This window comes from Phaethon aethereus, assembly GCF_964289735.1.
Source record: "Phaethon aethereus genome assembly, chromosome: 3".
NCBI classification, from domain to species: Eukaryota; Metazoa; Chordata; class Aves; order Phaethontiformes; family Phaethontidae; genus Phaethon; species Phaethon aethereus.
Window position 1 is genome coordinate 110799028 of NC_138576.1, and position 71603 is coordinate 110870630.

General features: G+C 45.5%; 1 protein-coding gene across 1 annotated transcript; it reads left to right on the forward strand.

Moving 5' to 3' along the window:
- Nucleotides 1-8855: 8855 nt before the first annotated feature.
- LOC309404218 (calpain-13-like) lies at nucleotides 8856-59587 on the forward strand (the record flags this gene model as incomplete). Its single annotated transcript, XM_081998606.1, has 21 exons — nucleotides 8856-9476; nucleotides 16603-16851; nucleotides 26312-26381; nucleotides 27241-27359; nucleotides 31132-31265; nucleotides 33588-33762; nucleotides 34623-34694; nucleotides 36430-36515; nucleotides 37936-38010; nucleotides 38826-38992; nucleotides 40456-40604; nucleotides 43838-43998; nucleotides 45578-45614; nucleotides 47285-47347; nucleotides 48389-48446; nucleotides 49483-49550; nucleotides 51241-51309; nucleotides 52395-52473; nucleotides 55424-55540; nucleotides 58455-58510; nucleotides 59561-59587. Exons 1-21 carry the CDS (start codon nucleotides 9393-9395, stop codon nucleotides 59585-59587), a joined length of 2115 nt encoding a protein of 704 aa, XP_081854732.1. The 5' UTR covers nucleotides 8856-9392.
- Nucleotides 59588-71603: the final 12016 nt, after the last annotated feature.

The window sequence follows — 71603 nt, forward strand, 5'->3', positions numbered from 1 at the left end:
TCACACATGAGATGGACACGGGTGGGTAAACAAAAAGCCGCTTTCTGTCACTGGAAAGGGATACGGTGCGTGGCAGTTCGCAGGGGCTGCCGGGAGCACTGCCCTGGGCGCAGGGGGAAGCCATGAGGAGGATTCCCAGGAGTTGAGCTGCCCCGTGGCCGGGGTGCCCCAGCCTCCCTTCCTCCCAGGCAGTCCCTGCTGGAGAGTCAGGGAAAGAGCTGGCGAGATTTGGATTTTGGCTAACAAAAGACTTTCCCCCTGTTGAGTGATTTGGGAGAGTAGCAGGAGGGGGAGTAGGGGAGCCAGGGAAGGGAAGGGACATCTTTGCCCCAGCGCCTACAGCACTTTTTCCCCTCCTCCTTCTCTGACTGTTTTCTGCAGGGCCGTTTCTGCAGTCTCTGTCTTCGTGGCATTTTGCCCTTCTTTTAGCACTTTTTTTTCCCCGGCTGCCACCGCAGTGGCTGCAGGGCTGGGCTGGGCCCCGAGGCCGGGCTGCCGGGGGACTGGCCTCTCCTCATGGCTGGTGGCCGCCACCACCAGCACCTTGCCCCGGGCACACACAGACTACACAGGGGACAAGAGTGATCTTCCCCCGACTTAGAGGGAGCTGAGAGCTGCAACTCCTCTGCCAGCTGCCCATGGGCCTCCCGGGGAAACGGGAAGACGAGGTGGAGTGCTTGGAGCGGGGTTATTCAGCACGTGCATGGCTGGTGTCCATCAGAGCAGGGCTGTCGTCCCAAAGGTGAAATCCTCTAGCTGATGCCCTGAACCTGGGTGCCTTGGGATGGCTACTGCCCTGAATCCGGCCCGCAGCCTGGTCTAGGGGAGGAGTGGGGAGGGACACCCAAACGGGAGCTCTTCTGGGGCCAGGGAACGGGGCTGAGGGTTTGGAGTCGCCTTGCGGCACGACTGCCTGATGGCTGGCTGTTAAGTGGGCAGATGTGGCTTTACAACAACTGCTGCAGATCTGACCGATTTCAATCTGATGATAGCAAATTTTATTTTTAAACCTCACAATGCTTCGTTATTGCGTGCGGTTCAGCGGTGAGATCAGCCAGCCACTGCAGGAGCAGAAGTTTCTTTTCCTGATGGATTGAGCCAGCACAGGACATGGGGTGATAGGGATTTATTTTTTTTAAGTAAGTATGATAGCTTCTGCAAACTTTTTCCTGAGGGTTTCTGTAGGGTAACTGCTATTACTGCCAAGAGCGTGCCCTGAGCATGCCCAGGCTGGCCTAGCTCCTCAGGGTCGGTGTTTTGGGAGCCAAACAACTGGGGTTTACTATGAGTAAATAATTTCCTAGCGAAGGACAGCCAAAGTCATCTCTTCCTCTCATTTCTGATCTTCCTGCAGACAGATTGAGGGCTTCTCAAATGCATTCGCTGTCTGAAATTATTTGCTGAATACGGCCATTAGTCATTTCTGATTTATGAATTTTTCAGTCCTTGAGCAGCTCAAAGTAAGGTATTTGAGATTCAAAATCCTGGCTGTGCTGATGTGTTGATTAGCTGGTCTGAATGCATTAAGGTACTTGATGTGTTTCTATTTTCTGACTAAAATGAGTGTGACCTTTAAATATTTTGTACTACTAAAAATAATAAGTCATTAAAATCCTTAGTAGGTGGCCTATGCCTTAAGAATATGATCCAGAGTTAGGGAGAAACAGCTCTGGGCTGCTTATTGACAAATGATAGCAGTGGACTTTCCTCCAGCTTCTTTTGACAGGGATAGCTTTTTGATCCATGCGTTGCCTTGCCATATCTGAGTATCTTGCAGAAGCACCCTGAGCAAAGTTATCAGCATCTGTTACATATGATTTCTTCCCTTTTACCAGAAAAGGAACCAGGTGGAAGGGGATGATTAGTTTTGGTATGAATGCCTTCTCTAGTAAGGACTGTTCCTAGCAAAGCTTTCTGCATCTCATTAGCTACAGGCTGGACACTACACTAGTCTGTTGATGTGGAAATTCTGTGTGTTTTCACCCAAATGGTAGAAACTTAGTCTGTTTTCAGTGACTCAGTCTACACAATGCTCAATCTATTTTCTGTGACTATTTTCTGTGACTGAAAGGTTTGCTCAGAATACTATTTTTTAATACATTCTTGCTAATAAAATTATTTAGAAGCACATTTGTAGAAAAGTAAGGAAGTAGCATGAACCTGGAGAAAACAACAAAGTCTTCGAAAAAGAGGAAAGATAATACCTCAGAAAAAAACCCAGGAGAATTATAAGCCACTTTCATTGAATGCCAGCCCATTGACCTATCTTTCAAATGGCACAAAGTCCACAGCCTCGCTGAACCACCCTGCTGTTGCCATTAGGAAAGGCGCTGGCAGACTGCCACTGCCCAGTCACCTCACAGAATTGTTAAGGTTGGAAAAGACCTTTAAGATCATCCAGTCCAACCATCAAGCCGATACCACCAAGCCCACTAAACCATATACCTCCTGGCTATATGTCCTCTTGGTCACTGGGGGAAGAGACGGAGAAATCAGTGGGAGATGCCTGGTTATGTGCAAGGGTGGAGTTTAGGCCTGGTGTAACTTCTTGTGAAATCAAGGGCACTGGTGTGATATTGGGGCAGAACACCCTGTGGCCCTGCCCTGCTCTGCTCTCTAGGCCACAGGGCTGCTTGAAGGTGTTTGTAAGTGGTTTACTCAATCAAGAGTAAACAGATCCATGTACTTTCTTTTTGGAAGAAAGTAAGTTTGTGGTACGGGCACATGTCACTTGGCCTTAGGGCCAGACCCAGGCCATTGGCGTTTCCTGTTGTATTTAATGTAGGAATGAAGCCTCAGTGTCTGTGGCTCGTTCATGATGTGGCCGTTGACCCCAGGCAGGGCTAGGGTGCTGCTGCCCTGCCCCAAAATATGTGCTCCAAGGTACACTGAAGCTGTTGAATCATTCTGTCAAACTCAGTGGCCTTTGGGTTAGGTCCTGAAGCCAGCAGGCAGTTGTGCATGGTTTTACTCAGAAACCCAGGCCTTGAGCTAATCCCTGGTTAGAGAAACAAGAATTTTGGGTGTGTTTCTGAGAGGGACTCTTGAAATATAAGTGGGATTTCATTTTCCAACTAAACGCTTCCTGATTTTGCTTTAGATTGTCTCTCTGTGAACGTTTCACCAGTAAAATTTTCTCTCTGGAGTTCTGGCGAACACAAGGGGGTATAAAGCACACAGCTCAAACTCCTCGCAGTGCCGAGGTGACCAGCTGTGGGGCACGGCCCTGGCGGTCCCAGGCACCGACTTTAGCATTGTCCACTGTGAGCAGTGACGAGGAGTTGTTCTGCTCTTCACTTATTTCTCAGCGTTGAATGTGATAACAAGGTCTAACCTGCCTACAAACTGCCGCCAGTGGCAGCGGCAAAAAGCACAAAGGGTGCGTACTTGAAAGGAGAGGGAGTTCAAAAAGTGACCATATATCTGCAGTGTAGCTCTGTGGCCTGTGTTGCAAGCCTGGTAACACAGCAAGTAAAACAAAGGCACAGAAATCTTCATAAAATATAATTTTTATGATAATCACTTGGCTTTTCCACAGCATGTAACTGTGCTCATTAACAAAATGCCCAGAGATTTATTAAGCCAGTTTGGTTCATAAAAAAACAATTAAAGATTAACTGTTCTGAAGTTTCCCTGTGTTTTTTATATGCCCAATTTTTAAAACACAATAAAATGTTTTTAATCATTCATCATTCTGACATGGAGTAATTGTTTGTTATTACTGTTTGGATTACAGAGCTCTTAGAAGCTCCAGTCAGGGATCAAAGTCTTATTGTATGAGGCACTGTATACACATAATAAATAGCAGCCTGTGGCCCCAAAGAAACTGCAGGATGGGAGATCTATACTATATAATTTTCAGGTTTTGTCTCCCAGCAATGCAGTGACCTCTTTTCTCTCTCCGTCTCTAGCTGACAGTCCAGTTATTTAGCATGAAACCTGTCTTTGTGACTTCCTTGCAAGATGCTGCAATGCTCTCTGGAGCCCATAGTTAATAGGACCATCCTCGGTGCTTTGGCAGGAGGATATAAAGGGAGTGGAGAACAGGAAGGTAATTCTTTGTTCTGGGAATCTGATTCATCACAGCCCGCAGTATTTCCTCCTCAATACCATTCTCTGTCACTCACTAGGAAATATATTGGGTCAAACACAATATAGTTTGATTCTCCAGATAATGGCTACTGAGGTCTGAACTCGGAATGCTGCAACAAGCTCCGTAATTGAAATTCAGACTGCAGGAGAGAAATAGCTTAGTCTTCATTTCAGCACATCACACACGTGCTTATACAGAGTTTTCTCTTGGATGCAGTAAACAAGGGGCTTGATTCAGTATTGCCTCAAAGTCTTATCCCACATTAGTGAACGAAATATCATAGTACAGAGAGGTCCCAGCACTGATTGTTTTTAAGTTCAAAGTGTCTCATCTTCTTGCTCCGGAGAACAAACTTTTGATGGTTCACTGTGGCAGAGTCAAGGTCCCTGCTTTGTGTTTGGGAGCTGCTAGGATGGTGTTGCCTTTTCTTTTCCATTAGTGAGTCAGGAGAGCTGCTTCCCATACTCACTCCCTTTCTGCATCTCTGCATGGCTCACCAGTATCAGGTAGCTGACGCACAGCGGGCATGTGGCAACAAGCTGGAAAATGAGGGCAAACAATAAACTCTTTGTTTTCAAGGGTACTGCAGTGACATGCACCGATACATTCGTTCACGCAGGCCACAGCTGGCCCCTCACAGTTCTTGGAAAGCAGAATTTGCGGAGGACAGTTTTCTCCATCAGGCATTTAGCCGTTTGTATGTCTGAACCCAGGCTGAGTCCTGATGCTGTGCTGCTCAGGACGACTGCCCCAGGGAGGGCACCACTGGGCTCTGTGCCTTAAATTCTCCACTTGCTCTCTAGACCTTCACCACGTGGTCTTTGCTTTTCTTTCGGCTCAGATGGGCTTGAATCTTTCATGTGTCCTAGGCACTAGAGCACCAACCAGAGCCATACTGCAAAAGAACAAATACTCTTTCCCTCCAAGTCTGTACTGGTATTAAAAGTTCATCCAGGTAAATCCCTAAACTCTTTCTACACAAAATCTTGTTGCTTTTTTCCTTCTCCCTTGATGGCAGCCCTCAGCAGCAAAATGGTCTCGATTATTGGAGGAGCCCACTTTTGTCTGGAGCATTCCTCCATGGCTTTACTACCCTTCCTATGCCTTTCAAGGGGTCATGTTCTCCTTTGGTTTGGTTTGAGCTGAAGCAACACCTCTGAACAGTGTTGCACAGCCTCAAAAATAAGCTGAGCTGCCTTCTTTATGGGCGGTGTTTTGATTTTTACTTGCTGTCAGTCAGATGAGCAAGCTCAGAGGCACATGACTGTTGTCAGGATGGTAATGTTTTAGTTTTTTTGTTTGTTTTTGTTTTTAACCGCCCAATCCTGTGATGTTGGCAAGTTGCTGATGCTGTTACAAAAGCTGTGAGATTACTTTTCTCTTGGACAAAATTATTCTTGGAGAGAGACCAAATGGGTCTCTATTGATAAGGGGCACAGAGCATGTACTGCTTTTTTTCACAGAAAGTTCTAGCAGCAGCCGAATGCAGGGCAATGACAGATGCCACACTCCACCTTGTGCTGTGGTTCACCTTCTGCCGAGCAGGAGATGCTCTGGGATGGAAGTGAGTTTGGGCTCAGTGTATGTGAGAGGAACTGTGGAGTGTCAGTTATCGAGAGCAATGGGTGGTAACTCCTGGTTGCAGTGGGGCAGAGTTGATCCAAATGCTACAAAAACCTGTTTCAGTCACCCTGTGTATTCCAGGGAGACACAGCATGATCCTGGGAGCCTTGCACCTGTGCTCCCTGGGGCTGCAAGGAGAACTGCCTTCTGTCCTGTCCCGGAGGCAGAAAGCCCTGTGCCCGTACCTGTGCTTGTCTTGCCCAATGTGGTAACTGAGATGAACATGCTTTTTTTCAGACATTACTAGCAGGTATCTGTCTCTTGGCATGCTCCCCATCCTCTTTCAAGACAGTCTTGCTTTTTAAACTGCTAGGTACTTTGCAGGTATGTATTTTTGGGTATTACTGCTTCAGATGAGGTCACTTGTGTTGGATCAAGAGAAGATGAAGCCAGCATCATCAGAAACATCTGCTTGCTGTTTTTTATCTTTTGAATTTCCAGGAGTTTTCTGATGGGAATGTTAGTCTGAGAAATTAATTCAGTTTCTCCTTCTCTCTCATTATTTGTATTTCACGGAACCGATATATTTGAACAATGACCAACACTGTCAGCATACAACATGCTTACTAAGTGGTGGAGAAGCTCCACAAGGGCTTCTTGCAAGGCAAGGCTAGGATGTTTTATGTCTGTGACTTCCAGCCAACTCATGGTCTTAATTCCACTGTGACAATATTAGGGTTTGCCATAATCAGCTTCAGATCCCTCTTCTCCCCTGCCCTAATTCGATGGTAAACCCATTTTCAGGTTTTGAGTATATGCTGGAGAACATGCAATACCAGAGCAGCTATCATCTGGCTTGTCTGAAATTGCAGCCTTTACTATCTCTAGGTGTTGGATGTCTTGTGGGAGCAAGGAGGAAATGTGGACAGCGAGTTGCCTATCTGACTGGAATACCAGCAGCGCATCCTTGTTGGCACCTTACAAATGACAAGACGTTGGGGAAGAAGAAGCTGTGCTGTGAAATATATGCCACTAGTCAGCAAAGACTGAGGCGAGGACTGTGAACTGCAAAAGTTTCCAGTAAATTGTCTGTAAATGATCTGCAGGCCAAGGATTCTTCATTAGAGGATGGCAGGAATGTTTCTGAAAAACAAACAAATGTGAGACTACTGCAATCTGTTCACACCAAGACAAAAACAAACCAAAAAAGCGTGAAATAAATTATCTCGTGCCTACAGGGCTTTAACAAGGGCTTGGACACAGAAATGCCAAACAAGGGCTAATATGCTGATGAAAACAAGAACTTCGTTTTGATGTGCCCTCCGCAAAGGTCTGGCTCTAACAGAGTCCCTGCTGGTTCATGGAACCCAATACCCGCTTATGAAGAGGTAGGTGAGGGGCACTGTGGTAAGAAGGGCAAAAGTGCTTCTTCACTTAGTGGACGCACTCACCTCACCGAGCGGTTACGAGCTCAGCAAAAGTTGGTAAAGCAAAACAGCAGTGCTATGACCAGATGAAAGGGTATCCATGTCTCTTGCAAGGATAATGTTATGAAAGCTCTATTTAAAAAATGCTTTGATGTTACTCACGATGATGGGATGGGCTCATTCTCAAGGAGCGTTTCAGTGCTAGCTGCTGTGGGGCCAAACTGGGCTTTCAGTTTTGTAGAGGTTCACTACATTCAAAGTGCTTTCATATTCTGTTCCTCATACAAATGAAAAACAAAGTCTGAAATTTCCTGGGAAACCATGCTCTGAAAAATAATGTCAGACTGAATGTAGTGAGCTATTGCGATAACACTTGGAATCTTTTTTACATTGCAATGTTAAACCTTTTGGATAATACAGAGAGGATCCTGAAGTGATGGGTTTTTCATAAACAAAAAATGAGGCTATTCCAAAATCAAAATGGAGCCTAGTGGCATTATTGAAATGTATTGTGTCTTTCTCCTGGTGAAAATTCATTGCTAGTGGCTTTCATGTTTGACAGATTGGCATTTTTCTGAAGGAAAAATATTCCACTGGGAAATTCTAGTGCTAATATGGGTGTCAGTAGCAGGCTGCCTGTTTTATTTTTTATTCTTTTTATTTTTGTTCTTGAAGAATTCCCACTGTAGTTCTGAAGTTGGTGGATATTTCTTCTGAAAATAGGGCTCCAGAGAGAGATATTTTCACACCACATGCCCCCTCCCTCAAGTGGCAGTAGGATCTAGCTGTGCGAATTCGTTATGTACTGTTAAGCAGCTGCCACATTTCACTCCAGCAGCAGTTGTACTTCATTTACGAGCAAAATGATTCATATGTGAATATGGCAAAGTGCTGCAGCTCATGGTGAATTTGCAGTGAGGGGCAGCTTGTGGGTGAGGATTGGGTAAAAACAGATGTTGAAGTAGGACTTTTTTATTTGCCTTGTACTTTATAAAGTCATAAAAGTTTGTGCTTTAGAAGGGCAGGTCCTGCCAGAAATACGAGGGCATAAACACACAGCAAAGGAGATTGTCTATGAATAATATTATTCATAGCCTCCCTGCATCTTGTCTAAGAGAAGCAAATAAATGGTAACACTTGACCTATATACAAAATTATGAATGAGGAGATGAAATGGATTGATAGCATTCTTCCATTAGTCCCGTAACGCAAAAGCAGTGGGACACCCGATCACTGCAGCAAATGTGAAGGTGATTGAAGGAAGATTCCTTCTTTACACAAAACGTAGTTGTGTTCACTACACTGGAAAAATTCCTAGCTGTTTCTTTCATTTACCCTTGTGTAAATTAGGAGTATTTCTGCTAAAAAGAGTGTGATCTTCACAAGGGCAGCGGAAGTAAGAAATGAAGACATATGTCTAAAATGTTGCAAAAGATAGCAATCTTAATGCTTCAGCATAAGCTCTGTGGGAGGAGTAAGGAGAATTGCTTTTCTTAATGCCAAGGCTTCCACCAGGACTTGGGCAAAGTTATCACGTTCTCTCTCCTTCTACCACTCCTCCCCCCCCCCCCCCCCCCCCCCCCCCCGATGATACAACAGTCATTGCTCCAGAAAGGCTCCTGGCTACGCAGAACAGCAGGCTGCCCTCAGGAAAGCTGGGCAAAGGTGGGAGAAGATAAATATAATTAGTCTAAAATCTCTTTTAAAAGAAGCCCCAGTTTTGTATGGTTTTGTGTGGTTTTATTCTAGGGCAGAGAGGAATAAATGTTCATTAAATCCCAAAATACCTGAAATCCTGTGGTGCCAGCTGAGACATTGCAAGCCATGCTAGCTTCACAGAAAACACAGGTTCAGCAGCCCTTCTTGGTATTTGCCCTGTGGTGCCATTGCCTGCTGGAACAGAGGAAGGAACGCACCACAGCTGTTGGTCCTAAGCCTAGAGGCCCTCCTTTACTTGTGCTTTTAACAGCCTTGAGGTGGTAGCTGACAGCGTAGAAGCAGTTTTGAGTTTCCAATGATCCCTCAGCATCTTTTGCTCATGAGTGGATTGATGGCCCTGCTCTGCGAAAGCAAACCTCAAGTCAGGGCAATGTTGCATCTGCCACAATCTCACAATCCTGCCACTAGCAGGAAACACCCCTGCTCTCTCAATGCACAGCCCTGTGCTTTTCACTCAAATACCTTTTTTTAAATTTTTTTTTTCCTTGCAGGATTCCACAATCACTTAGGAGAGCAAATAATCCAAAGGCTCGTTACTGTGCATAAATCCCTCTGCCTTCTGGGTTTCCTTCTCTGGAGCCACTGTGAAAATGGACACATCAATACAGCCTTCTGCAGAAAAGCTGACAATCTCAAAATGGTGTCATGCTGCAATAACTGAAATCCCCTGCCAGGTTGGTGATGGTGCTTTCTAATCAACTTTGCAATGAGTATTTCTTAAATCATGTTAATCCACCATTTAAGCACAGATATCAGTTCCAGACAATGAATCACCATACCTGGAGGGGAACATACCTGCCGTTTCCCCAGAGAGGAGGCGATTAACAGCACGCGTGCTGTCAGATGAGCTAGCAGCACTGGCATTTATCACCCCAGAGCTCCTTTCCTGCAATGAAGGAAATCTTTGCTCCATGTTTCTGGTGCAATCAGCTTTTATTTATGTAGCGGCTTTGGAAAACAGCTTTTAAAGGAAAATGGTACCTATTTTGCTCTCTGGGGCAGGTTTTGCTCTAATTTACATGGATGTATTTCCTATTAGAGTGTGCTAAATGTTGAGTTCTCACACAGAAATGAGAGCCCTAAAATGTGAGTAGGCAGTTTGCAGTGCACAGCTTTTGAAGACCCAGTTCTGGAGACCCACAGAACTAAATTAAACGTTGATGAAGAAGCTGAACTGTCTTTTTCACCGGTGCTTTTTATGTTCTCATCTCCCCAAGCTCCTAGGGACCAGCTGCTATGGGAACTGCTAACATCCCACCTCAAAGAGACTGCAGTCCAAGTTGAAAGTTTCTTTTTGTTCTGAAGCAATTTCTGAGCCCAAGTGATTCTGTTACTTTGGGTAAGAAAAGAACTACGCATTGGTAAGTTTTTCTGTTAAGCCCCAAGCTAAACTTCATGAACATTCACTGCAGAGCAATGTTTCTCTTGATGAATAAGCTGTGGTAGCTTGAAAAAGAGAAGCTAATTTCCTGGGGTAAGAACCTCACCTGCTGTGTATATGCAGCCATAACCTGAGCTGGTTTTCCATTCGCTAGCTGGGGTATTGACAGCACTAAGCATAGTGCTTAAAGTTCACCAGCCAGGCAGGGCTTCAGGTGACCTTTGCAACCACTTTGGGCTTCCATGCTGCGTGTCCCACTGGCATGCAGCCTAGCTGGCCTCAAGCTAGCCTGGATGCTGCCACATGAGTTACACCTCCAGAAACAGAGAAACATAGAGATACTTCTCCAAGAAGGGACCTCAGGAGGTCTTTGAGTCCCACCCCTGCTCAAAGCAGGGTTGATTTCCAAGGCAGGTGATGTTGCTCACGGCCTCATCCAGCTGAATGTCTTCAAGGGTGGAGATGCTCCAGTCTCTCTGTGCATCTGTTCCTGGGCTGAACCACCCTGAAGAATTTTTTTTCGTCTCCAACCATGTGAAATTTCCCTTGCTGCTGCTTGTGCCTATTGTCTCTGCCCTTCTGTTGTGCACCTTGGAGAAGGGTCTGGCTCCATCTTCTCTGTAACTGCCTTTTAGTTAGTGGGAAACTGCAGTTAGGTCCTTTTAGGTTTCTGCAATTAGGCTCCCTCAGCCTATTCTCTCACATGTCTACTCCAGCCCCTGACTGTCCTGGTTGGTTTCTGCTGCACTTGCTGCACTCTCAGTGCTCCTCTTGTGCTGGACAGCTCGACACTGGATGTAGTATTGCAGATACCATTTCAAATCACTGCGGAATGGGGGAGGATCCCCTGCCTTGACCCCGCTGGCTGTGCAGCAGCTCGTGCAGCCCAGGATGCTGCTGGTTTGCTTTATTGCAAGGGCACATCGTTGGCTTTTGTTCAGCTTGCTGTCTACCAGGACGCCAAGAGTCTTTTCTTCAAAAGCATGTTTACAGGCTGTAGGAATACAATTAGGGTTGCTGCCAGGGAACATGTCCCTGAGAATGCGCTGCACCCATTCCCTTGGATTTTGGGCCTCTTTAGGCTATCTCAGTTTGGCCTCCCAAAAATGTAATAATCTCCCCCTTCCCATACTTTTGCTAGATACTCTTTAATTCTTTGGCTTTGTGCTAACAGAAGGCCAGTCTCCTGGATCTCCTAAATATATGCATAACTCTTACTTCCTCAGACAGTGCTGGAGGAAATGAACAACCCAAGTGAGTGAACTGATGTGGAATTTGAGAGCCCTGTGTAAATGCTAACAGGTACTGGCCTAAAAGTATCTGCTGCTTTTAGTGCTGCAGAAAGAATGACACACAGCTCTGATAACTTCTCTCGTGGTGAGTCCTTGCCAGGCTGTGCATGGATCCAGGATGATTGCTGCATTTCCTGGTGGTGTGAGGAGGAAAACAGATAATGTGAAAGTGTGGGAGGTGCAAACAAATGCTGTTTTCTTATAAGAATAACTGTGACTGAAGCCACAGCTAGCCACAGGGAGCTATCAACCGACATAAGTCAATAGACAATTCATTGTGGATGGCTAATAGTGTATATATATGTGTCTCCACGGTATGGTATCTGTATGAAACTCTTATGCCTGAGTCAGATTGCTCACTTTTGGCCTTGAACTTGACTTCAACTTGGTTACGTTTACTTAAGGCGTGGCGAAAGCTGCCCTATAAAGGAGAACGGGGATAGTGCCAGCCTGTCTGTCACTCGGTTGGTGTTGGCTGGAGAGATACACTGGAGGCATTGCAGGTAAAACATCACTTTGCTGTTTTACTTAGTACAAGATGAAACAGGTGAAATACAAGTAATAGTGCTGGAAGAGCACCACAGACACATTGAGAGTGATTTGTCTTGGGGAGACAGAATAAATTAGAGTCCCCGTCCTTAATGTTACCTGGAGGGAAAGAAAAGATGAATTTGCCATCCTAGAAAGAGCCTCACAGTAAAATGGTAAGTTGTCAGAAATAATTGGATCAAGTGGGAGTGGAGATCCTAAGATGAGGAAGATTCTATAGTTACTGCATGCTGCTGTTAAATGAGGTAGAAGAAAGGTATCTGGAACTGTCCTATGCTATGTATGCAAAATGAGGAGAAAATTGACTTAATAAATAGCCAGAAGGGAATGCTTCACAGACTGGAGCAGACGGTCATGCAAGATGCCAGAGGGAAAGTAATCTCCTGGAAGGTTGCCGAAGTGCCTGGCTTTGGTTTTGATTTTCTGAGGTACTCGAGGCTTTCACATATTGTGTGTACAGGGAGTTGTTGTCTGTCTGGGGTTTGGGATGCCCAAGTTCAGGTGCCTGCTCTGCCTCTGCAGTTTGCTGTCACTGTGGGCAAGCTGCTGAACAGCAGCACTCTCTTTTTTTTTTTTTTTTTCCCCTCTGAATACAAGGAGAGCTAATAAACTCATGCTTTCTTTCATTATAAGACAATCATGGAACCTGCTCCCTGAAGTTTTCACAATGCTCCAAATACATGAATGACAGGGTCTTAGAGAGAATGAGTGCTTGCATTACTGTAGCATATATTGAATATTATGGGTGAGATGAAATGTACGTTTATAGTTTGGAGTGTTTGAGGGAACAGGGGAAGCAGGGCTCCTGGCTTTTTGGCTTTTCTGGTATCCTTTGTAGTGTTTGAGAAAATTCATCTGCTCTTCCTAAAGTACAGAAATCCAGTTAAGCCAACATGTAACAGAAGTATTTTGAGAAAATTGACGGAGAGGAGAAGGTGGATAGTTCAGCTATGAAGTAGACACATGTTTCTAATTGCCTATTTCCACTTTCTACTCAGTGAAAAATATCAGAAGCCATTGAAGGAAATTATGTCTGTACTCTGACATAAATCTTTATGCAAAGTGTAATTAGCCGTTGGTAGCATTTGCCACTATTGAGTACCTGATTATAATAGTTGCTTGACATCTTTCATGAATGAGCGCTGGAGAGAGACAAGACACACCCTTTGCTGCCGGCTTTTAAGCTGTTTAATGAAGAAAATGGTGGGTGCTTGCGGTTCCCAGTTTAGTTTCTGCAGGGGTCACCAAACTTTTTGCTCTGATATCCTCAAAGTCCCCTTTTCTTCCCATCCCTTTGAACTGTCACACCTAATCTCTTTTTCTCCTCTTTCTGTAGCTTTTCCACTGCTCCCCTCTCTCACCCTTTATCATTTGACCCTCCCTCTGAGGCAGACAGCAAGAAGAAGGATCTCTCTCTGCTGAGAAGGAAGAGGGTCCAAAAATGAGCAGTAGATGCAAAGTTGGGCGTGATTCTTTTCTCCATTTCAGATAAGTAAATGTGTTGGAGGAGATCCCAGGACTAAGTAAATGTATGTTTAACTCCTTCTGAATAATATCCTTCCTTAGCTAAGAGTCAGTCTCTTGTTTGTCTCCACTGTTTCACAATATGTCTGAAACAGCTTTTTTGAGTGTTTGAAATCCCTCCCTCTCTCCTCACATCTTGTGGCAGGGAGCAGTCCAAGGGCAATGCCTCTGAGATCCACTGCATTATAACTTTGTCCCTTCAAAGTCTTTCTGCCTCAGAGTTCAGTAACGTAAGAAGCTGCCTGATCAGGCAGGCAATATTCTGCTTTAAAAGATGTTGTGATCTTTGCTGTTGCTGATGCACCCGTGAGAAGCAACCTGTGGCCAGGGATCAGGATGCTGCTCCAAAGGAGGTGGCCGGCAAGAGCGTGCTGGTGCAGACAGGATGGTGCTAGCCAGGCGCGTGTGACCCCATGGGCTGCCCACGCAGTGGCATGGACAGATGTAGAGCTCATGTATCTGTGCATGTGTGCCCCCAGACATGCTGATGAAGTTATTCCTGCAAGAGAAAAGTAAAGTGTTTTATTTTCTTCAGGTTGCTAATTTATTCCGGATATGTTAAATAACATAATTAAACACACACACACACATGCTAAAAACTCTTGTTCTCTGTCAGGAAAGAGGGAACGCATGTCAGACCCAGCCTTCAAGCTCTGTTAGTTTTAATTTGAGTTTTGGAATTAGTAATCAGTTTTGCTGGAACACTGTTGCAAGAAATAGATCTTAGCATGCATGGGGCCTGGGCGCAGTTTCAAATGAGTATTTGTTAAGAAGAAGCCATTCCCTTGTCATGTTATGGTACATTACATGAGATTTATTTCCATTGTGTTAAAAAACGCAAGCCCAAGGGGAATGTTCACTCTTCTTGTTGGCCGAGGGTGATTTCTGAATTCCATCTGATTTTTTTGGTGGGGCTTTTAATTACAACAAGGGGATGAAAAACTCCATATTTTTCTAGGCTGTTGTTACACTGCCAGGAGGCCAAGTGACTTGAAGCACCGAGAAAGGTGATGACACTAAGTAAAAAGTGTGTGTGTGTGTGGGGGGGGCTGTACCACACCTTCACTGTGGCTGGTCTGTGTTTTTCACATGTGTGAATGGTTCACAATAAAAATCTGAGGCTTTGCTCTTACTGGAGCCATCTGCTCTCTTTGTACCGTACCAGGAACATACCAGATCTGCAGATAAGTTTGTTTGGCAGGAAAAGAGCCCTTTCATCTAAAAAAAAAAAAAAAAAAAAAAAAAAAGGATGGCTTGAAACGAAAACTACGTGACTTCAGGCTAGAAATTAGCACAGTGAAGTTAATTAACTCTTAGGAGTGGCTTGCCCAGGTCACATGGTGGATTTTCCAGTGCTAATTTATGAGAAGGTACATCTTAAGTGGAAGCCAGGGGCTAGGGGCAGGAATCACTGCACCAAGTGCATTGGCATGTCATGCAAGAAGCTGGAGGAGGTGATCACAGTGGTCCTTCTTGACCTTAAAAGTCTGCTAACAAGGGCTTTACCAGGGGCATCCCTTTTCATAAGGAGAGGGACAAAAGTGGAATTATAGCTCAGGACAGTTGAAGCTTTTTTTTTTTGTGAGGGCAAGTGCAAATGAAAGGTGAAAGCTGGCATGGATCTCAGGTTATATTTTGACCCAGCAACATGTAATTTTGCATGACGAAAGGTGTTGAAGAAACCAGGAGACAAGGCAGGCTGAATGCTCTGCCTGCTACTTCTCCGAGCTCCACAACAGAGCTTTTTAGCTGAAGGAAGATCTGCTTTAGCTTTAGCTGAAGGAGATGGTGCACGTGTGTGTCTCTCTGTACATCCACACAGCTCTGGAGAGTGCACCTGAAAGCCCCTATCTGGGTAGACAGAACAAATTGCTCTTTTTAAAGCTCTGGTGCCACTGCCGGTCCAAACATATAAGTTTTCCACCTTTGTGTGTCCTTCTACTCATGTCCCAGAAGCCCTTCCACCCCACAATCCAGCATCTCCATGGATGACTCACTGCCTCCCTTTGGAACAAAAGTAGATCTTTGATAGCAACAGTCCTGCTGTGTTCTCTAATGACTGTAACAGGGACAGAGTCCACAATGGGAGATTTTATCCTGCATCTTCCCTCTCTGTGCCAGCAGATTATTAGCAAGTGTGTCCATTCTAGGGACACACTGCGTGTGTGAAATGTTCACTTTTCAGAATTGAATTGCCCCATTCCTTTAGACATGATAACAAAGAGGGGCTCAAATGTGCTCCAGCCTGGAATAGCTACAGATGCCATGCAATGGCTGCACAGTTTAAATATGACTTTACAATTCAGACCTGTTTAAACACTGGCCTCCAAATGAACTACTGAGTCCAAAAACCCCAGACCTTGGTGCACATGCATATGAGCAAGTAGTGCGGGTGGGATCCAGGTCTGGATATTGCAGCTTGGTCCCATCTCAGCACTGTAGCTTTAGGGAGTCTGGTAGAGCGTCTGTGTAAGCTGGTAGGAAGCCACCCTCTAATCTCTTTGGGGTCTTTGGAGCAGATCCCAAGGAAAGACAAGTCTCTGCCGCCTTCAGGTCTCACAGCGAGTGACGTGTCAAGCGCTCACTTGTGGAAATGAAAGAAATAACTCAAAAAATGCCCTGGGTAGAGGTGTGATCCATTGCTAGAAGAGTCCTGGGTACCTCTGAGCAGCCTCCCTGCTCACACCACCTCCCTCCTCCCCTGTGTCTGCAGATCCTGCTCCATCCCCTGTGCTCACTTAGGTTGCAGATGTACCTCAATCCCAACACAGCGGCTCGCTAACAGCTTTGCTCTCTGTCCTCAGGGAAGACTCAAAATTGAATTTGTAGCAGTGACAGCACTGGTTTAAGATAAACCAGTTGGGATTTGACGACTACTCTTTCCCCAGGCATTTCCAGCTAATAAGGATTTTGTCACTGTGACTGCCCTCAGCTTTGCAAGCTGCTGCTCCACAATCCTCTTCGCAGGGGGGGAGGTGTTTTCTTTCCCACACACTCCAAAGACACCACTTTGGATTGGGAAACTAATGGCTGTCCTTGTCTCTCCTTTCACAGGAAGGGGGCACAATGCTTGCCCCTGGCTCTGCTCTGATGTTGGAGCAGGGCTGGCAAACAACAGGGGCAACAGGAAGCCTCCAGAACCTGAAGAAATTTAATAACCAGGACTTCAACCACCTGCAAGCCTTGTATCTGAGCCAAGGACTGCTTTTTGAGGATGCCACCTTCCCCGCTCACATCAGCTCCATTGGTCCCAACCTGCTCCCAGAAGATAAGCTGTGGCAAATACAATGGAAGAGGCCAACTGTGAGTTATGCCAGCTGGGGTGTTTCATAGCCCTGCTGCTGAATGGGAGCACTGATGGCAAGGGGCTAAAGGACCTTCACTTTCCTGAAGTAAATCTGTGCTAAGCAGGGAAGTAGACCACAAGGGGGACACAGGGAGTGCAGCAGGGATCCTTGCTGTGGGATGTGTAGAGGGAAGATAACCTCTGTAACATTAGTGATTTAATTGAGTACATTTTTGTAGGAAGTTTTTTTTCCCACCTGTGAACCTGATTAGAAGTAGTGTTCCCACTTTGATCTGCTTCTAGAGTACTTTGGGCAAACCTGAAAAGCTGACACATTCTATTACAGAATCACAGAATCACTAAGGTTGGAAAGGACCTTCAAGATCATCAAGTCCAACCATTAATCCAGCGCCACCATGTCCCCTAAACCATGTCCTGAAGCGCCACATCCACACGTTTTTTGAACACTTCCAGAGACGGTGACTCCACCACCTCCCTGGGCAGCCTGTTCCAATGTTTGACCACCCTCTCGGTGAAGAAACTTTTCTAATATCCAATCTAAACCTCCCCGGCACAACTTGAGGCCATTTCCTCTCGTCCTATCACTAGTTACTTGGGAGAAGAGACCAACGCCCACATCACCACAACCCCCTTTCAGATAGTTGTAGAGAGCGATAAGGTCTCCCCTCAGCCTCCTCTTCTCCCCAGTTCCCTCAGCTGCTCCTCCTAAGACTTGTTCTCCAGACTCCTCACCAGCTTCGTTGCCCTTCTCTGGACATGCCTGAGCACCTCAATGTCCTTCTTGTAGTGAGGGGCCCAAAACTGAACACAGGATTCAAGGTGCGGCCTCACCAGTGCCGAGTACAGGGGCACGATCACTTCCCTGCTCCTGCTGGCCACACTATTCCTGATACAGGCCAGGACGCTGTTGGCCTTCTTGGCCACCTGGGCACACTGCCGGCTCATGTTCAGCCGGCTGTCAACCAGCACCCCCAGGTCCCTTTCCGCCGGGCAGCTCTCCAGCCACTCCTCCCCAAGCCTGTAGCGTTGCATGGGGTTGTTGTGACCCAAGTGCAGGACCCGGCACTTGGCCTTATTAAACCTCATACAGTTGACCTCTGCCCAACGATCCAGCCTGTCCAGATCCCTCTGTAGAGCCCTCCTACCCTCTAGTAGATCAACACTCCCACCCAACTTGGTGTCATCTGCAAACTTACTGAGGGAGCACTCGATCCCCTCATCCAGATCATCTATAAAGATATTGAACAAGACTGGCCCCAGAACCGAGCCCTGGGGAACGCTGCTTGTGACGGGCCACCAGCTGGATTTAACACCATTCACCACGACTCTCTGGGCTCGGCTGTCCATCCAGTTCTTTACCCAGCGAAGAGTAAACCTGTCCAAGCCACAAGCCGCCAGTTTCTCCAGGAGAATGCTGTGAGAGACAGTGTCAAAGGCTTTACTGAAGTCCAGGTAGACAACATCCATTACAGATCTCCAATTTCTGTAATCCAAGCCACTAACTCAGCAATACCTATTTTAAAGTAACTGGACAAGGCACGAGATCATAGAATCACAGAATCATTAAGGTTGGAAAAGACCTTTAAGATCATCAAGTCCAACCACCAACCCAACACCACCATGCCCACTAAACTATGTCCTGAAGTGCCATGTCCATGAGTTTTTTGAATACCTCCAGTGATGGTGACTCCACCACCTCCCTGGGCAGCCTGTTCCAATGCTTGACCACTCTTTCAGTAAAGAATTTTTTCCAAGTATCTAATCTAAACCTTTCCTGGAGCAACTTGAGGCCATTTCTTCTTGTTCTATCTTTAGTTACTTGGGAGAAGAGACCTACACCTACCTCACTACATCCTTTCAGGCAGTTGTAGAGAGCGATAAGGTCTCCCCTCAGCCTCCTCTTCTCCAGACTGAACAACCCCAGTTCCCTCAGCCGCTCCTCATAAGACATGAGATGAAGTTTTTCTGCTGATTCCGAGTTGCAGTTTAATAGGTAATTGTCATCATCTGGCATATAGATGTTTAAATTGGGAGATGAAATTACATACTCAGCTTTTTTATCCTAGGGCCTAATTCAGGCAATCTTTCCATGGTCAGACTGCGCAGTATAGCACTGCTGCGCACCATTTGCTACTTGCTGGTGCAGCTACTGGATTAGCCACACGCTGCCCTTTTGCTGGGCTCTGCTGAGCGCACCGCTAGTGCCTGGGGCCTTTGGCTTCCCTGGGCTGGAGCAAACCAGTTCATCTCCCTGCAGGCAACTCAGAGTGTTGAGACAGTAACTGTGAGACTGTGGAGACAGGACAAGACAAGTAGAAAATATTTATTTGGACAGCAGATGCAAATAGGGCAATGAGGGTATGCTGGAGTTTGGCAGTGTGGTGGCCTTGGCATGGCAGCAGCCTCTGCTGCTGCTAGCACGGATGTTGAAAGCCATGGCTCAGAGAAGGGAAGCAGGCTAGCCCAGGGAGCCTGCATAGCTGCTAAATGTGGATGCCCAAATGGAAAAGTGGGAACCCCCAGCCCTGGTGTAAGAGGAATGTGATGTGGTGAAGTATCAGATGGAGCAGAAGCTGCAGCCTGGGCACCAACGGGCCTGTGGCTGCAGTGTTGTGATGATAGAGGTGGGGCCTGAGGCTTGAACTTCTCACTACCTACTGCTGCAGCAGGGCCCGAAAGTGTCAGAGAAACTCTGTGTGCAGAGGTAAAGGCAATCTATGTCGATGCTTTATCACTCGGTAGGTGTGGAGGTGCTGGGTGCAGATGTCTGGGTGTCCTCTGTGGAGCTGCTACAAAGGGATCATTCTCCTCTGCAGAAGGAGCTCCTACTGCTGGCTGAACATCTGGGCTTCTCAGGCAGCCTTTCTTCAAATCCAGGTTCAGTGAGAATGTAGCTGGTGCTGTCGTTTTTTATACTAGCACTCTGCTTCCAGATTTGTAGCAGGCGGGGATAATCTCTCTTGGTATAGGGGTTTATAGTTAGAAGAGTAACTAAAAAATGCAAAGGAGAGGAGTTAGTTGCCACCATTTCCAGACTGAGAAAGATAAAGGTATGATAACTAAGCATTAGACTCACAAAAGACAAACATGAATATTAGAAAGGACTCTTGGTGGCTTTTTAAAGATTAATAAACTGGAAGAAAATGTTATGATACAGTTCTGTTAAGTACTAACCACTGTGGTGTTTTTGCTGTTTGGGAACAGCAGAGAAGCACAGGATTGCAAAAGCATACAAACTGACTTAGAAACCCAAATGCCACCAATTTTGAGGCACCACAGTGTGGGATGAACTTCTACCCTACTCGAATATCCTGAGAGTTATTTAATGTGCAAAGGGACTGACGTATCTTGCCAAAAGCAGAACCTGCTGCTGCTAGTGCTTGAAGTGTGTCAGGTGAGGCAGGAGTTGGAGATTCCCCTTCCATTTTGCTAAATCCATGAAGATTAAGCTGATGAATTAAAGTTTTTGTGGAATTGGTTTCAAAAATTTGCAGAGGTCCTCTCCTTCCCAGCGCTTCCCTTTTGAAGATTTTTTTTTTTTTCAGCAATCACTACACATGTTTGTAGCATCACCCCACCAGATTGGCTGAAACCAATCGCTTCCAACAATTTTCCAGAGTTTTTTCAGGAAGGATTGGGATGAAAAGTCATTGCCTTTGCCAGAGCTCTCCGAAAAATTAAACTGTACAGTCATGGCCCAGGGTTCACGACGCAAACATTGAAAAGCCTTTTCTTCTATTATAGAGGTTAAGGCAGCATCACCAGCTGCTCTTCTGTGACATACTCAAGGGACAAAAGTTGAGACTGTTGTGTCAGCTGGCTTGTCTGGAACAGAAACCCAGGGTGTCAGTGCTGAAGAAGGCTCCATTTTAATTTTTTTCCTCAGTTTGACCAAAATTTCCACCTGTAGCCATTTCCTGACCAACCAGGCTTTGTCCTGCTAGACAGGATGCAAGATGAAGGGCAATGGTGCCAACTGCCTGAGGAGCCAAACCTGAAGTTCTCAAACATCACCACCACACCTATGCTGTGTCATGGTGACGTCAAAGCATGGCCTTCCTCTCCGGGCAGAATGAAGCAGGGGCAGAAGAAGTTGCTAAATAGCAGTGGTTGCTTTTCTTTTATTGAGCTGCAGATACTTTGAGCCAAGGGTCAGGAAGTAAATAAAACTGTATTTGCATTTCAGATGTCCTGAAGGGCCAGTGCTGCGTCCAGTTGCCTCTGGGAGTTGGTCCCCAGGGAGGAAGAGGGAAGGCTGCAGTGTTAGGAGTCAAAGTGGCCCATTCCTGAAGTTTTTCAGTTAGACATCTTTCACCTGTGCAGAAATGTTCATAAACTCTTTGTTCTTAGGTCATTGCAATGCTAACTGTAAGGATACATGATCCCAGGTGTTGAAGCTACCTAAACTACTCAGCAAAGAGATACTTACGATTTCCCCAAGGGAGACTGTTTCTTACCTGAATGCATCTCCCAGAAATTAAGCGTAGTTACATCCTGCTGACAGAGCATGGCCAATTTAATCTATGCCTATATTTTTCTCAGCCTCCACCATTAGCTACCTCTGACATTAAAAAAAATTGGCTGCAAATGTACCTGTGACAAAACTGGCGTTCTTGGTCCTAATAATCTCTTAGCCTCCATCTCTGAGTCATACAGTATCTGGTTATTTAAGTGGCTAAGATTAGGCAGATTCAAGGAAATGCATTCCTGATTACCACAAGACCTAATAAACACAAAACTGGATAAAGCCTCCAGCCTGGGAAGTCCTTTAGCCTCCACGTTATGGAGAGCGGAGGAGGAGGAGCACTAGTTTTGGCTTGCATGGTTATCCTGCTCCCTCTCCAAGCTGTCAGAGATAAGTCATTGCAACAGGCAGAACTTCAGCGTGACCCAGCGCAGCTCATCCTTTGTTCTGCCCTACCTCATTACTCCAGCTGGCTTATTTCTGTGTTAGCTATTTTGTGGAGGTTTCCTGTGGTTACGGGATGCGGGACAGTGGTGTGCCTGACCCTTCCTCAGCACACTGCTAGGCAATGCCCGCAGCCCAGGGAGCTGCAATACCACGTTTGCTTCTTAATCCAGAGCAACGCTATTACAGGCACAGCAGTGATGCTGAATTAAGATTTGTCCAGCTGAGAACAGGGTTTAACTTCAATCAATAGCAGCCGTTTTATTTTCCTTAATTGGTGTGTGTTGAACGGGAAGCACTGTGGCTCACGACGGCAGGATATGTCAGGAAGGCGAAGCTGGAGCAGGAGGGAACAACGCGAGTACAGCCAAAAGGAAAGATGCAGTGCTGTGGCAGGAAGAGAAGCGGGGCTGGGATTTTACTGTAGGGTTAAGGTGAACTGACTGGGAGCTGGCTCTGCAAAGAGTCTTCTCCTGCCTCTGAACCCTCAGCAGTCAGGATCATGCGGGGTCAGCAGGGAAATCTGTGGAAAAGTGGCCACAGCCAGACCACGGTATTGAGCAGCAGCCTGCAGTCAGACTGGCTTATGCTGCCTGTGAAATTCCACCTTGGGCTTCCAATTTTCAACAGAAATGTCTGACTGAGTTCTTTACATATGTCTGCATATGGCCTACGTCTATACTACTCGCCCTCAGCTTCTTCTGGGGACTTGCTCTTCCACAAAAATGCTGAGCAATTGTAAAAAGAAATTTAGAGACAAATGCATGCACAGGGTGCTCTCCTTCCACCTCTCAAATTAATTTTCTGTCTTGCCCTTTGGATAGGAAAGACTTCTGTGGTAAGACCATTCTCTGGAGGATGAACTGGTTTGAACTTGAACTTCTCTTAGTTTGAATACGTAATGAAGTCTTTAGTGGGCCAGGGAAAGCAAGTGATGATAGCTTTGTCCTGCGGGGATGAGTCCAGGCAGAGCGCTTGACTTGCCGCCCATATGGTTGCCTTCACTGCTGGACTCATAAATACTCTGAGAAGAGACCACGTGCCTCCTTAAGCTCCCTCTTCTTTCCCCCTCCAGCTAAAACTGAAAAGTCTTGAGGAAAATGCCACAAAGCCTCATCACAATTTCTCAGTGAAACAGGGCACTGTTTCTGGACAGACTTACAGATAAATCTGCAGTTTCTCTATTTGTCATGCAGTTGAGGCACTAGCAAATAGTGAGGCTTGCATACTTTGTGTAGTGGTAACTATGTGCATAGCTGTGTTTTGCAATAATAATTTCTGGCGTTTTATGCCTGCTGTATTCTTGCCTGTGAAGGAGGAGGAGCTAACTGGAGACTCCCTTTCCTCCCTTCCTTCTGGTTGAGAAGGCACAGATTTCCAAAGCACTGCACCCGTCACAATGATGTCCTCTCTAAGCTCTTTCAGAAAACCTCTGTGCTTATTTCAGGCTCCACACAGCATCCTTCAAGGGAACAGCCATTCCACCACTGACTTCAGGGGCCACACTTTTCCGGGAGCTCTTCTGACTATCTGGTCTTGCAATTCCCCACCACTGCCCTCTCCTGCCTTTGCTTCAGCTTCTGCCCGTCCCCTGCCCTTCCTTGGCTCACACCCAAGGCTATGCAAAGGGCTCATGCTCTGTGCGCTGCATCCTTTTGAAGCGTGCCCATGCTGCCTCTTTTCCTTAAGCCCACAGAGGGGTGGCTACACTCGGAAGCACAAACCTCTTGTTAAAACCTGCCTCCCCATTTCCGGCCGCAGCGCATGCAGCAAGGAGGACTGCTGTCAACCCCGTGGAAATTCACCTTGCATTTGTTGCATGGTTTCTGCAGAGGGACAGCTGCTGAGCTTCCCAGGGCTGGTCACATGGTGACCAGTTATTGCCCTCCAAGTCTGTGGGGAGTACACCCCACTGGAAGCTGTTGTGGTTTAACCCCAGCCGGCAACTAAGCACCACACAGCCGCTCGCTCACTCCCCCCCGTAGGATTGGGGGGAAGAGAACTTGAAGGGTAAAAGTGAGAAAACTAGTGGGTTCAGATAATAACAGTTTAATAATAGAAATAATAGAAATAATAGAAGTAATAGAAATAGTAGAAGTAATAATAATAATAAAGATGATGATGTAATGAAAAGGGAAATAACAAAGAGAGAGAAATAAAACCCAAGACAAGGGATGGAAATGAAAACAATTGCTCACCACCAACTGACCGATGCCCAGCCAGTCCCTGAGCAGCATCCCCTCAGCCAGCCTTCCCCCTAGTTTATTGCTGAGCATGATGTCATATGGTGTGGAATATCTCTTTGGTCAGTTGGGGTCAGCTGTCCTGGCTGTGTCTCCTCCCAACTTCTTGTGCACCCCCAGCCTACTCACTGGCGGGGTGGTGTGAGGAGCAGAAACAGCTTTGACTCTGTGTAAGCACTGCTCAGCAGTAACGAAAACATCCCTGAATTATCGACGTTGTTTCCAGCACAGATCCAAAACATAGGCCCATACTAGTTACTGTGAAGAAAATTAACTCTAGCCCAGCCAAAACTGGCACAAAGCAGAGCTTAGTGTGTTGTGGGTGGGGATCACAAGTTGGAGTGTTTGACTTCTTGTTCTCTCGGATGGCCACAAAATCGTCTGTATGCACAGTCAAGGCATGTTGGCTGGGGCTGGCTTCAGATCATGTCTTTTCTGTTTTTAGATGAAATTCCTGGTTTCTCTCAGCAAGGAACCTGCTTAACGATTCAACTTATCCCCATTTGCTTACTGGGGAGTTGAGCATCTTGGTGGGCAATAGGGTATCTTCTGAGGCACCTAATGGTCTCTGTAACAGGCTATCAGGATCCACAGGGCACTTAACAGCTTTATTGTCTCAGCACAGAGCAGAGCATCAACTCTTTCCTTGGGAATCCCATAAGAGATGCAGATGCCTTCCAATTAGTTTCAGGCTTGTGTTTCTATGTGGTGGTTACCCCATGGGAGCTATGCACTGTAGCACATCCATCAGAGCCCAGCCACCCTAACCTGGAGCAACTAAGACTTCAACAGCCTCAGAAATGATGAGGGAACAAAAATACCCATTCCTTTATGCTGTTGGTTTTCTGGGATGACTATTGGCAAGTCAGACAGACACAAAGGCACAGGCCACATTCAGAGCCTTGTCATGCAAGTTACTCTTTCCTGCTTGTAGGCGGCTTTGGATTCACCCAGGTGAGGGAGGCAAACTGCTGACAGAGAAATGGAGGCACAGAGGAGATAAAGCTGGGACAGATATAGAGGGGAGGGGAGGAGGGCTGAGATCTGCTGCTGGTGACCACCACGTCTTAGGCCTGCTCCCATGCTGTGGGTAAATCTCTTACTGCAAATCCCCAAAGTCCTGGGGTAGGTGTGGATGGCTGCATGAAAGCATCTGTCAAGGAAGATGTGTGTGCATGCTGCTTCCCCTGGTCAGCAGCGCTCTGGGAGCACGATCTGTCTGCCGGCCTGGAGCAGCAATGTTGTGTTGCGTCTTGTCCTGACAGGGAAACTTCTTAGAGGGGTTTGATCACCGTGAAGCCATTTCAGAAAACTGACAGTGTTTGCTAATGCTGAGCTCACGCAACTGTGCGAGTCACGTTGTGCACTGGTCTCATTTTTGTGCAGCATGTCAAATCAATTGGGGAGAAGAAATGCCAGGGCCTGCTTAAGAAAGAGCTGCTGTATTATTTTTCTTACTCAGATGTTTTTTCTCCCTTTTATCTTCATTTTCTTAGGTGCACGGTGACTTTCCTATTTAAGGCTGATTGCTCTTTCAAAACAAAGCCTTACCCAGTTGGGGTGTGCCAAGGATTACTCACAGGGGATGCTCAGGCCGTTCCTACCTGAACACTCAGATATCCCAGACCAATAGCAGATGCAGGTGGGAGAACGGTTCACATTTCTGAGTGCAAGGACAAGCTCTGAAGTGTTTCCCTTTCATTGCCCAAGCAAGACTCTCCAGGAATGCAAAGAAAATTCTCCCTGAATTAAAAATAAGTCAGCCAGGCCTGTGGGATTTTGCAACCAGAGATTAAGCCCTCTTTCTATAGTTTCCTCACCAGAAGTGGTGAAAAGCCATCCAGGCTGATCTGTATTAGTCCTACATGGAAACACGAAAGGCTTAGAGAGTAAAACATTCCCAGACCCAGAGCTGAGCTGACCTGCTCCAGTACAGACCCTGCTCCACTTTGCTTGGAAACCTCTGTGTCTCTGCCCTACTGTCCCCCAGGAAACTGCATGATTTTGCAGGCAGGCTCAGAGCCCTCTCTGAAAGGTGTTGGTAACATTAGAGAAACCCAAATGAAAACTCAGTGAGCACCCAGCCACAAGTCCCCATCCCTAGGAACAGCTGAGCAGCCTAAAGAAGAGATGCCTGAGTATCTCTTCTCATTTTGTTGGTGGCAGGCAACAAAACATCAGGGCTCAAGAGAAATAGTTTTCAACTGTGGAAAAGGTAGGCAAGCAAAGGTCTTCAAGGGGCAGGAACAGGCTGCTGGCAAAGTCTGTGTACCCACGCTGCTTCTTGCATTTTCTTTCTTCCAGGAACTTCAGAGAAATCCTTATTTGATTGTAGATGGAGTTAGCAGATTTGATATCATGCAAGGAGAAATAGGTAAGGTCATATTCGCATTTTGGAAAAGATTGGCACAAAGTAATAACCTGTGATTGCTTTGCAATGTTCTGAGTGCTTGGTGGGAAGACATGGACCATGATAGCTGCAGTAAACGACTAGTGCAGGTCAATTCAAACTCGCACAAGTTCACACACAACTTATTGCAGGATTCCCAAATGCAGCAGGTCTAATCCCTGTTACTTATATACAGCACCCCTCTATGTATATAAGGACAAGCATAGAAAGGGAGGTCCAACTGAGATCAAGCAGATGCTTCAAGTACAAAGGTCAAACACAGTTCTGGGGTAAGTAGGCATAGCTCCAACATGTGTAAAACTGAATTTAATTTTCATCCTCTCTCCACCTGGTGACTCTCAGTGTTTTTTTTTTCTATGGATATTTCTGTCCATCTTCTCTGATACATACCTAGACATGCATCTACACCCTGTATTCGTTCCATCTTTTTCTCCTGGCCCATAACCATGTTTGTCTTTGGGAGCAGCTCTGCTCCCGTATAGAAAGAAATGTCTTGCCATTTCTCACCCCACTGAAAGGTTTGAAGATTTCCTGAACAATGTTCTAGACTGCAAGTCGCAACATGACCAAAAAAAATAGGAGGAGCATAAAAGTAGAAAAAGATGGCTGGGTGGCATGAGGGTTCCCAGAGGGTGTTGCTGGTGAATACTGGGTAGTGTTTCAGCATTTTGGGGGAGAGAAGGGAGACAAAACAACATTAGTTTCTTTTAACAAGCTGGTTCTCAGATGTCTTAGATGTTGAAGTCCACTCTCCTAAAGAGTTAGTTATGGTCCCCGACCATGAGTAACTGACTGAATGCACTGGATTCTTCCCTCCCTTGAGGTGACTGCTGGATGCTGGCTGCCCTCGGCTCCCTGACACTGCAGAAGCAATTTTTGGAAAATGTTTTACCAAAGGACCAAGGATTCCAGGACAATTACGCTGGGATTTTTCATTTCCGGGTATGTATTCTCTGCTGTATTCGTACTACTTGGGCTTAACTGGTTGGATTACATAGGGGTCCAAACTGCAGCCCCAGATCTCGACATCCTTGAATGCTTTGGTTCTTCAGTGCTGACTCCCAGTTTAGAATTTTGCAGAAAATCCCAAATTTTCTAATGGTTCCTGGTGCTCAAGGTGGTGCAATCACACTTCAGGGAGTTTGAAGCCCTTTTCTGAAAGGTATGACTGCAGAGGTACAGGTACCAGCTGTTCAGGTGGATGTGTACCTATGCGTTTTAAATGGCATTCTGGTGTCTGCTTTGATTTGGACAGTTTGTTAAGGCTGTCAGCACACTTGTGTTTGTTAACTATCTGGACTAATTTTCTGTTTTGTATACTTCACCTTGCCCCTTTAGCTCGTGGAAATGGCTTAAAATTACAAATCCTTGGAGACAGATCAGAGGAATGGGCTTTTGGTATTTTGAAAAGAGATTTGTTTTGGAGAGAGGAGCAAGGTTTTTTAGTAAATCTTACTTTCTACCAACTCTTGAAATTCTCTGAATCTCCCAGAGGGTGACTGGGACAGTACCTGGCAGGCCCTGCTTGCTTGTATCTATCTGAATCGACCAAATATCTTGTGGGATTAGTTGGGTACTTGCAGTACCATTAAGCTCCAGAAGCTAAACTGGATGTAGAGAGAATCGATATATACTTGGCCATTTATCATCTCCCTTTTTTCACAAATCTGTTTTGTTATATGCAGTTCAGTACCAAGCAAAGATCTTTGGCAGTGATACTTTTTTAACCTCCTGGAGTTCTTGTGGAGCAGCACCAGGAGGATTATCTTGCAGGCAGTCTAAATTTTGCTCTGTTCCTTTGCTTCTCAGAATACCAGATGTTTCTGTCTTGGCCCATTTCCAGCATGTAGAGGTGCATGTATGAGAAATGTATGAAATCAACCAACTGAAGGGACACCAGTCTGCTTAAAACACATTAAAAGGATGCAAGCTAGATTGTCTTTCATTGAGAGTTTTGAAAAGATCAGTTAGGAGCAATCCTTAAATCTTAAGCAGTATAAATAACTTACAGTATTTGAAAATGTTTTCTCTGTCATCTCATGCGCAAATCAATGCAACTGTTTCTGGCTTTCCTCGAGCAATAAACCCCTGAGAAAGCTACTCTGAATGGAAATGCTTCTTGGCAATGCCTTTCAATTATTCCATCAAAGATATTTTACTGCCATCCACAGGCTAAGCCATCAGTCCTCAGTTCAGTGAAGAATTGCAAACAAGGCTTATCATATGCTAATATAAAAATTTTAGCTTATAACCTTTTTTCACCTTTTTGGATCACCTTTTTGTATCTCGAGCACATTGCCTCTCAGGAATACAAAAGGCTGCTCCAGTCTTCCTACACAACACTGGCTATTTGGCTGCAAGACTTAAGGGTGTTAAGCACTTCATTAGCTGTAGTTGTGATGAGTGATGTTTTTATCTAGGGAATAATTACAATGACATTATTTCACCAGGAATTAAGTTAATCCTGTGTTTGTATAGGAATCACCTTCTCTGCCACAGAAACTCTGATGCCTGTGAGGCAGGGTGTGCCACACCTTGTGACAGTGAACAGCAGCTGCTCAGCCTGGGAAAAAACCAGAAATATTCTGCAGAGACTACCAGGGGTTATGGCACAGTGCATCATCTCAAAAAAGGGGAGACCTGTCCTGAGCATTAATGTCCTTGCTCTCAGGAAGAAACTGATGAAATCTTTAAAGGCCATAAGTGGTCAAGACCTCAGTTTCAGGACACCAAAAGGTGCCATTTAACACCATGCAAAAGTAAGTGGTTGAAAGGCATGGGATTTTCACCTTGCTCACTTCCAGAACTGGATTTCTGCAAGATCCCTCTCAAGGGAGGGAAAAAAGGAGGCAAAATAACCACATAGTATCCCCCCTCCAACCAGTAGCACCCTAGGTGTGTTATTGACATCTTGCAACTGTCCATTTCTTTTTCCTCCTCTTCTAAGTCCAGGAGAATAAAGTCTTAATTTAAGGGGCTCACCCCAAAAGTGGAAGTAAAGAACTTCCTTCTTTGCAGCCTGCATAAATAGGGTTTCTTTGTTTCATTTACTGTCACATTCCCAGCCGCAGTACTTTAAATCCTAAGGGTATAAAGAAATTTCATGAAGCCAGACTCTCAAGCCAAAAAGTGAAGGCATTGGCCCTCTCTGAAGGCATATGGTGGAGAATGGCTTCTCCTGTACCACTCTTGCACTCCCAGAGCATCCTAGGACTTACCATGAGGCTTCTCATTCCCATTGTGGCTTTTCCTATCCTTGTGAGCTCAGATGAGACCACAATCCAAACGCCTGCGGCAGTCAGGACAAAGTGGCGTTCTTTATCCAGCTGAAGAAAAATACAGTGCTGCATTCAGAAGGCCTCCAAGTTTGAGCTCCCTACCAAAGATCGCCAAGGAACTTGGCTTTTGGAAAAATGTCACTCAGTGGGTTTGGACTGCATTAATCCCCACAGCCAGTTCCATATTTTTCTCCTTGTTTACCTGTTGTGTTTGCACATGAAGTACCATGGGCAGTTGTGGCTGGATGTCACATCTTTTCTCCATACAGACCTACTGCCAGGTATTGACTAGTGACAGGAGGGCATGGTGAGAGGTCCTTTTGGACTGTCCTTTCGGCTGTCTGTCTTTTGGGCAGAGGTCAGGAATCCTCCAATCCCATCCTGCCAAAATCAAATAGAAGGCTCAAACTACTCCTGGAGCTCAGTTTGGGACAGTCCAACCCCGCCACCTTCTGCCACCACTAATGCAGGAAATGAGAGGCTGGGGTAAGGCAGAATGTAAGTAGGATCAAACCTGTTTTAGGCTTAGCAGACCGTAAGCTGCTTTGCTGCTGGGCAGATCTGGTCTTGTGCTTTTCTAACAGAACAGCTCATTTTGGGTTTTTTTCATTGACCAAAGCTGTTGAAATAAAATCATGCTAGACTAAATCTATTGCTGGCATACTTCCACTGGAGTCTTTAGCATTACTGCAAATAAGAGCGTGGCCTCTTATGATTACGAATCATGCTAAGCTACATTAATCTGCTAATGACTCTGGAAATGGCTCCTTTAGTTCATCCCCACAGATCTCTTTCCCCATCTTGTCCCTTGAAAGATTTCATCATCTGGATCATCTGGAGAAACACCTGCTCTGTCCACATGCTGGAGAGACTGCCTGTGTCCTCCTCATCTATCAAGGAGATGGATAACACCCCAAAACAGTCTTTAGCTGCCACACTGTCCCTGTCTATGACAGCACATCAGAGTCTTAATTGAAACACAGAGGAAAGAAAATCTAGAGACTGGATCTTGACAGAGGCTTTCTGTCCAAGAGCTGTGCTGCAGGGGGAAATCCAAGTGCAGCTGAGGAGTGGGGCTTACTGAACCATTTGCGTGATTGTTCTTTATCATCTTGAATGCTTGGTATTGCCCAATAATATTAGCATATTTCCCATGTTGAATTTTTCCTCCCGCTGATTGCAGGACTACGTATATTCCCAAATGACTTCCCCTGCCGCTGGGAAATCCAGCCACTTGGTAGCTTGTTTAACAATATGGACCATTAGCCTGAAGCAGTTCAGGAGAGAACTTGCGCATATCCATGCTTTAGATTAATTCCCGTGCTATTTCAGAAGGCTGTTGCTTGGCATGAATATTAGGTCTTAAAAAAGGCTCATTCTTTGCTCTATCTTTTTTTTTTTTTTTTTTTTTTTTTTTTTTTTTTTTTAATTTCCAGTTCTGGCAATACGGAGACTGGGTGGATGTAGTGATAGATGACCAGCTGCCATTCCTAAATGGAAGATACCTGTCTGTACACCCTCGAACGTCAAATGAATTCTGGCCATCCTTGCTGGAAAAAGCATATGCCAAGTAAATATACCTGGTCTATTATTCCACTCAGTGCTGAATCCTTTCTAAGAGTGGTTTCACCCTCTGCTTTATGCAAAGCACACAGGGAGGAGTTCAGGCTAGCAGCTGTGTATGTTGTGCTGCGCTTATTTAAGGAACTCTGCTCTCATGAGACCCCACCTTGGAGTACTGCCTTCAGCTCTTGGGCCCTCAACATGAGAAGGACATGGACCTGTTGGATTGGGTCCAGAGGAGGGCCACAAAGATGATGGGACTGGAGTGCTTCTTCTCTGAAGGCAGGCTGAGAGAGTTGGGGTTGTTCAACCCAGAGAAGAGAAGGCTCTGGGGAGACCTTATAGCAGCCTTCCAGTACCTGAAGGGGACCTAAAAGAAAGCTGGAGAGAAACTTTTTACAAGGGCATGTAGTGATTGGACAAGGAGTAATGGCTCTAAACTGAAAGAGGGTAAACTTAGATTAGATATAAGGAAGAAATTCCTCACTGTGAGGGTGGTGAGACACTGAAACAGGTTGCCCAGAGAAGTTGTGGATGCCCCATCCCTGGAATTGTTCAAGGCCAGGTTGGATGGGACTTTGAGCAACATGGTCTAGTGGACAGTGTCCCTGCCCATGGCAGGGCGCTTGGAACTAGATGATCTTTAAAGGTTCCTTCCAACCCAAATCATTCTATGATTCTAACTGTGGCTGCATGCAAACACAGGGCCAATATAACCTGGAGATGTTGGTCTCAGGCTGAAGACCTAAATATACCCAGTCCAACTCTGGGATGTTAATGCCAGAAAAGTAAATGGCTGGTGACACAAAAGGGGCTGGGCATCTCTTTACTTTAAGCAAACTTCTTTGCTTCTGTTTTCCTTTACGTATTTTCCTCTGTTTAAAAGTGCAGGCTCTAAGCTGGGATTACCTCTATTTACAGTCACTAATCAGAGATCATACAGGTATTTGTAGCAGGCAATGAGAGGAAGCATGAGTGAAGAACATGCCCAGGCACAACGCATACATACACTCCTGTGAGTCTCTCTCTTCACACAGAGAGCTCAGACTCTTGGCTGAGGTCCCCATAGTAGTGCAGGGTTAATAATAATGATTAATAAAGAAATAATAATTTTTTTAAATCCTCTGAGGAATGAAGGGATCAGAATGTGGTCCCTTAGCATCTGTAACACTGCTCATTATTAAATGCACTGAAGAGAAATTCCTGTGCTAGGGGTAGTATGAAGGGCTGGAACTTGGTGCACATGCCCTATGTCAAGCTGGTGTAACATTTGCAATGCAGTAAAGAAGAGCTGAGGAAGGGTGCCAATTGTTTTGGCAGATTTGGTCAGGAATAAGAAAATGTTAAAGCAGCATCTGAGCGACTCAGGAATAGGATGCATTTTGCCCTGAGATATCTCAGGATTCAATATCAATTTGGTGCATAAGATTTTAATTACAAAGCAAACCAAACCTCTATTAAATTAAAGTTGCAAGCGATGCTGTTTATGAGATTCCCATTTGAGAAGTTTTTCCCCAGTGCCCATGACAAATTCTTTTCATCAGTGTAGGACAAGGACAACCCTTCAAAATACAATTAGCTGCAGACTTTATTTGATTACATTCATTAAATACAGTGTGTATGGTGGGGTTTAACAGCATGCTCTACCTGCTCTAAGTACCCCACGTTCCAGCTTATTTGCTGTCTCAATAAAAACCACACGATAAAAACAACAAGGACTGTGTTGGCAATATTAAATTATTATCCCATTATTGCACTCTAGCAGAGTGAATTGGGAACAGTGCTGAAAACATGTTTTTGTCTTGCCTTGGAAACATGGGCAAATACCCTCACCTCTCTCTTCTTCCTATTTCTCATTTGCAAAAGGGATACCGGCCATTTTTGTGAAGAGTCATGACAAAGTATGATGTAGAAACGAGCGGTTCAGCTCCATTTGAGCTGAAACAGCCATTTGAACTAGTCATCCTTGGCTCCCTTCCTGTTCAGAAGGAGGAAACTGGGTACTTCAAGATGAGATGCAGCTCATCTCCCTAAAATGCCTGCATTGGCATGAGATACACATTATTATTTTCCATTGTCTCTAAATGACGCTAGACAGCTGCCTCCAATGTGAGTGAATACATAGGAAAAAGTCCTTCTGTCTCATTCATTCCACAAGGTATGTCTTATGTCTGGCCATGTATTTCAATCACATTTCCTTTCATTACCTGGCCCCAACATCCACACACCCCAGGCTCACCACCTCAATGCAAATGAACGTTTTAGAAACCATCACTGTACTGTTTATTAAAACACAGTGTAAGGACAAATTAACTTTTCCCCCCCTTAGGTTACGGGGCTCCTACCAGAACTTGCATGGAGGCTACCTTTCTGATGCTTTGGTAGACCTCACAGGTGGAGTCCAAGTGCAGTTTTCACTGAAGGATCCCCCTCCTGATCTGGAGGAGATACTGAAAGCAGCTGACAAATCGCAGTGTCTGATGGGGTGTAGCACCTCAGGCCAGGTAAGTCACAAGACTAGCAGCATGCCTTTCTTGGTTTACCATGTTTGCATAAAGGTTGCTCTTTTGAGTGAGAAAGGAAGTCCGTAATCACTCCGTGTAATAGTTACAGCTTATGGATGCCTGGAGAGATCTTGGCAGCAGGAAGTAGATAAAGTTATGCAGTAGTAATGTAAAGGCTTTTGGGTAGATGTAGATGGATTGATTTGTCAGAGGGGGGTCTGTGGCTTCTCTCTATCCTCTTGCAGCTGGACTGATTTTGGCCTCATAGCTTTGTGATCAATTCTAGCAAGGCCAAAATACACCTCTCTTTTTTGAGAGGATGCTGTTATCGCATTGTGATTTGCAGGCTACCAATATTAATGCTGGGGAGTTGCAAAAGGCTTTGTGATGCTCAACCTTGCCAAAAAGCTGCCAAGGCTTCCCTTACAGCATGTAAGGGAAGACTGCAAAGTGTGTGGCATCGCTCCTGTAGTGCTTGGTTCATCAGAACATGAAGCTCAGCTGTTGCGAACAAGCCAAGGACTAGCCCCTCAGTTCAGGTGGCTGATGCTGGCCTGTGGGTGGCAGGGTAATTCTGGGGCTCCAACCCTCCCAGTGACCCAGTCCAGGTCATTCTGCAGTTGCAGCGTCTCTGGGCCATTGAAGAACTTTAAAATATGTCAAGACCAGTAGTTTTGTTAAATTTACTGGACTATTTATGGCTGCAGTGGGAACAACAGTCACACTCCTCTGGAGCCACTATATCTGGGATACTGCTGCAGTCAAAACCAAGTCTCTTTTTCTGCCACACCAAATGAAAATTCTGAAATAACTTTGCAGCGTGGCAGAGAGCTAAAAGCTGTACTTTTTCCCTTCTGCAGCTGAGGAGGAACATAGAGCTGAGGAATGGGATCGTACAGGGTCATGCCTACACTGTCACAGGAGCTGTGAAGGTAAGATGAAGGACTTCTTCCTGCCTAGTGATCTTGTACTGGTGAGCTACTACAGGGCAGTCACACTGTTGTTCCATTCAGAGTAAGTTTAATTAGCTTCATGCTTAGGAAGGATTGTTGAAAACACACAGCTCAAATTCTGGGAGATGGAAGAATTCTGGCACAATGGGAAAAGGGAGGATATCGGAGTCCTATCATTTTTTCTAATAGAAAAACACACGTTAGATTCAGTTTTGTTTTGCGACACTTCAACAGCAAATACAGTATTTCTGGGGATTTTCATTCCGTGCTGACGCTTAAAAAAAGAGTAACTTTTCTGTTTCAAATGGGAATAAAAGCACTGGCTGAAATTCTGGGATTTGTCATATGATGCAGATCTACATTTATTCAGCTCGATCACATCACTGTGTGAAAAGTAAATAACTCGCTGGTTCAAGAACAATATTTCTCCATCTTTTAAAGCTGTTCTACTCATGCAGAACTTCTGGCTAGATACTAGTATTGCTGATCTGAAAACAGGACCAATTTATCACACAGATCAAAAGAAATGAAGGACGTTTACAATTAGAAGTCGGAACATGGCTTATCTGAGTAAGTTGTAGTGCACACAGGGAGTGTTAACAGTGAGCAAGGCCAAGAAGGAAACCAAACAATATCTGTGCTGTCAAGCAAGACAGCTACAACACATTTTTATATAGGAACTTAAAGTACTTTGGAAAGGGGGTGGTGTTTTCCTTAAGCTATTTTCCTCCTCCTCCCCCTCTCTTTAATGGTTTCCCGTATGAGCCTGGCTTTGGTTTATAGCTCCTCATGCCATGGCATGTTTGGTGCCATCATCACAGTCAGTCTGCTGCTTCTTGGAGGATGCTTGCTCGCAGCCAAGAGGCTCCAAAATGGAAGGATGGGGGTTGCCAGGCTCCAAAGGAGGTCCCAGCTGGCTCTCCCCAAGACAGGGGTGGAAGGATCCCGAATCCTGTTGGAGAGGAAGCAGGCTGTTTCAGCTTCCTGCTGCTCATGATGTGTGCAGAGAGGAGAAACAGTCTTTGCCCCACCTTGCAGGAGTGCCAAGGCAAACAAGGGGATGTCCTGTAGGAAAATGATTTGAGGCTGGCCAGGGACTGGGGCTTTGCCTGGGAAAAGACTGCCATGGCATTTGTTTCCAACGCTGCCTATGTGCATAAGGAGAGTCAGAAACAAAAAGGCTTGCTTCTCCTTTCCGCTTCCACCATTTCAGCTTCACTGGTGAAAGTGAGTTGCTTCTGGCTTAAAGCAGTGACAGCAAGAGGAGAAAAGCTGTTGGAAACCACAATACTGTAGATATAGAGACATAGATTCTGTTTATCATGACCTCTCTGTGCTGACTGTCAACTTTCACTCTAGGGAGTCTGGTGGCCTGGTTCCTCAAAGTCTCTGCCTTTGCTGACTCACAGCATCAGATGTGTGGGATTGGGCACTGGACTTTCCCAAGGCTGTTGAAGTCATGTGGTGTGTCAGGAATGCTGCTGTTTCCCTCTGTGTCAGCTATTCATTGTCCTCATGAAAGCAAAATGGGTGTAGTTTTCTCCCACATGTCATTCCTTAGCAAAAGGCACTGATTTTTAGCTGCAGTCAAATGAGGTCAGAAGTTAAATCAGGCCTCCAAGGTATAGAAGATCCATTTTATTACCCAACTCTTCACTGAATATCACAATTGTGAAAAGCTGTGATCGAGTTTATTTTTCTTTCCTCTTTACAGATACGCTACAAGAATGGCTGGAAACATATCATCAGGATCTGGAATCCATGGGGCCATGGGGAGTGGAAGGGGCCCTGGAGTGACAAGTATGGCCTTAAAGCTTTAATCTCATAAGGAGAATCACTCTTTTATAGCCTTATTTTAAAGGACCTCTGCCTTGCACCCATTATAATGAAGCAGATATTTCTAAATGAATTCATTATAAGCATTATTTCCATCTGCAAAGCAGCTGCCCACAGAAATCCAATCCAGGGAGAACTAATTCAGCATTGGTTTTATATGTGCTCCTCACTAGGTCTAGCTCAGGTATCCCTTTTTGTCTACATGTACATTTTTCCCAGTGGGTAATTCCAGCTAAGTCATGGATGAGAGAGTTGTTATTACCTGGAGTAAGCTATGGCTATGCCTCTAGACACTGTCTGGCTGCTTTTATTGAATTCTCCTGCAGCAATTGTGCACCCACCTTCCTGCTCCTTCCCCTCCCATGAGCCTGAATCTGGGAAGAGGATGGTTAGCAGAGTCCGTGAAAGTAGGGCAGTATTTTTATGCAATATTGAACACAGAGAGACAAAAAGAGTCCTTTGTTATTGTAAAGGCAAAGTGCCGCTGGATGGCTTGAACTGATCTTTTGCATCCTGCATGCAGCTTTGGAGATGCAAGGACCACTTTGCTGCTGTGTGTATAAGTTAACTTCTCTTTCCTGAGGAAAGGAATGATACAGGGGAAGACTGCAACAGTGTTTTGTGAATATATAGATATTAGTTTTCCTGGTGGAATTGCATCAGTATTTCCCTGACTAGAGAGTTATTCAGGTGTCACTCTTAGGTGACTTAATAGCATCCCACCTCTCCCTGTTGCTGAGAACACTCACAGATTCTCTGCTGAGAAAAATCAGACTAGTGTGTTGCATCTGGATGGGTTGGCGGGTGATGTAGACATGTTTAAGGCTGGCATAAGAGCTATCTGCTCAGACAGCATGCTCCCATTTTTTGGAAGGGTGAACTATAATCTTAACTGTAATTGAAATGTCAGTAGAGCGCGTTCACAGGTAAGTTGCATAAATCAATGAATTATTGATTCATGCTCTGTTTATTTATCTTACACTCTGCAGAAAGTACAATTATCACTTAATTATAAACATGCTGCTTGGAAACAACACATTTGACTGGCTAATGTGCCCTCTACATGTCAATGTAATATCAGCACTCAGAGTGCTATGCCTTGGTACCTCACTAACCTCTCCAACATGGGGACAGGTGACTGGGGCTTGGAGGGCAGAGACAGGATTCCCCATTCCAGGGTAGGCAAGTCAGGCACCGTGAAGGCGCAGAGCTCTGTTTTCTGGCCTTAGCTATGAAGGTATTGTGCACAGTCCTGTTCCCAACATGCAGCTTTCTCACCCCTCCTGATCCTTCATGACTTGATGGGCTGGTTAGAGGAATGGGCTGGCCAGAGAGATGCAAAATTGTGCCTCACATCTGCTTGTTGATTTGTTCCTGTTTGCAGCTCTCCTCAGTGGGACCACGTAGAGTCTAAATTGAGAGAAGGCCTCCTCAGAAATAAGGATGATGGAGAATTCTGGTATTTCCCTATTGATCCTTCTGTCTACCAGGTTTTCTGTTCATGTTTGTTGTGAAAAAAAAGAGTCATTTAGGCAGTTCTCTGCTCTTTAGTGATGGCCCAAGGCACCCTGTGTTAGCTGTGAGCAAACAGCAAACTGGAGGTTGTCCTGACCCTTGGCCAAGATTAAGTAACAAGCTGGTGAAAAAAATGAGAAGTGAGAAAAGTAAAAATCCAGCTCCCTGAGACCTAGTCATTTTGTCACACTGCCCTTCCCCACAAAGTGCCTAGCTTGAGCCTTGAACAGGCTGGTGCTCGGCGGGTACAGGTGGCTGAGCAGGTTGTAGAGCTTGTGCACTTGACTGCTCTGCAGGTTCTTGTGTTTTTTCACTGCCTCTGATTACTCTCAGATCTGCTTAACCATGTGTGAGCCATCCTTTAGAAGAGCTATTATTATTCAGGAAGTGCACACTTGCCCCATGAGGTCCTAAGGAAATCAGGGGAACAGCAGGCTGGTCTGAGACAGACACTGCAGGCTTGAGCAAAGCATGTGTGGGGCAGGACACTGTGGAGGGACAAAGCAAGGTGCAGTGGCAGAGTTGTGCTTGAGATAGCAAGGTTCCAGCTAGGTACTACTGAACATGTCCTGTAATTTCCCTGGGGCTTTAGGTGCAGTTAGGGCAGCCCAAATGCACCGAGAGCTGACTTCTTCTGCAAGGTATCAGCCAGCTCAGCTGCAGCCCTCTCTGTAATCCCCTTTTAAAGACATGGGGTGTGAACATGGGTACCTGACCGGTGTCTCAAACTGAAAGGTGAGATTTTCTCCTTCTCTGCAGGATGTCCTGTGAAAACTTCCAGGAGCAGTTTTCCTGGCTGTATATATGTAATAACACCCCAACGTTTCTGGACTTTGGAGATCAGCACTGCACAACGTGGTCCGTGGACAGGCACATCAACCTGTGGAGTCCAGTCCTTGCCACAGGCAGGAACAACTATTCCCCAGGTAATACACGCTCACTGCAGTCACCCAGTCCTCTCCTCCTCTCCGCTGGTGCTTACAGAGAAACGTTCAGTCTGAGCACCGAATTGCAGAAATATTGATTGCCAGTTGTTAATGCCTGCCCTTTCCCATTACAGGAGCTATCAGCTAAAGAGGCAGAAACAAAGCAGCAGCACTGGCTGCTGAGTTAAAATAGGGGACTTGTGATTTAGAAACCTTAAACTCTTTAAATCAAAATGTGCTTGTCTACCTTCTTTCAGCCAGTTGCAGTAGGTGTTACTGGGGACCTCACCAGAAAGTCTGATCTGGAAAATATGTGTCTGGTTTTACAGAGTGAGAAATACTCTGAAGTTAGATGAATTTGAAACGAAAGAATTGGGCTACAAAGCTCTATTTTCGAAGGTAGAAAGGCCTTTGAGCAGATAAGACCACTGGTTTTACTGACTGTGCAAGGACTCTTCTGGCATTGCAAGCTTTGATTATTTTTAGTATTTTTTAAATTTCTTACCTTATCTTACCTTACCTTTCTACAGCTACATCACTATTTGGGCTCTGTGTTTTTAATCTAACATGGCAGTGTGTGGTCAATGAAGGAGCTTCTTTTTTCTGCAACACTGATCCCTGACAGCAGCAAACAGGTTTTGTCTTACAGGTTTCAGCCGCCTCCTCATAATCTTGATCACCGTGTATCAAGGTGTGATAATAAAGTAATGCCTGTGGGGCTGCACATTGAGACTGAGGGAGGAGGTGCAGGGGCTGAACTGAGAGCCATTTTCCTTGGAGCTGTGTTTTGCCACCAGCCCTCTAATAGAGTTTCTGTCCAGGTGCAATCTTGGGTTAAATTGCAGCTTTCAAGGCCACCCAACACAGCTAGTGGCTTGAAGTCTAGATTGACTGAAGCAGATGCTGCCACCTCAGTCCTTTTTCCCCAATTTGGGCATTTTACTTTCTTATCAGGGACGCTTCCTGTTAACCAAAACCTTGGCCAAGAAGCATCCTTTTCCCTCTGGTGCTCAACACTCTGCCTTATCCATCACAAACACTAACAGGAAGGAAGGGGAGGATTGCTTTGGACCATTTTATCTTTTCCTTTTTTATGTGTTTATGATCCCCAAGCCACAATTCTTTCCAGCTCAGCCACTGGGTCGGGTGGCTGATTGAGAATCACTGCTTTTCTGCTTCAGGGAAAGTGTACCATGCAGGTGAAGCTGAGGTAGGAGGGTTGAGAAATCCGCATGACTTTTGTGACTTTGCCAGAGACTTCTAGAATGATTAATGGGCAATTAGTTTAACTCCAAATGCCTCAACTGCTGCTGGTCATGTAGAGACTACAGTGCTTTGTGGTACTGAAAGACCTTGGAGCAGTAACTACCTATTCCTCTGGGTCCATATAAGCAAGATCTTACACAATAGGTTGTTGCTGGGACATCTGTGTGGCTACTATTAATCTATTAACACTTTCTCAGTAGGTGGAGTTTCAACAAACCCTCAGTATTTCTTCAAAGTACCAGATTATGACCCAAAAACCTATAATGTAGTTATTTCACTCATGCAAAAACATGCTGAGAATATGCAGGATGCAAAAAACCTGAAGATTGGCTTTTTGATCACCATGGTAAGCACAATCGGGTATCATGTAGTCATTGTTGTTTTCTGTGTAGCTTATTATGCCTGTGCATGGAAATAAAAGGCTGAATTACCTTTTGTGCTGTAAAAGGAGAGCAGTCAGTATTTGGAGTGAACTTCTCAATGCCTCCTATCTTAGAACATCACAGGAAAAATAAAATTAGGCAGGCTTAGTTTCCTTTATTCATGTCTTAAGAGAGGAAAGGTTGAACTTTCAGTTCTGTACCATCCCAAAATAGCCCTGGGAAACCCAGGGGGCCCATAGGTTACAAAAGATGCCAAGGCAACAGCCTCTGTGCCCAACAGTACTGGTGACATGCCTTGCTGGCCCTGCAATAGGCACGGCAGCCAGCACTAGCCTTAGTGCTTGAACAGTACTCCAGGTCTAGTAGGAACAGAACAGAATGGCCTCTTGTTCCCCAAAATAGGCCTGTCTTACTCAGCTCCCCTTCTCTATCACAGAAATGCCATGTAAAACCCATTTGCAAAATACATGGAAGGCTTTGCTCAAGACTGGTGCAGAGGTGCTTCACTCAGATACCTGGGACCTCCATCATAATTTCCCTGTTTGTTTGCTTTTTTGTTCCTTGGTGACTGTCTGGGGAGGTGCCATTTCAAGGGCAGTTGTTATCAGAGCATTACCAGGCTTACTGAAAGCACAGTTGCTGGTGTGGATGGATGGGAGTCTTTTCCAAAGCATTTTTGTTGTAGGCTGAGAGGGTAGGAGTGGCTTGTTCTTAACCTGAAGAACACAAGGAAGCAGAGATTGGTATGACCCTAACTTCACATTCTCCTGATCACTGGAGAAGTTTGCTCTAGTCCCAGACTTTGAATAATGGATGCCATAAGTCTAACAGCTCCTCATAAAGGAAGAGCATGGCTTGTGAAAAACAGTGTCTGAGAAATAAAAGACGTAATAAAAAGAGCATCCCTCCAGCAAGTGGAACTCACTGTCCCTACACAAGGAGATCCTCTGCCTGGTGCAGATATCAGCCCTGCAGAGCTCCATGGGTCTAGCTGTGCCACTCAGAAGGAGCTGCTGCTCCTGGTAAAAGGGAAACTCTGCCTGGTGCAGATATCAGCCCTGCAGAGCTCCATGGGTCTAGCTGTGCCACTCAGAAGGAGCTGCTGCTCCTGGTAAAAGGGGAACTCTGCCTGGTGCAGATATCAGCCCTGCAGAGCTCCATGGGTCTAGCTGTGCCACTCAGAAGGAGCTGCTGCTCCTGGTAAAAGGGGAACTCACTGCTTCCAGCATCCTCATCAGCTGTCCCCCAACAGTCATCAGACATGGAGGTCCTTAACATGCTCTTGCATGATGTGTGCCCGCCTTGATTAGTCACCCATTTTGACAGAAAGGGCCCTCACTGGGAGGTGATGGCATAGACCTTGGGTCCCTTGAAAACAGTTTTTTCAATCAGGAAGTAGACTAGAGGACAGATTTGCTCTATTCTTGCTTTATATTTAAAAATTCTTTCTTCCCCACCAGTTGATGCTCAGGTGTCTTCATTTAGTTTTTCTCTCTTGGCATATTCCCAAGGATGGATGAAATTCAATGAGACATGGCCTCTGTGGGCTGTCAATCCATGGCTCACCTCAGGCTCAGTTTGGGCTTCTCATCCCAGATCATCTCCCGTGCAGGAGCTGAAGGGCAAGGCCAGAACAGGCCATTACTAGGGACAATGGATTACTGTGGAGCACCCGGTCAGTGAGGGAAAGGGGATTGTCATGCTGCTCTCATAGCTTTTAGTAATGTAATGTTACTGGTACAAATCCACACAGCAGGTTATACTGAAAATTTTCCCCTGTGGACACAGCCTAACTATTTTAACGCGAGAGCTGGTCTACCAGCTGCTCGCAGCCAGCCTAGCGTCCTACCCTGGTAGCTGCAAAAGCCAAGTACAGGAGCTAAAACCAGGGTAAGTGTACAGTGCTATTCCCTTGGTTTACTTCCCAGCATCTAGCCTCAGTGCTTGAGGGCAATCAGAGGTGGCATCTTTGCATAAAAGTTTACAAGGGGTTTTCTTTGTGCAGGGAGAGTTCAATTACTAAGATTCATGTGGCCTCAACCGCTTTCACTGCCATGATTCATTAGCAGCATCATTCATTGTACGGTACCTTTTGAGATGCATCAAATTGTTGCTGTGAAGTAAAAAGGGTATTATCCCTTGACGGGATGAGAGAGGAAGGCAGTGCAAGCAAGGATGCAAACCAGAATGGACATATCTGATAGCTCTAGGAAGCCTTTGATTAAATATAGATGTGGAGCACTAATACATGGCTGTGAGGGAAGCTTAATGTTGTGTGATAGAGCTGAGCAATGTATAGAGGCTGATTCCTATCTCACACTGGTTTTGACTCCACTGAGATATTAATCTGCTTCTGCTTTTCACCAGGGGGAATGTGGAATGAGACCCAAAAGTAAAAAAATAGGATTACACCATTTATTTCTTTGCAGCACTGCCCATTTCTATCTGCTCAAGATCCGACCCATAATACTTGGCAGTCTACATACCTCCCAGCTGTCTGTAACAGTAGTCATCTTTTTTTTTCTCCCAAAATAGCAGTTTTATGTTATTTTCTCCCAAAGGCATGGCTCATAAATAACTCTGCCACGCTGTATAACCATTCTAAATGGAATTTATACATGCTGATGTATTTTGGGGAATATGTTTAGTAAGGGTTTTTTATTATGCTATCTTTACATATCATCATAGTAATAGCTGTTGCATTATATTTGTTTCATCTCAGCAAAAATACTGGAATAACAGAAGAAAGATCAGAATGTTCTGTTTTCTTGTGACACTTACTGGAAGGTTTGGGTTGTGATTCTTGAAGCATTGTCATCTGGGTGAGCTACTTAGTGAGCTCTCTGACCGCTCTGAGTCATACTAGATCTCAGGGAAGTTTTAGTAAGAGTATTCATCCTTGATTCCTTCATGAACTCCAGTCTGCTTAGTGTTAATTGAAGTTTTCTTCAAATCCACTTACATACATTTTGCCTTCTGTTTCTTTCAGTTCTTCCACCCTTATGCACTTTTGATGTGTCCTTGAACAAAGTCTGTCACTGGGGTGGGCTTTTCATGCCACTGGGGAGGTTAAGGCATGTTAATGCAGTGTATATTTAGAGAGCTGTGGGAATGTAAGGCTGCTATGGGGTGCACTTGCTGATTTACTTCTGTTCCTGATATGGAGGGGAGATAGCCAGCTATATTTTTCTTTCAGGAGAACTCCAAAGTTCTGAAACAAAATTTTTCTGTGGCTCGAGATGTGACCAACTACTTTATCTTGAGCCCAGGAACCTATGCTGTTGTTCCTGCTACAGCAGAGGACCAAGAATTTGAATTTCTCTTACGAATTTTCACGAAGAATCAAGACTACAAGGAGTAAGATGATAAGTACTCTTTATAAGCCCCAGACTTACAGTGTGCCAGGATTTAACAATTTAATGTCAAGATAACTAATGTGGCAATTTGCTTTTAACGTACTCTAGCAGCATGTTGGGAAGATACAGCCAAGTGTTAAGCACCATGTTGAGGAGAATCAGGTGTGTAGTCAGATGCATAGGGGTGGCCACTGCAGAACAAGGCAATAGCTCATCTGCAGCCACCAAGGGTCTCAGCTTTGGTACAAAGAGCCACACAAGTGAGCAATAATTGTGAGATATGCCCTGCCATATTGTGGGGAAATCTGTCTTTAGTGAAAGGAGGGCTGAGAGTTTGTTTTTCTTAACAGCTGTTATGTAGTTTCTTATGTTGTGCTGGCTGGATGCCAGACAGATCAGGTCCCATTCTGCTCAGAGCAGGATTTAGAGAAGCAAAGAGCAGTGAATGGCCTTGATCCTTGCACCCAGCCATCTCATAGACAGGCTGGTAGGGCTCCCTGTAGATATGAGAGGGGCCCTAAAGATAAGTTTGGTGGAAAAATGGTATCTTAGTTCATGCAAAGGCAGCAATTATCACATTTTCATATAAATATCTGGGTGTGCTATATGTAGAGAGCAAAACCCAGCATTCAGCCTTACCAAATGACCTTCAAACATCAGACACACAGTGGCTTTCCTTCAGTAAGTTTTATAGTGGAGGCGATTGCAGCTCTTATCTCATAGGCTCATATCTTAATGATGAGATTGCTTTCTAGGCTTTGGCCCCTGGCAAAAACAGCCCAGAACTGACTAAGGCAACTCCTTAGTTACAGAAAACAATTATGAGAAGTCTGTGCACCAGGCTGGACTGCCTTCAGCAAGATGAGGCATGCACAAAACGGCTAAGCCTTGGGAGGTGGGTCTTTCCAGAAGAGCCTGTGACCCTCACACACCTTCCTGAGCTAGGCCAAGCATGGGGATCCCCTTCCTGTGGGTCTCTGCAGCACTCACCTATTATAGTAGCCCAGGTGCTATAAAAATAACATCTGTCTTGCCTAATTTCTTTACCAAAAGCAAAACTCAAGTATTAAATGGTGCTACTAAGCGAGCCTCAGAAGGAACGGTGATCCTGGCTCAATTTCAGGCAGTCTGCAGACATTTTAAAGATGTTGCCTTTTAATAACCCAGATTCTATTTTTATTCCTGACTATTAAGCTAGGCAAAGAGAAAGCAGGTGAAAATTTTATACGACTCAAGGCAGGGCAGCCCTGTATTCTGTGTGGTGAGGTTAGTCCTGGCACGCTCAGAGTGAGCAAGTTACCCTTTCTCTGCTGCTGGTGCCAGCAGGGCTGGCTTGCGGAAGGCAGTGGCCCCAGAGCAGCCAGAGACTCAGACCTGCTCGTGTCTTGCACAGAGGCCTGTGACTGGTGCAACAGTCTTGCCTGAACTGGGACAGGCTGAGAGGTGTGGGTGCTGAGCATCTTGTGGGGCTGTGGGCTGGGCGAGAGCTCCTGTTGGTGCCTGCCTTCTGCCACATCTGCAAATCAATGCTCTGAAAAGGCTCATTCTCTCCTGGTTTGACTCTTGTAACTCTTTTCTAGGAACTCAAACTTCCTGCCCCGCCCAGTGCTGCCAGTGGTAAGTCTGGGAAAACTGATGTAGATACTGGTGGTGGTGAATGGATCCCAGGGAGCTGGTGGTAGCCACCTCTACTGACTCCTTCCTTCCTCTGCTCTTCTCTCTTTTCACCACCCAGTACTGGTTCCAGAGTTCGACTCTGGCACCCTGCAACCTTGCTGGGAGAGCAGGTGACCAGCCTGGGGTACCTCTCTGGATAGATGGGAGCAACAACAACGTCCTTCCTGTTCACATACGTCTCTTTCAGAACCTGATTTTTGAAGGAAACAAATCTTATACAGTCCCTCTGTTGGCTTGTCCATCTGTCCTTTTCACCTCACCACCTGTAACACTTTGACCAACCAAATATAGCAGGGGGAAGAGCATTTAAAAGATACTACATTTTTGCAATCTCTGTAAAATGGGTATATATCTAAGGAGAAGAGAGGGGATACTTTAATGAAAAAGTCACAGCTTGAATTTGATCTCTTTTAAAAAGACCCTCACACCTGAGAGCGGGGTCATACATACCTTCCCCACGGGAATGGCTTAATTTAAGTGCTTGCACCCTATAAAGCACAGGAGTCCATAGAGGTGAGGCCCAAAGCAGGTTTCTTTTGATTTTCATCAGGATATCTTCACAGAGGTAGGGGAAACTACACTTCAAAACTGGTTGTGCCTGTAGTTCAACCCACATTGCAGCATGTCTAGCCCAGCTACCATCTCCTGCTGGACTTCATGCTGTGAACTGTGCGAATTGCCAGAACTGGTCCAGTCCATGCTGCTGTCTCACCAGTTGCTTGCAAAACCCTGCCACTGAGAGGCTGTGGTTTATAGCAGTGCAAACTCAGTGAAGGTCTTTGAAGCCAAAGGTGTAAAGCTGTTTCAGGAGAACAGAAAAGAGAGTCCTTTCCTTGCGATTAATTTTCCCACCTGCAATTAAGCCCTATCAGAGGGGTAGTATAAATGGTGGCTTATTATCTTTTCCCACTGACAAGCTGTCAGTTTCGTTGGCTGTTGTTGTTAGACAATGTTTTGACTTTGATGAATTATGGTACCCACACTTTCTGCTCTTATTCAAGTATTTGGGTTTCACTGGTGTGAATTATCTTGCACAGAGCTAAAGGCATTAGGGTTAGGTTAGATTTTTTGAGGAAACTTTATAATGTTAAGGATAGTTCCCCTTAGTGCCTGGTGGATCTCCTCACTGGAGGGTTGAAAAAAATCACTTAACCATTGAATTGCAATTGCTCAGGTACAGTCGAGTCAGTCTTGGGACTGAGAAGGTACGAGAGAAAGGAAAAGTCAACCTCTGCTCTATTTTCTTGGTTCACATGAATCTTCACATGCCCTAAGCCAGTGGTTTCAACCAAGGGCTATCAGTAAGGATCAGGCTTTGTACCTCTATACTCGGGTATTGACTTGCTCCACGTGGATGTGTTCTGTTGTCTTCCTCAGGCACTGAGCTGCTCCTTCCTGGTTGTACTAACTGGTAACATCCAAATGATGCTTATTCCTTCATTGCAGTAGCTCTTTCTCACTCCCAGTCCACTTTACTTTCAGGGTGTTAAAACTGTAGGCTGCACTGTACATTCCCTGCCCTCTCTAAAGTGCTGCTTGGATCAGCAGGCTTCTGCCCCCAGTTGTTTTGTAACTGATTTATTTATGTGTGTATTTTGTCTTTGATCCAGGATGTACCAAGACAGAACGAGGACAGCTCCTATAAGGCTGTCTTCCTAAGATACGCTAAACAGGTATCCTGTCTAAAGTGTCTTGCTGAAAAATAAATAAAAAAGGCACGCGGACTTGCAAAAGAAATACTGTCTCTGATGTTGATACAAGTCCATTTAGAAAAATATTTTTTGGAAATTGTAGCTCCATCCTCGAGTGGATACCCTGAAAACAGTATTGACTGACCTGCCAAGACACCCAGAAAAATGAGAGATTCATCTGGGATAGATTGGCTAGCCTCATATACCTGAGGAGGATTGGAGATTTGTGGTTGTGCTGGCGGTGGGCTTGCATGTGTACTTTTTTTTTTTTTTTTTGGCTTTAGTTTGTTTATTTACTGAAAGCAATTAGAAAGCCTTGGGTATTCCCCTCTCTCATCAGCATCATTTTCCATTTGCCTTCGCGGCATTTGGAAACCAGACATCAGTCAGCATTTGAGTAATTGATTCCTGCTCTTTCAGAGCCAAACTCTGTGTATTCACAGGAGACGCTTTTAATGGTTTAATAAACTGTTATAAAGAACTCCTCAACTTAGTCAAGAGGAAAAAAAATCACTGCCAAAAGTCTTTGCACAATGGACCTCTTGCAGTTAATAGTTATATCAATGCATGAAGGTGAAAATGAACACAGGCTGCCACGGTAAATGTCCTGGGGGTGTCTCAGGAGGGAGGCAGTCATGTTCACTGATGGTTTGGGCCACTCAGAGGGAAGCAGGCAGCAGTGCCCCCCACCCGCTCACCCAGCTGCCTGCTCTGCCTGCCCGTTGGCAACTCCCCAGCTAGGGGCTGGTGAAGCCAGCAAGCGTTCCCATCGCTGCTGGAAATACCCCACAGTGATGGCGAGTGCCTGTTACTCCCTTGCAGACTCTTGTAGAGAAGGACAAAGTGTGGCCCAGTAGCGTGGAGGGTTTTGTTATGCTCCTGTGAGGATGCTGCTGCTCCTCTGATATAAACAGAAGTCCTTCTTGGTTGCCACAGTGTGTGAGTGAAGAATTACGGGGCAAAAGTGACACAGAAGAAAACTTTACGCTCACAGAGCTCTCCTTGCATTTTATTCTGCATTAGGGCTCAGCTATTGATGCCTCGCAGCTGCAAGAACTCCTTAATGAAGTGATCCTGCAAGGTAAAGCTTTTACAACCCAGCTAATGTCATTGGTGCTTCCCTATCCTTAGTCCAGTGTAAATTAGACAGGTGATTTAATGGTGTCCTGATGGTCCTCAAAAAATCCACAGTGTGGCTTACTGCACTATTGGATCTTGAAGAATGGGAAGTACCTCTATCAGAGTTCCTTTGGAACAGTTTGTTTTTATTTTTGGTTTTTTTTTTTAATCAAAGTAATGTTCACGTGAAGAAGGTGATACAACCCAGACCAGCTGCCTACAGACTTATTAATGCATGGCCACCAGCAAAGCTGTGCATCTGTTTGACAGCCAAATTTCACATTTCCCTTGCAGATCTGCTGTGGGATGGCCTCTGCTCTGCAGACCTACTCTGCCTCATGCTGTTCTTCTCCTGGATGTCCCTGCAGCCCCCATGAGCACCCCTTCCTGCTCCTTGCCCCACCAATTGCAGCAGGAACTCAGTCCCTGGCTGGACTGCACCAGTGAGCACCCCAGGGATCTGTGCCACCCACTCTCCCCCCTGTCACTTGATTTCTCCCAGTTCAAACCTGGCCTGCATTGCTCCTCTGCAGAGGCCTCAAGCTGGCTTTCTGCATTTCCCAGCCTTCTTAACCTGCCCACCTTGAAAATAGCATGATACAGGGGCACCGATGGAGGGCTTGAACCAACTCGGTCATGCACAAGGCTAAAGTGTTCCTAGGACTCGCTAATTCAGCATAAATGGCCTTTCTTGTCACTGTCATTTCCATTATCCTTATGTCAAGAGGGAAGAGTTTCCATCAGGGTGGGTAGGTGGGCAGAGACTGTGGAGAGCAGCTACCTGTAAGCCCAAACAGGGCACCTGTCCTTGGAGAAGGGAGCAGTAGAGTTGTCTGAGATATAGCCCTTGCTGCTGTTTGAGACCCTGAGCCAGGTCTGGGGCTTTTTAGGTATGTGAGCCTTCAGACTGCTGTCCTCCTTCCCTCTGAATGGTGGCCTAGTGCCTCTGTCACCCTTCTTGCTCTCACTGATTCCTTCTGTTTTCTCAATCATTGCAGATGAAATGACCAGCCTGGGAGGAAGATTCAGCTTTGATTCATGCAGAGGCATTTTAGCTCTGATGGATGTATCCTTTCAGCAGAAGCAATGGTGCTGTCCATCCTTGTCTTGAGTTATGGCTGAGCTGAGCATCCCAGTGTGAAAACCTGCGAGTAAATATTAGCCACAGTCCTCAACAAATAACTGTCCCAGAGTCTATGCAGGATTCTGCCATCTGTGCCCTGGCTCTGGTGTATCTGCTGAAACATGAGGGTCAGCCTTCTGCTAGCAGCTAACTGTGCTCTCATTTTCACCTCTGCAGGGCCCAGGTCTTGGCTATGTTTCTCCCTTGGGCGCAAGGTCCCAGGCAGAGCCCAAGGCGAGGAGGCAGCACAGAGCTCAGGCATAGCTTGACTCTTCCACCACAGCTGCAACCACGCTGGCCTGTGACGGCAGCTCAGAGCAGCCTGCTGGCACCAAGCTGGTGTTAGGAGGAGAAGCACCATGGTCACTGAATCACAGGGACTTGCCCGACAGACTGTTCGTCCTTTCCAGTGTACCTTCCCTGTTTAGATAGATCACACAGTCTTTTTACTATTATCAAGATGACACTGGGAATACATCGCTGGCCACTGTAGAGCAAGAGGGCTCCTTGATGAAAACATAAATTCTCCCCCGTGTATTTTCTCCCCCTTGCTTGCTCACTCCCTCTTTTCTTCCATGCTTTGAAATAACTTTGAGACACTTTCAAACCTTTACAAACTGCCAGGGAATGAATAAAAATGACCAGAAGTCCCTCTTTCTTTCCAGCTTTCTGCATCTAGTCAGTGAAAAAGACTTTTCCCCCTTTCCAAAGTCCCTCCTGAGCTAAGTGGGTGCTGTGAATGCATGGCACGTGCAAAGAGCTGACAAAGCCACAGCTCTGCTTTAATTCAGGATGGATTTTTCATTCTCTGGGCTGCATAAAACCCATGTACGGTGTGACCTATCCTGGCCTGCAAAGACAGGATCAGCTTTTTTTCAGTCAGGTTTCACGGCAGTGGCACTTGTCTGCTTATATTTAACTGGTGATGGGTTTTGCTTTCAGGGAGTTTTCGCCATCCCAGCTTCATTAGGTGAGGTGCTACATGCCTGCTCAGGACTCGTAGATGGTGTACGGAGGGGAGCAGGTCCACTGACATAGTCCTTTGAGCATCTGTGGGAGATGTCTGCTGACACCCATGGGCTCCTGCAGCTCATGGTGGGGAAGCATTTTCTTGCCCGCAACATAATGCCTGGCTCAAAGGCTGCTGCTGCCTTCTGATGGCAGGCGTCAGGATCGGCTCCTCATGCTCTCGGCTCCTTCAGTGCCTGTTCCTCTGGGAGGATCCAGGCAGAGCTAATACTGTGCTGCCTCACGCAAAGAGGCAAGGCAATGTGCGCGCGTGGCCTGGAGCATGGGGTCCTGTTCATCCGCAGGGGCCTTTGTGCTCGGTGGCTAAAAGTCAGCTGAAGTGATCACTGCGGGTTCCTTTGTGGTTAAAGACACTGTATAAATAGAAACCTTTTGTTGTTTGTGAGCACAGGTATGAAACAGCTGCTGTACAATGTGTTAAAAAAGGTGAATTTAACTCTAAGCATAACAGAGAGCACAAAAAGCTCTTGGCTTTCTCAACACAAAGTAACAGACAGGAGAGACTGCATCTTATGTCTTTCTTTATATGAAGGCAGCATCCTTGGGAGCAAAGACAGCCAGGTTTAGCTCTCATTAACTGTTCAATTCTTAACTAAATGCACAGCTCAACTCGAACGGACAACTCACACTGCAGGAGTTCCGGAGCCTCTGGCAACGTCTCACTAAGTACATGGTACGCGGGGGCTGCTCTCTCTTTGCCGCCGATACTGTACTCTTGGGCTTTTCATCAACAGGAGGCAGATACTCTCTGATATTAAAGCACCAGGGGGGAAACGTTGCGAAGGGTACTTGCTTAGTGGGTCAGATTTCCATCTTCTGACGCAAAGGTTGAGAGCTCAGGGAGCAGTGGTGTGTGTAAAGTGCTCCGGCTGAGGCTCTTCTAACGCAGGGAATGTTGAGGAAAAAGTGGGAAAAGGTAGGAAGGCCAATTAGGCTCAGAATTTGATGGAAATCTCTGTTTGTGTATCACCACTAATTTTTTTAACAGCTTTCTGAGCTGAAATGACTTCTTGAACAGAGTCATCTGAAAAATGTTGCTTCCTCTTTGCAGCAGTTTAGAGTGGATATGTGTAGGATCCAGTGGAAGTTTATCTGGGAGAAATGTCTCTGCTCCAGGAGAAGCATTAGGTCTAGAAGCAGTGAGGACAGTAGCTTGGCATTTAGGGTCCCACCTAAATTCAGGCAGCTTCTCCGTGTCAGGTCCTTCTCCCTTCAGTCTTGCTGTAGGATGGGAAGATTTCCTGAAGCCTCGGAGTTGGGTGGGCTCTAATTTGTTTCATCTCTCTTGAGATGGTCTGAGGCCACGTAGGACATGTAGTGCCGGTTCCCCATGTAGCAATGGTGCTCTTCCCACTGACAGCACCTCAAATGTGGCTTGTGGGGTTTCAGCGGTGTGTTGGGAAAGATGACCCCACAGCATTCTGGGACTCAGGGACTCCTGGCTTATTTCACATGTTCTAGACCATGTCTTTTTGTCAGTGGAGTTGTGAGTATTCCCATTGCTGTCTGCACATATAAACCAGAGACAGTGAGCAAAAAGGCTTCCACCCACCCAAACCTGTGGGATTTCTTACACTGTAACATCCTGTCTGAGCCTTCTGGGAATGGTTTTTCCTTGTCACGATCACCCCATCTCATCTGTTGAACTTCCTTGCAGCCTATTTATTAAGGAGGGAAAGCATCCTACATAATTAGATGTAGTAGTAAATTTGGGGAATGCTGATACAGGCTTGAAATCTGCCTTTACACTGTTTTTAGGATATCTTCAGCAAGGAAGACAGAAATCATTCTGGATTTCTTGATGTGTCTGAACTGAAGAGCGCTATACAGACAGCAGGTATGTCCATAGGTGCTGAGCAGCTCCCTTTCTTGTCCCTGTGGCAGTGAAGGAGAGGATGAAAAAAATAGAGGAAATTTAAAAGAGTTTCAGGGCGAGAGCGGTTTGGATTGCACAGAGGTGCCAGTTAGATCACAGGTCTGCTCAGAGGCCTGCATTGTTTTAGGGCATTGAGACAGAGATCTCATTTCAGGTCTCCTTTCAAACCCTTTGCGCTGCAGCTGGGGAGCCGGCAGAGAGATGCAGAGAAGCACAGCACTGGCCAGAGCCTGCAGACTGGTTTATCCATAGTCTCTCTAGGTCATGGACAAAACATCCAGCAGAGGAAAGGAGCAAGGAGCAGTCAATGCTTGCACTTACCCCAATTCCTGCAGTTTGTCTCCAGGGCAGTGACTAAGTCTGTAAGGAAAGCCACGGTGCCAGACATTTGTTGAGTTTGCACTGACCTCTGCTGGCTACACGAATGCTGAAACTTGCAATGAGTGCATGGCACACCTTCACATGAGTGATGCATTTTATCTGTGTCTAAAATTTTAGCATCTCTCTGGAGACTGTGCGTTAAATACAGCTCTGAGACAGCAATCCTCTTATAATCGTACAGTAGGGAAGCTCCCATGTGGCTACCTGGAGCTTGGAGTGGTGGTCTCCCCAGGAGAAACCTGGCGCAGAAGTGCTATCTGTGGAAGCCATCAGTTCGGGGGTTGTAAGTATGTGTAATATTTTGTTGCTGAGAGGTGGGCAGAGCGTTAGCATCTGCCTCAGGAGCGCAGCACTAATGTGCCAAATGTCAATGAAGAGGCTGCCAGGTCCATTCTGTAAGAAAGGCAAAGTGTAAAACTGGGAGAAAAATTGTAGATTGAGAAGTCCTGGCAGCCAAAACAGTGCAGCTATTTGGAGGGATAAAAAGGCACTATTAAATGGCAAATTCAATATGTGTTAGGCTATAAGCAGTTCTGGGTGGGCGGAAAAAGCCAAAATTATAAGCTCATTCTTGCTTGCTTCTGAGCCAGACAGCTGCATTGGAATCTGGCTTTGCATTGGGATGATCCTTGTCCTGGCTTTTAAGCAGAAAGGAGTGGACAGCCTTAGAAAGAGTTTGGGAGATTGGTACTACCTCTGGGAATGGCACTGATGTATCTAATTACAACCTCCATGTTGTATGGAGGTGTTCCATGAAGTATTCAGTGCTTTCCCCAGCAAAACACTGAAATGCGTGCTTAATTTTCACTATTGTCCCAATGCTTCAAAATACAGTAAGGATGGGTCAAATTTTTTGGCAGAGTAAAGCAGGCTAGCTGCTTTCACAGCAATGCTGCCCTGAAATGCAGGAGCATTGGCCTGGGGTATTTACAAACTCTTCACTGGCAAAATTAACTGCATCAAAATAATTAAAAAAAATAGGGAAACATAAAGTCTGTATTTTAAAGCTTGACTAAAACCAGAATGAGGGATCCAGCAGACAAAATGTGTGGTGAGTAACCTTACAGGTAAGCAACAGCACATAACTGAAACATCTTGGGTATCAGAGAGGACTGACACTTCAGTCTTGTTGATGAGGTTAGTTGAGAGTCGTTGCCAGGTGAGCAGATTTCAGAGCAAGTATATCCCAGACTGACCATGCCAAATTGTCGGTGTTTTACCAGTGTATGACATAATTATAGCATCTCGTAAGCAGCACTGCAATGTTTGCTGGAACCTGCTCTCCAGTGAGAGCTTGGCTGAATTCTCACTGCCTTCAAAGGGTTCAAAATGAGATAGGATTCATTGTTCAGTACTGCAGTGGTTCTTGGCAGTGGTTTAAAACCAGAATCAAAGAAGAAATTTCATTAATGAGATTTTTTAATTACTAACTTTTTCTCCTAACTAAAATCAGGTTTATCTTAGTTTGAAATGTATCTTAAACCCAACTGTATTTGCATTATTTAAATATTGAGCATTGTTTGTCTTCCTGCTGGAGACCTTCTCCAACTAGGTTCATGCAACCAGAGTTTGTTGACGTACTAACGCAATTCCATCGGCTCTATCTCTCCCTACACAGGTGTAGAGAAATCGTTCCCTTCTTTTCTGCTTATTCAACTAATTGGGCTCCATGATGCATTCATTTAAACCTGAAAAGTTCAGAGGTGGTTGAAAAAGCAGGAAAGCTACTTCTCTTCCAACTGAGCCACTAAAAACTAGGAGTGAGCAAAGGAGACTTTTCTGAAGTCTCAGAGAATGCATCAAACAGAAGCTATCGGTCCAGCTCTCTGCAGAAAATTTCTCTTTTGTTTAGCAAATCAGCTTTTAGTGCAAAATATATTTAAATAATTTCTCTTATGCAGCCAGCATATTTAGGGTAGTTTTATTTAACTAATAAAAGCACCATTCTAAAAGGCAATTTTTGTTCATTCAGTTGAATACCCATTTCCATCCAAACAGACTGTGACACAAATACTGAATAATCAGCTAATAAAAAAGAAATGCACCTTTTATAATAGAAGAGAAAATGTAAAAATTAAGAATCCCAGGCATGCTATACTGCATAATAGCATGAACGTGTGGTATCTCCCTGTTTAGCAGAAAGCGACAGTGGTATTGTAAGTGAAGTGCTATGCTCAGACTTCTAACACTTATAAGCCAAAGAAAATCACCCTTTCTTATAGAAAACAAAAGCTAAAAAGGCGAAGTGAGATAACACTTGATTATTTAGCTGAATGTTTCCTGCTTGCTGACCTAAGCCACAATTTAAGTAAGTGACTAGAAGGACCTTGACTTTCCATCACCCTACCCCAGCTCTTATGCACAAACCTGGGGAAAGGCAAGCTGCTGTCCAGGGACGCAGAGACCCGGCACGACAAGGTGGAGGGCTGACAGAGGGTCCCAACTTCTTTGCAGGGTGCACAAGGCCATCAGAGCTGGTCCATCATCCCACAGTGCGTCCCCAGTTCTGTTGTTCCTCTTCCCTATGCAGGTCTGGCCGCCAACGGGCAGCTCCTGCACCTGCTGGCCCTGCGGTACGGCAATGCTGCCAGGAGAATTGGCTTCCCTGACTTCGTGTGCTGCATGCTGCGCCTTGAAACCATGACCCGTGAGTCTCGGTGCTGGGGCCTGGGTTTCGGCAGGGGACGTGGCAACGGGGGAGCTTGCAAAGCCAGACTGAGGGCGGTGGCAGGAGGCGAGGGACACGCTGCTAGACATGATAATGCACATCTAACAGTGTAGCTTGGAAATAATAAACCTGCCCAAAGTCCAGGCATGGTCCAGGCATCCCTTTGGGCAGCCCGTTTGCCAGAAGCCAGATTTGCCTCCTGCCCAGAGGAGCAACTGGCTGGTAGAGAGCAGTTTAGTGCTGGGAGAAAGCAGCAGCTGGGAATACAGCGACGCCTTCGCTGAAAGGGGCCAGAAAGAAGGTTGGCCCCCAGTTTCATCAGAGCACTTGTGAGCTGCAGCAGCACCATGCTGCCCCGTGTTTTTCCCTGCTGAGGAGCGATGGTAATGTATATCCAGAGCTTCTTCAGCTGCCAGTCCTTTTTTTGCTGCATGAATTTAGCCTGGTCTGTGCAGGCCTGTCCTTAGAGCCCCTATGCACTGACACTCATTTTCTAAAAGCAAGTTGTGTCCTTGCGCTGGTGCCCTTCCACACAAAGCTTTAGCAGACCTGGTCCATAGCAGATCTTCCTCCAGGGGGGTGTGGAGCATTGCCAGTACCACCGTGGGGAGACTGCATGCATTCACGCCCACTGAAGAGGAATGAGGCAACTCATCTCAAGTGGAAGGCTTTCTCTTTTGGTTAAAAGTCGTGAAAGTCTGAACCACAGCAAGGGAGGTGCTTTATTTTTTTTTTACTGGAGAGATGTTCCCACCAACATCAGTAAAGTTCCGTCAGGTTTTTGGTGAGGAAAAGGTCTGAGGTCCTTCTCAGTGGAAAAACAAACCCATGCCCTGTGTTGTGTCCGGCTATTGTCTCGCAGTTGCAAGGAGGGAGTGTCTGTAAACAAGCCTTTGCTTGAAAGTAAATGGAATTCTGTTTCACAGAAGCATAATTTTTACTATTATAAGTATTTTGACTGGAAATATTGGTAGTTAAAGAAGCCCAGCAATTGTGACCTGTGTGCTAGAACATTACTACAGCAATTCAGTTTGTCTTTGGAATGAGCTGGGTTTCAACAGCGCATGGAAATGAGGGTTCATTTTTTGGCCATGTGTTTTTACCACTGACGTTTCATGAGCCAGCAGTGGTCAGTGGATCCTCCTGGACGACACTGCCTACAATCCCATTTCAAGGGAGTACAGCAGAAGCAGCTCAGAAAGTCAGAGCGTGTCCTGATTTTAATGCTTTCCTTAAAAAACAGATAACTTGTAAACACACATTTTTTTGTGATTATACATGTCACTTGCTGTAGATGAAAATTCTTATGCCTAAATTAGTACCATGGCATTTTTTTTCATCTTAAAAAAGATTCTCTTACATTTTAAGTGCCAGTGTAAAGACAGCTCCTTTACATCCATGTGGAAAGGAATCTAAAAGTTTCGTTGCTGTGTGTAATGAGTATCTTAAAATGCTCTCAAGTCTTTCAGTTACCACTTTACAGAGGGTTTAATGTGGAATACATCTCTCAAACTTTTCAAATCATTGTGTATAAGATATTTACAGGAAAAGATAAGGATGCCAAGTGAGAATAAAAGGCAAGTCCACCTTTATGATGATTTGAATACAGCAGGGAAGATAAAAGCTGTCCCATCAAATCATTGCTCATCCTTTCAAGATGGCCAGAGATGCGACTCAAACCAAAAGCAGCAGCTTCTTTGCAAACTCTATTTAACTGGAGTTAATGAAGCAGTAAAGGGGCACTTACCTCTGCCCAGAGGAGGTAACTTCAGCACTGCCGTTTGTTCTTAGACTGCTGGGCACAAGCCCAGCCATGCAAATACAACCTTGTCAAGGGGATGGGCGCAGCTTGCGGATTTCCTTGTTCTATGCTTTTCTTCAGAGCACTGTAGGCTGGATGTGCTTCATCGTGTTAGCTTTCATCCCTGCCTTCTCTCTGCTCTGGATCATATAGGTAGCTCTAGTTGCCTCCTAAGAGGCCGATGAGCAATGTGCCCTTGTGCCCTGTTTTTACACTCTCCTAGCAGCCTTGCACTTTTGTCTAAAGCCAGGCAGGTTTCAAAACATTCATGATCTTACAATGCCTTTTCCATTCAGGTTGGGAAACAGGCTCCTGGAGAAATATGTTATTCAGGGATACACAGACTTAAATTTTTTTCAACTTTTTATTGCTGTTTATAACAGCACATTTTGAAGAGAAAAGTAATTTCAAAATAAATAAAAAGAACTCAAAATACTGTGTTTTGACTTTACCCAAACACTTGGGTTTGAACATCTCTCCTAGACAAACCGCAATATAAATTTGCACATAGAATATCAATATTTGAATGGATTTAAATTTTCTGATGGTAAAGTGTTCTGTCAGTAAACTTTCAGCAATGTTAATTTCAAACTCTAGCTGAATAACAGCAGCATCTGCATTTATATTCCCTGGAAAAATCTCACAAGGCATACTAATGACTTTGAGAGAATCACTTTCTTTAGTGCACACTGTGATCACTCACTGCTAGGGAGGATGGAAAAGGACCAACAGAAAGTTTCACTGTGGGAAGATGTGTTTCATTAGTTCACCGTTCTCCTGTCAGTCTTCAGGCAGGAGCTACTATTGAAACAAATTATGAGAGCAGATAACAGCAGTCACATTGAGCACTCCCTGTCCCTACAGTTTTGCCACATTCTGGCCCTGCAGTTGGGATGCCTTCACAGGCTGAAAGAGTATCCAGCACAGAAATGAGATGTGGCTAGGCAAGACAGGGTGTATGGACACCTGAGCCAGGCAAGAGCATCCCAGCACAGGGATCACAGCTCTGCTCTTCAGCTGCCACAGCCTTATGTCTGCATTGCATTCTTGCTTTCTCCTCATGAAATTCAATTTTCTTTGTTCTACCCTTAGATGCATTTCAAAACTTAGCAGAAGGTGGATCACAAATTTTGCTTACGGCAATGGAGGTGAGGATGTTTCTCCTCTCCTCTCCAGGTGGGAGAGAAAGTGGGACCAACTGAGTATGTTAGTGGAAGGGGGAAGTTAAAGATGATGTGTGATGTATGTTGCTACGGACTTTACCTCTGTCACCAACAGCAGTGAGGGTTTCGCCTGTCTGGGTGTGCGTAATGGGCTACCGGGAGGTATTTCCCTGGGGTTTCCTGGTCCCAGTCACGCAGCCTTACTAGGGTGAGCACAGCTCAGTGGTGGCCATCCACATCCAAAGCACAGAGTCTTCCCTTACTGACACCAGCCTGTCATTGCTGGAAACGTTGCTCAAAGTGACTTTGAGGGTGACAAAAAATAAAATCCATGCCACATCTGTTAATTCTGAATTTCAAAACATCTTGATTTTAAGAAAGAAATAGTGGTCAAATGCTTGCTGTTGCTGTTTGTCTTAAAAACACAGCCTGAAGGATAGCTAGCCAAATGGGGGTACGTCAAGCTTTTTATCAGCTAGTCTGAGGCAAAAATCCTGCTGTGCTCCATAGTGATATGCCTGAGTGCTGAATTTTATCAGTCTGGGGACTGTTATTTGACAATACAGCATTTAAAAAGATTTCTTTAAAAACCCTTTACGATCTTGCTGGCTCCTGTTTATACTCTGTGGTTAGTTCAGTGGCTCATAGTTCATTAAATCTTTGTTGCACCAAGAGCTGAGCCGAGTTTCCAAGCACAGGCCCTGAATCGGTTTTATGGGGTAGTCTGTAGGATAACCTCATTCCCAGAGCCTGCCATCCTTTCCACTCACAATCATGCAGGTGCCATCCTGTCCTAAAAATTGCTCCTGCTGCAGCTGCTGCAATAATTTGTCATGGAAAGCAGCATATGGGAAGTGTTTGTAGATCCAGATTGTAGTAAGGGAAAAAGGCAGTTCCAAAACCCCTTAACAACTATCCTGTGCAGGACAAAAGGACCATAGTCACTGGGTCACAACCTAAAGGCACCGAGACATATGTCTGAAGACTTAGTGTAACATCACTATCTAAATGCACCTTTTCTTCTCCTTTTTCCAGTGGCTGACTCTTGTCATGTACACCTAAAGAGATGTCAGAGCTCAATGTGGCTGGTAAGAAATCTCATTAGTACTATACATACTGAGAAGAAAGTGGGGGGGTGCCCTTACAGAAAGCTCATCCTGGGGTTATGGTAGGTTTTGAGAGAAAAAGGAAAGTGAGAGCTGCAGCGTGAGCGGGGCTGGAGAGGGGCTGCAGAGGGAATTGGACTTGGGGCAATTTTTTCTGTGAAATTGCTGATGGCCTTGTCAGTTGCTCAGACCACCAACGGCTCAGTTCACTAGCCACTTGCCCCTTGTTCCCACCTGTGGTAATACGTTTTCAATAGATCAACTAGCAGAACTTGTCTTTTATTGTATTTTTCTAAGGGATGCAATTACTCCTGCATATCTTATATAGCTGCAGCAGATGTAAAGCCAAGTAGAGGGTGGAGATATGAAGACACTTAGATTTCTTGGTCAGTCTGATTTCACACTTTTAACTGAATTATGTAATTTAGTTTACCCTTGCACAACGGTCCCTACCATGTGTTTCATTTGGTGATTGCTCTCTCCATGTCAGACTTGGAGAGTGGCTTTTTTGCCTTGAAGTTTACATGGACTTTCCAATTTTGCTGCTTGGTTCTAGTGAAGAACTCTGCCTTTTCCTTTTCCTACAAAACTTGCCCAGTTTATACATCCATAAACCACCTCTGCCAGTGTGCTTCTGCTAACCCACTGGGATGCAGCTGTTCCCAGTTACAATGGGTAAAGCATTAGTGTTGGTCCCAGACTGTTGGCAGTGAGGAGAAAACAGGGAGGAAACCCAATCCTCAGAGAAAAGGTACAGTGGAGAGCCAGCAGCCTCTTGCCGTTATGTTGTGTTTGACCCCAGGAACTCACGGAGCGGCCTTGGGCAAAGTCACATGCTTTCCGTATCAACTCAATTCAAAAACTGAGTGAAAAAAACTAAAAAAACAGGACCTTCATTGAAATCCAGGGACTGCATCCGGGTGAGCCTTCCTATAGACAGGGATTACAATAATAAATAATTGATGAACAGCACCTCTGGTATCTCACATCCTGTTTCTGAAGGCAGTTGTTGACATGGGATGCCAGCTTTGGGGAGAAGTTGAAAGAGGAAATGTATAACTGGGGTGTAAATTATACTCCCCCAAGGAAGAAAACATGGTAGATTCAGACCCAAGGCAGGGATGGCTCTGTGTGTTTCACCCTTGGCTCCAGGAGAACATTTGTGCCCGGATGCTCCTCTATCTTGGCTACTAATTGCATCCAGTGTGTCCATCTGCAGCAAGAGCTGGGCATCACCACTCAAAACCGTGATGCCTTCACCCCTCTGAGCTCTTTATGCACATGGTTATTTGTTTGAAAGTCTGCCCTTTGCATTCAGAGGGCTTTGGACAGTGCACCTTCTCTTTGTGACAGCAAAGCTGTATTTTGATGTGTTGATCTGTAGAAACAGGTTATTCACAAACACAGCACCTGCCCCTTGCACTGAAGAGTATCATTAGGGAAATATGAGACCAGAAGGACCTCACTTTGGGGGATGAAGTTCCTTAAATTATTGCTTGCAAATGACTTTCATAGTCTATTTAGTCTTCTTTTTTCCTTTCATGAATCATTCATAAACTGATCATAACTTCTGCAAATATATCATTAATCATGATTTTCACTTACCGGTTTTGAATGAAATTCTGCCTGTAGGGTGTTTGTAAGCAGTTCACTTGAGCAGTTCATCAGTCACTTGCAGCTGAAGACTGGGCGGTCGCAGCACTGGCCCCTCAGAGGACTGAAACTCTTTAAACTAGAGCCTAACAAACCATGAGCGATGTGAGAAAACACACTTGGCGTTTGTTGGAAAAAATTCTGTTGAAAAAAATATTCTTATTAGTGATTTCTAAAGACTGACCTTCAGCTGTCTGTGTTTTGAGTAAGTCTATTTACCTCTGTTTTAGGTGGCTTTTCTGCTCCTCAGTATGACACAGCCCAAGGCTATCCCATACAAGAGCCATCCATGGGGCTCTTGAAAAACCAAACCCTATGAAGGAGTAAAGCCAGGTTTCTTATGGCCATTTGTTTACACTTGTTGGTACTCAGATGGAGAGTTCTTTTCAGGCAAACTGGAGTTGCTTTGGAGAGAGAAGAGGAGATGATGAGAGAGAACCATGGGCAACCTGGTAGTACTTAATTGTTGGGGCAAGCTGGAAGTGCTGGAAGAGCGTAATCTCTTTTCATTTTCATGTAAATAGTATGTCTAGTTCTCCCGATGATGTCAGGAACAGTGCATTAACTTCATTGAAAGTAAGAGCAGAATCAGACCTTTTGTGGTAGGATTGACTATTGCTTAGGTAACAGAAAAAATTAAGACACAGTTTTATTTGAATTATTTCTTAATTTGTTTGTGTGTTATTTCTAAATGCTGGCAAAAGATTGAAGAAATTAATCATAATTCATAAATAACACCAGGAGCTTTGTGATTATTTTTTTTTTTACTTTTTATTAATAAAAAAGAGAAAGTCTTATGTATACTTGAGTTCATCAACTGTAGGGATTGCATTTTATTTGCTACAGCAATATTAGGCATATTAGAACAGATTGTTCTGTGCTTTTTTCTGATATCCAGCATCTATATCAGGATTGTCTGGGAAGAGACAAATTTAACTGAACTGCATTCTCTTTCTCTGTCCTGCTGTCTTTAAAATTATAGGGCTTCTTCAGATATAATTCCTGCTCAAAAGTTTAAGTCAAATCTGCTAAATAACTGTAACCTTTCTGTAGCCCGCACACAAACTCTGCTTTCATATTTTTTTATCATGGTGATAAAAGCAAATCTAGTGATCTATTCTACTCAACTATTGAAAAAAAAATCTCTGAAGACGCTATTTATTTGTGAAGATGCCAAAAAAGAAGATGCAAATACTGATGGATGAAAGTGATTCAGGGTTGCCATGGCAATATAATTCACACCATGCCTCACCCAGCCCTTCTGCACAAGTTTCCATCGAGGCATCCACACACTAGCAACAGATTTACTCATTTGGCAGCATTTGGCACATTACACGCTGGAGCAACAACTACGTCACAAGGTAAAGAAGGGACTCATGTCTTTGTTATCATGGGATCGGTCTGCAGCAGTGTCTCGTTCTACAGCTTGAAGAGCATTACCCATGCAGGTAGATTGTATGCAAGCAGGGCCACTGAACCTACCCTTTCGCTCAAAGAGGAGTGGGACATCAGTAAAATGAGACTATTCCAAAATTTTCCAGTCATTTTTAAGTAAACCGATTCCTTCTCCAAAGTGTGGCTTACACATCCCACCTGAAATAATTGATAATTATTTATATTATAAATATAAATATATAAAATAAATAAAATACATACCATTATATATTATTATATATAATAATTAATAATTATTCATTAATTAAGTGCTCTGAAAATGCTGGCAAAGAGAGAAGATAAATTAAAAAGGTGGCCATGGAAAAATAAATACGCTTTGCTAAAAAGGCGTATTAGTAGATCCATTTTAGAGAAGCATGCTTGTTTAATTTAGCCTGGGAATTCAAAAGGAGAAGTAGAAGTTTGGAAGTACTTCTGTATGATGTCCACCATGCAGTTCAGGGATGCTCGAGCTAGCTCAGGCTAGCTACAAGCTATTTCACACAGAAGTGACCCGTGGTAAAATTGTGAAATTCAGCTCAAGTCAATGGGTTTAAATACATTCTTGTTGTGTAAAAGTCCCATCTATAAAAATAGCAAGCTAAGATCAGCGCCTTAAGATCAGTCTTAAAAATCTCAGTTTGCAGACAATGTATTACTTTTCCTTTCGTTACGATGCATAATTGCATTTCTGTGGAAGGCAAGGCTGCTTGTTGTGAGATAAAGACCCTTGTCTCTAATATCTTAGTCTGGCCACAGACGAAAGCGTTGCTGCTTTGTTAAAAAGCTAGCAGCAGACACCAGACATCCCGAGTGAGAAACGTCACCGATATCTAAGGTTGTGTCCCCGCAGACCGACACTGGGGATGCGCCAGCTCTTCTCACGCCAGGGCTGCGTGTACGCCCATGCCCCCCAGAGCCCGTGCAGTGACTGGAGATGCTGCCGGCTGGAGCACACCCCCGCCTCCATCACGCCCACCCTTCACTCTGGGGTGTGTGGTCTGTGCACGCCAGAGCTCTCCGGGACCAACCTACGGCCCCTTCGGGTATGCGGGCTGGCGCCTGCATGCTGATCCTGCACTGGGGCCGAAAGTCGTAACTCACTGCTGTCAGCTGAGCGTGGCTGCCTGTCTGTAGCGTTGGAAGAATTGGTATTCCACTTGATTTATACTTCCAACCAAGCTAATTAAGCAACAATTCAGGAGGAATCCATCATTGTGACAGACTTGTTGATTAACCATCCCACAAGCAAAGTCAAGGGTGTTTGGTAGCCTGAAAAAAAAAAAAAAAATCAGGTCAATAGGGAGAAAAGCAATAGTTTGGCCATAATACAGCAGTGACTATTATTTCCCAAAGCATTAAGAAGCTTAATACATTTCACAAATGCAGGGGCCAACATTAAAACCAAAGGCAGCTCAGATCAGTGGGGTGTTAGATAAAGAGGGAAAACTTCTACATCTCAGCTTTGTGTGATTAAGCTGTGAAGGCCAACTTTATGGGGATGGTGCCCCTATCAAAATCTTCTGTGCACCTTCACCTGTGTTTGCCAGCTCTGAAATGTTAGTGCAATCCCCGTGAGGTTTCTGGCATTTCTGAAAGCTCTGAGATTCATGCAATTATGATAATATATTTTTTTTTTTTAAATGAAAATCAGTTTCTATTCCTCAGGGACACAAGTCTGAAAAACCCTAAGAGCATCTGCTAGAAATTGAAGAGAAGTACCTCAAACAAATCCTTTATTTTTAAATCTTCATGACGCTAAGACCCTCAGGAGGGTAAGAAGCAGGCAACATGAAGAAGCAGAAGCTGAAGCAGATGAGATTAATGATACTAAAGTCCCTAGCACTGAAGATGGGATAAAAATCTGATGAAATTAGGTAGGATCTGAGACAGCCATTGGCATTAGAAGGACTTTGGTGCAGAAGTGGTGACAGCTGAACCTGCAAGCATAATCTCTGGATGTAGATCTTGAAGCCCGGCTGTTAACTGTCCTTCTCCTGGGGCCCAGAGGCCCCATGTCTGGCCTCTGCCTGGCAGAGGCCATGCCCAAATCATCTCAGGGTGGATGGAGGAGGAAGCTCTCACACGTCCTGCCTACAGGCTCTGATCCTGCAGATGTTCCCAGAGCATGCAGCCTGGATTAAGGCTTTTTCAGAAGCCTTAGTGGCTGTGGTTTTGATGCCCATGCCTCGATGAACCCATTCTGCCCTTGGGAGACTGGGAGTGTCCATGGCCAGCTTCGGAGTAACTGAACCTCCCTCTCCACCTTTGGCTGTGCCTCAGGTCTGTCATAGAGAAAATGCTGCAATTTATGCAGAATAACTAAAACACTTTTCAAGAGAAAAAAAAAGAAAGGTCACATTATTCTATAACCTCGTGCATGGCTGAAGGGGGGGAAGGATGGGTTTGACCCCGGCTGTGAGCAGCCCACTGGCTCATGGACTTTATGTTGCATGCTAATTATTTTGATTTTTATTTTCTTAATGCAATGCAGTTCTTGGAGCAGGGACCAACCGTGCCACGCCACAGCAAATGCTCTGACTGTAGGCTGCAGAGTCACAGGCATCTCTAGTGCAAAGGTGCAACAGTAAGGGACTGGTAAGGTGCAAGCCTGGGAGCCATCGGCTCTTGCTGCTGCCTTCAGTGAGATGGTGACCCTTTCTCAAAAGAGGTACCTGTCCTTCTCCCAGTACCCCAAACTCAGGGAGGCAGATGGAAAGCCCGTGGAGAGTGCAGCCCCCCCGTGCTTAGGTAGCTCAGCAGGAGCACAGGCAAATGTTGGGACCATTTTTCTGTGGAGGAGGGTACCAGCTGTATTTGACATTATTGTGCTTAGCCTTAGCACTTGTCTTTAGGATCTCTTTGCTGCAGGGCTGGAGCTGAAACATGTAGCTTTTACCTGGCAATTCCGTATCATAGATACCTTAGCCTGCAATTCCTGACTACGCTCCTTGCACCCAGTCCCGCCCTGTGGTAGCTGCACCTTTTCAGCCCTGGGACGTGGGACGCCCAGGCAGGCCAAGAGGTCACCAGTCTTTTCGGAGCAGGTTTCCTGATGCCTTCCACCAGGCTGGCTGGTGCTGCCCTGGGTGCCTGTCACCAGCTGTGCTGCCAGCTGCGCTGCCAGCTGCGCAACCAGCTGTGGCTGGGTCGGCTGTCCCCAGCCCGCTGTGGCACTGGGGTCCATGTCTGCTGCGTGGCAGTGACATCTAGAGGCTCCCTGGCCTGAGCTCCTGTCTCTCGCTGCTCCCGTGCTGCCGGCAGCACCTGGCAGGCAGAAACCGGCTCCTCACGAAGCCCCTGGGAAGCCCATTCACACCCGAAGGGTGAAGTACTGCGAGACTTCAATCCAAGCTCCTTCCCTCCTCCCTCCTTCCCTAAACCACCATGGGAAGGACCTTTGTTGTAGCACCTTGAGGAAACTTGATATTGCTTCTGGGATCCCAAGAGGTTTGAGGGAGCCAACCTGTGTCCCTTCCCTGAGAGACAAAGTGGTCCACATGAGGCTGGTGCTGGTTAAACAATATATACAGCTTTCCACTCGAGGAAATATTATTTCCTTACTTTATATACCGTACATTAGATTCGATGCCATCCAGCATCAAATGCAAAGGTGCACAGAAACACCTCTGTGTCGAAGCTGGCTGTGGAAGCTGAAAGACAATTGTGCAAACAGCATCACGTATTTAAAAGCAATGCATTCAAGAAAGGGGGTAAATATATAATCTCCATAGGCTGAATTATTCAACCAGTTGATGAACGCATCTCCTGAAGCATTCCCTGAGTTTGAGCTGAAATGCCTATCATGGAGGGAGAGAGGGGATATTATTGCCCATATGAGGGGTAGGTAATTGGTGTTCAATAGAATATGTATTCACTAGGGTGAAATAACATAGGCATTGCGCGTCAGCAGAGCAGATGATTGCAAATAATCTTCTAGCCTCAAATGAGGGAATGAGCAGCCTAGTGGAGTAGAGCTCTTGCACAATACAAAATTTGTGGGAACATTACGTGAAAAGTGGGAAGAATGGCTCTTGCCCATCCTGTGAGCCACCTCACACCTGGAAACATTCAAGACAAAAGTTAGCTCAGGCCTTCCCTGAGATCAAAAATCTCTGGATGATAAAATGGGAACTCTCAAGAGGATGAGAGGAGCCGGAGAGGCAGCAAGGTGAGGCAGGAGCAGCATTGAGGCACTGCAATGACGACTCCTGCGATCTCCATCCTCTTGCAATGCATGATCCCTCACTGTGCCTGGGAGACGCTGAACGTATCCCAGTGGATGTTAGAGCCAAGATTAGGGGCTCTCAAGTCAAGTCCAGCTAATGAATGTGCACCAAATTGTACACTCCCCCTCCCCAAAAGCACTAAGTGTCCCAACCTGCTTCCCTTATTTAGCAGCATTCTCATGGGGCGAGAATGAAGACAAGCCCCCATAACAGTGGCTTTGGAGGAGTTGAGGGCAAGGGGGTACAGAAAGCTTGTCCCTATACCACACCACACCACCTTCAGTGCCCTCTGTGCTTTCTATAGGCATGGAGGCGTAGGTATTTGTTACCGTCTCCAGGGCAGTGAGATGGTTCCTTCCACTGATGCTAAATCCACATCTGGACTGAAGAAGATGCCACAGGTGGGGCGAGAGCAGCAAGGCCTCCACCTGCCCAACAACCTCTGCGGGATGGCAGGCAGCTGCCTGCTGCCTTTTGACCGTGCCAGAGGCATTGGCAGGCTGCCCTGGGGCATGTGGTGGGCGATGGCAGCTTCTCCAGCCACTGGAGTCCAAGCAGAGCTGAGGGCCCCCAGGAGAGAGGAAGGAGGAGGGGAAACATCCTTGCCAGCAAGCCCAGGGCAGGGGGGTTAGCACAGCCTCCTCCTTGCTGCTGCTGTGTGTTATATCCACCCCCTCACCTCTGCTTCCTTCTTTGCCTGATGCAGAGGAACTGGGCTGTAATGACCGCTCCAGCTCAGCGCAGGGTGAAGTGCAGAGACAAGTTGGGAGGCACGGCTGTGGGGTGAGCCTTCTCCATCAGCCTCAGATTTCATGGCCTAAAAACCCTTCCTTTCATCCCTGAGGGACACAAGGTACACCTCCATCCAAGGAGCAGGAAGATGCTTTGTTTACTAGTGGTGTGTATGATCTACAAGACCTCAACACAGTCATTAACCTATAGGACTGCTAATGTGTCTTCCCCCCCTCCCCCAAACTAGCATCCCACATCCTCTAGACCTCAGAGGTGACAGGAGGTGTGGAAAGGAATTGAGGTTGTCAATTTTACTGGATGGCAAGAAGAATGGTTAAAGTAGTGGCTGTGAGTGCCACATTTCTCTTTTTCAAACACCTTCTTTTTCTCTTAGGCGCTAGCATAAAAGCTTCCCTTTTCATTATTATATCAGATGAAAGCAAGGGATTTTTTTCCCTCTTTGGAAAAAATAAACACTTTCAAGCTTCTAGGGCAAAAAGTAGTCAGTAATGACCAGCACAATGTTGCACCACTGTGCTCCTCAGAAATCAGAGTTAGAAGACAAATTGGACACCTGACCCAAAGGCCACAGTTGTCACTGGTTTCCATTGAGGTCCCTTGGCCAAAGCCTTCCACACCAGGCTGAAGGTGTTAGGAAGCCAGAGGGAGAGCAATGTGCTGTAGTGGACTTGGACATGGTCTTCTGAGCTCTGCCTGCCAGACGCAGGGTGTCTGACCTCACGAAAACCACGCTGAGTTCCCGGTCCGTCAGAAACACTGAGCCCTAGTGACACCAGCTTCAGTTAACAGCAGTGATCAGGCTTTGCATCAGACCTTTAATTACAGCTTCCTCTCTACAACAGGTACAGCACAAATATGTGGGTCCCTGCAAGTGTTGAAGGAAGGAGCATGAAAGTTAAATTAGGTCTGCTCATACAACACTGTGAGTCTCCAGGGAAAGGCCAGACAAAATTTCATACTATGCATTCTAGCTTCTGTATCATCTACTATTTGATTTCTCATTAAAGGTGGCACAGGGGTATTCTGGACTTTTAAATGGTCTTTGTCACACTTAGCATTTCAAGCAGCTCATTCAGGTGTTGGCTCTGGGCGGGGGAGGGGTTGACATAATTTCTCCTTCCCAAAAGGAGGCATCAGAAACTCTCTCTGAACTTTGATGGGGCAGGAGGACACCTCGTGGAATGGCTGGAATGAAGAAAGAGGACTCAAGGAATATGAAGTTGGGCATGAACAGGCTAGGATCGGGCCTGTGTACAAAGAGGCAAAGCACTTTCTGTGCCACCACCGGAGGTTGCCTGGTGCAAGCACTGGCCCCTCCAGCAAGCGCCTGTGCCAAAGGGCCCCGTGCGCCTGAGCCTGACCCGGTGGACTAGACATGCTCCAGGGAGATTTCTGTGTCTCGCTGCCCTGAAACCAAATCATGGGGACTTGGGAAGGTCTGTGTTGCCCTTCACACCAGAGAAGCAGGAGGGAACTAGGAGATGTCAGCGCGCTCCTGCACGCCGACCTGGGCCACCCCGTCCACAAGAAAGCGTGCTTCCTGCAGGCTCTGAGGCGGCTCCCGCTGCTGGCAGGCCTGACCTGGTGGGCTTACAGACACCATCTTCCTCTGTGCAGCCAACTTACCTGACAACCTCATGCTAACAAACACTGGGAAACGACATTTTTGGCTCAACTCTTTCAGCAGGCAATGGATCCAGCCCTCCTATTTAATGTTCATTTAATGTGGACAAGTCCTAGAAAAGGCAGATGTCTGCGATTACTCATCTCTGAAGGCACAACATTGCAGGCACTTCTTCATAGACAGCGTACTGTTTTTAAAGCCAAAGTTTGGACCATGGGATAGAGGAATCCATTAAACCACATTTGCAAAAGTAATTGCTGTTTTTTTACCCTAGTGCAACTTCACTTTGAGTTCTTTTTACTCACTTCCTCCTCCTGGAGGCTGGGAGAGTGTCGTGTTGTTGAGCACTAGTCACGTCCAAGAGGCAACAGGCTGAGCAAACAGCTTTGCTTTGCTGAGCTGGACATGCCAAACTGGGGAAGGCAATGGCCAGAAGCTGTTTGCAAAGCTGCTGAAAGGTTCAGGAAACTATGTGCTATTCACGCTGAGCCATGGCGGCTGCATCCCCGGGATGTGCCCTCCCGGGCCGGCGGTGGATTGGCACACATTCCCACTGACCTACATTAGAGGGATTCATGAGTCACGCATTAAAAAAAAAAAAAAAAAAAATCATTTCCCTAATGACCAGACTGCTGTTACTGACATGGTGATTTTTGTGTGAGACGCTAAGCAAGAGCCTTTGGATATTTCGATATAATAATGTATTTCTAACATAACTTTAACAAAAAAATAACTGGCACTAGGCTCTTATGCAAATATTCAAGGCACTTTATGGATTAATTGATTCTGTTGCGCAGGTGGGAAAACTGAGGCACAGCAGAGTTATTTCCTGCTCTAGTCACACAGTAAGTCAACAGCAGAGCAAACAAGATTAAAAAAGGGGTCAGGATTTCCAAAACGCCCTTTTACTTTTGACTGAACAGCGGGAGAGCCTTTAGAAAGGCCTGAAGCTCAAGTGTGCCTGGTGGTAGAAAGCCAGCAGTAGAGATTTTTAGGTCAGGAACAGATTGTTTCTCTTTTTTGATGAGATATGCTCTGATTAGATGAAGCCTTTATTAATCCAGGGACGTGCCATGTCATGTATAATACAGGAGTTGAGACAGACAGAGCACAATGTTCTCCTCCGGCGTGCAGATCTGAAGTGGTGAGGTCTGGATGAGGGATGATGATAGCTACCTGCATTATGGTGGGATCCATCCTGGGGCCATCCAGAGGGACAGATTGGCAGAAGAATCGGTTTGGTGGCATGGAGGGTCGGAGAAGTCATCATGGTGTCCTCTTACCAAGGTGTTCAAGCACTGCTTGATGGCAGGGTTTTATGAATACAAACAAATGTTTACCAACTACTTTTGGCAATCCACGTGGACCCATTCTTCAGAGAAACAGGCAAGCTCCAAACTGTCTTATTGCAAAAAGAAAAAGAAAAAAAAAAAAAAAGCATGGAAAGCTTTGGCAAACTTAAGTTTCCTGGGCCAAAGAATTCCAGCAAACTTTTTTTTCCCCCTGTAAAATTGACAGATTGGATGAGAACTTCTGAGGAACAACATGGCTATAAGCCCCCTGTACTGCTGATATGGAGACACTCCCCTGAGACTTGTCTCATCTTGATTTGTCTTTTAAGGTGTGTGTTTTAACGACTTAATTATTAGGGAATAAATTTTATTTCATTTACAGTATATTCTTTCCTTTCAAAACCCTGTTTTTCCTATTCTCACCTCTGGAAAGTTTAAACATAGAAACTTCACCTGGGAGGGTTGTTTAAGAAAGGGGTTGTTTGCCCGTCTCCACACGGGGCAGAGGAGGCTCCCGCAGTTTCAGCCGTGAGCTGCAGATGGCAGAATTGAACTGCAGACGCCTTTCGAGACCAGCACTCGTTTGCTCTCCAAACCAGCAAACCAAATACTTTCAAACAAGAGACCAAGACACAGCATCTTGTAGGTGAGACTCGTGATACAACGCCAGCACTCAGCTTGCTCTGGAGATGTTAAACTCCTCTTGCAAAATCGGTTCTTTTCCTCCGCAAACACGGAGGCTCGTGGCCAACACTGGTAGTGCCGGGGTTGCTCTGATGTTGTTGCACCCACCTTCTTGACCCACGGCAGAATAGTAAAATGGACAGAGAAATGCACCAAAGGTAATCAAAGTTTTCTAGGCAGCTTCTGGTTGAGGAATCATCAAGTAGATTAGGATATCTTAGCCTGGAAAAGAGATGTCTACATTGACGGTACAGAGCAGGAGCGTAAGAATGGGTATTAATTGTCTTTGTAATACAAGAACCA